Source organism: Phaseolus vulgaris, chromosome 7, assembly GCF_000499845.2.
Source record: "Phaseolus vulgaris cultivar G19833 chromosome 7, P. vulgaris v2.0, whole genome shotgun sequence".
Taxonomy (NCBI): Eukaryota; Viridiplantae; Streptophyta; class Magnoliopsida; order Fabales; family Fabaceae; genus Phaseolus; species Phaseolus vulgaris.
The window spans coordinates 15,829,611-15,901,699 of NC_023753.2; the positions used below are offsets into that span (position 1 = coordinate 15,829,611).

The 72,089-nt window shown below is 41.2% G+C and overlaps 2 protein-coding genes and 1 pseudogene across 2 annotated transcripts; 2 read left to right on the forward strand and 1 right to left on the reverse strand.

The window, feature by feature from the left end:
- Positions 1 to 3,453: 3,453 nt before the first annotated feature.
- Positions 3,454 to 4,551, reverse strand: LOC137829123 (uncharacterized). The gene is made up of 2 exons (XM_068635917.1): positions 4,141 to 4,551; positions 3,454 to 4,041 (listed from the first exon to the last, which is right to left on the reverse strand). Exons 1-2 carry the CDS (start codon positions 4,549 to 4,551, stop codon positions 3,454 to 3,456), a joined length of 999 nt encoding a protein of 332 aa, XP_068492018.1.
- Positions 4,552 to 14,652: 10,101 nt separating this feature from the next.
- Positions 14,653 to 34,330, forward strand: LOC137829124 (uncharacterized). Its single transcript, XM_068635919.1, has 2 exons — positions 14,653 to 15,079; positions 34,092 to 34,330. Exons 1-2 carry the CDS (start codon positions 14,653 to 14,655, stop codon positions 34,328 to 34,330), a joined length of 666 nt encoding a protein of 221 aa, XP_068492020.1.
- A 25,237-nt stretch (positions 34,331 to 59,567) lies between these two features.
- LOC137830793 (small nucleolar RNA R71) lies at positions 59,568 to 59,673 on the forward strand (annotated as a pseudogene).
- The last annotated feature ends 12,416 nt before the right edge of the window (positions 59,674 to 72,089 follow it).

Below are 72,089 nucleotides of genomic sequence, written 5' to 3' on the forward strand. Positions count from 1 at the left end.
TGTCAAGAATCTTGTTCTATGTGGCTATTGGAATCACATCATGTGGTATCATGTTGTGTCTTTTAATTTTTGAATCATGTCAAGTTTTGTCTTAAGTCATGTTATTCCATATATGTCATTACTTCTAGTAGTACTTTTATTGTTTTGATTGTTTCTTGCTTTAGTGTCATATAATTTTCTGAATTGATGTTGATCCTTTGTGCATTTTCTTTTTAGAATTGAGTTCATACTTGTATTCTAGACCTATACAAGTTCCAATACATCTTTTTCTATTATGTCTTTGCTAGTTCATCATCCTGTTTTTTATTCCTATTAGGATTCCTCTGTTTCTGAAAAAAGTGCTTACTGTTTTTCCTTATTGCAATTGATTTACGTACTGTAAAATTCTGAAATTCTGGATTTGAGATATTCAAAGTGTTAGAAAAGAATAGAAAAAAGAATCATTCAAAAATATGAAGTACACAAAAAATGATAAATAAAATAAAAAAAGTGTACATTTCTGCCGAAAAAAATACGGTAATCTGGCAGCGATTTTGAAAAATTTATTTCTCTCAATTGGCTTACTGTTTTTAATTGATTCCAGTGCCATTTTTGAGTTAACATCTTGAAGTTTCTGTGGTATAAATTTCATAATCCAGTTCGCTCTACAACGTTCCAGTTAAATCAGTGAATATCAAACACAGTTTGCATTAAAAAAAAATTTCCAGTAGCTAATATTTTTTGTTTTCCTCATCTACTCTAGTGCTTTTCCTTAGGTATTCTTTTGTGAGCCTACTTTTCTCATTGAGTTCTTTATTTTCTTGATTGTCTTTCATTCTTATTCTTTGAGTTTGTCTTACACATAGTTTTCCTTTTGCAATTACCTTTCCTTGCTTATACCTTTTCTTGTTTGTCTTTATTGTTTCATTGGTTTTGTGGTGGTTTGCTCTTAAGATTGGTGTGCTTGCTTTGACATATTTCATTTGAGGATTCCAAGGCCTCAAGATCAGATTGGTGCAAGAACATTATTTCTTTGAGAGTGATATCTTTTCAGCCTTAAATTCACTTCGGCAGTTTCAATTGGAAAGCTCACTGTTTTTTGCTAATTTTTAACTTGTTTGCTGTTTTGTGTGTTTGCTGTTTTTTAATTACAAAATGGCTGGCTATTCAAGTGGTGCATCTTACAAACAGCATTCTCCTTCCAAAGCTTCAGTCCTTGGTGAAGAAGAACATAGAAGAAGGAGGCATCACCATCATTCTCATGAAGAGAGCTATAACCGTGACCAAAGATATCACCAAGTGTTCAACATTGCTTGTAAAAAAGTCCCTAGTTTTAATGGTGATAGTGATCCTAATGTGTATTTAGAATGGGAGACTAAGGTTGACCATTATTTTCATGTGTATAAGGTCCAAGATGACCAAAAACTTAGATTAGTTTCTTTATCCTTTTTGGGCTATGCCAAAGAATGGTGGCATAAAATTGTAATGGACATTATATATCGCAAGAAACCTCCCGTGGTTTCTTGGAATGCTTTGAAAGAGTGTATGCGCGCGAGGTTTGTTCCTCCTTCTAGGAAGGAACACTTGTTGAAGTTCCAAAGGCTTCCTCAAGGACATAGGATGGTAGATGAATACTTTAAAGATTTTGAAACAACTTTGACTAAAATGAATATGCATGCTAATGAAGAGTCAAAGATTAAATGGTTTGTACGTGGTTTGAAAAGAGATATTAGAGATTTTGTAGAATTAAAAGAATATTCTTCTTTAAAGAGCGTGTTTCGCAAAGCCATCAAGGTAGAATCATATCTTTTGAACAAAACTTTCAAAAATACTCATGATGATGATTTCTACAACTCTTCTAGGAAGGATGTAAACAAAATTTCTCCTTCCAATTTTTCCAAACAAACCATGTTTCCAAACAAAGTTTCTACTACAAATCTTTCTACTCCTAAGTCACCTACCAAAACTTCAAATATGAAATGTTTTAAATGTTTAGGTTTTGGGCACATAGCTCTTCATTGTCCACAAAAGCAAATCTTAAAGATCAACAAGGTAAAACAAGACCTAACTCACCCACCTACCACAAGTAAACAAGAAAAAGAAAAAGAAGGCCAAGTTGACATGGGTCTTATCCTTTCACCTCCAAGGTGTTTTCCTTCCTTATCTTTTTCATTACCCAAGGTTCCTATTTCACCACCATCTTGGTTAAAAAATGTTAGGGATGATTTGTTCATACCTCCTAATGGTTGTCACCATTTAAGAGGTCTTTTTCCAAAACATCACATCATTCCCAAACAAATTTTTCCAACTTGGTCGATTTATAGAACCTCCTTTTCTGAAATCCCATTATTTACAAATGCTAAGTCATGTTTACATTTTTCTTCCACTTTTAATTGTAAAACTAAACTGACTTTGTTATATGCAGGGATTCAGAATTCGTGGACGAATTCTCTCCAACTCGAGGAGTATGATGAGAATCAAATAAAGGAGGTTTTTATTAATGGAGGAAGAGGACATCCACCCTCACATTTGAAGTTCTTCCTTCTAGTCTTCTCAAAATTAAAAGAAGACATAAAATAAAGATGAGGCCCAAGCCCAAAGCCCAAGCCCAAGCCCAAGAAGGCCAAAGCCCAAAGAGCCCAAGTCCATCCCATGAGGGGCAAGGCCAAGCTTTGAAATACTCTTGTATAGTTTTAGGAGGTGTGGTTATTAAATAAAGGTGTGTGAAAATGTAAAATAAAGTCACATTGTCCATGTGACTTAGGAGAGTGGTGTATGTGTAGTTTTTGGGAGGTGTCATAGTAGAAAAAGGTCACACCTCCCATGTGACTTGTTTTTGGTGGGAATTTCAAATGAGTTTATTTGAAATTTCCCACCTATTTTTCAGCACCTTAGGCTATAAATAGAGGTGCTTCCTTTGTAAAATTCAGATTTGAATTTTATCTAAAGAAACTATACTCAAAATTGGAGTGAGCATTTGGAGAGCTTTGAGCTTCTTCTCTAGTCTTATCTTGAAGGACCATGGTTTCCTCAAGTGGCGGCTTCCACACTCATCTAGGAGCATCCATTCTTCTAGTGGCGTGATCATCCAACCATTCCTCCATCTTCATGAGCATTCTCTTCTCCTTCCTTTCTTCTTCTTCAATTTGTTCTTATTGCCTTGAGTTTTGAGTTGTTTTTGTTTCGGTTCCTTTAATTTTCCAGCACCTATTTTCTGTTTAGTTTTTAAATTCTGTTCGGTTCTTTTGTTTTGAAGTTCAATTCTGTTCGGTTTGTTCTTTTCCTTCTCCTTTGTTGATTCAATTTGACAATATTTGGTTCATCCAAATGAGTTTGGGATTTGGTACTTGTTTTGGTGAGTTCTTGATCTTAGAACTATGATCCAACTTCTAAGAAAGTGCCTCTACATTTTCCAGCTCAAGGTGATTCCTCAAAGTGTCAAGAATCTTGTTCTATGTGGCTATTGGAATCACATCATCGACGCTTCCCCGTTCTCTTGCCCAGCAGGTAGTCCTTCAAGAAGTCGCTGTTGACCAAATCGTCGAGTTGGTAACCCAGGGCCAAGCACGAATCAAGGGAGTGACCAAAACTTTGGTGGAATTCACACCACGCGTCCGGTTTTGGTCCCAACACCTTGTCTGAGACTTTCTCAGGCACCTTAAGCCTGGCAGCTATGTTGGGAATGGTGATCAGGTCTGCCATCCCCATGACGAACTTGTACCTCGGGGGGCGATTGAACTCCCTAGGGCGCCCTGGACCCTTCCCCTTGTTTTTCTTTGGATCGTAAGGATGGCGAGTCCTTTGATCCTTTTTGGCCGTCGCCGTCTCCAGCACCCTCTGCGGCTGAATTCTAGTTTGGGCCCGTGGCCTAGCAGGAGCCACGTTCCCTCTCTTTTTTGCAACCTCGCTCTTGTCGGCGATGTGGGCCACAGCGAGTCGCCGAACTTCAGCAAACGTGGCGGGGTGGCCCCTAATCAGCGCCTCGCTAAAAGGTCCAGGCAGTACGCCCTTTTTGAAGGCGTATACCAACATCTCCTCGTCCTTGGCAGGCGAGCGGACCATCTGTGCTCCGAAACGATTCAGATAGTCCCTGCGGGACTCTCCCTGATATTGCCTTACGTCGAACAAGTCGTAAGACACCCTAGGTGGCGCCTTGTTCACGATGTACTGGTCGACGAAAAGCTTTGAGAACTGCTGGAAACTGGTTATGTGAGTTGTAGGCAGGCTAACGAACCATTCCAGCGCTGTTCCCTGGAGTGTGCTCATAAACATCTTCCAATAAACTGCGTCTGAGCCTCCTGACAGCATCATCTGCGTGTGGAACGCAGTGAGATGTGCTTCAGGATCCTCCACGCCGGTGAAAGAAGCTTTCACAGCTACCACGCTCGCAGGGATCACCGTGTCCGTGATCGCCTGAGCAAACGGCATCGGAAAGACGCGTGGCGACGATGACGGTGTAACTTCTTCATCGGTTGCGCGTCCTCTCTGCTCGTGAAGAGCTTGACGCAATTCCTCAGTGACCTTGCTAAGTTCCTCGTTTCTGGCCTGAGAGGCGACCAGGTCTTCGTGCATCTTCGCTTGCTCGACGCGCGACGCCTCCACATTCTCCGCGGGACTTGGACGCGTACTTCTCATCTTTCTCATGAAATACCAACAGATCAAACTCCAACGACCAGAACCTTCACCAGCGGAACGATCGATCCAGCAACCAATCGGTCAAAACTTCTTTAACTCCAAAGAACTTCCAAGAACGCAACCGCAACAGCAACAGCACGGGATTGATTCGGATGTCCAAACCTCCACAGAAACTCGCAATCTCAACACGAACCTCCTGCTTCTCCACTAAAACTCCCGATTCACCGATCGAAGACTTGAACGAACGGTAAAAACCTCGATTTACCGATTGAAAACTCGCACAAACGGTGAAAAACTTCAATTTACCGATCGGAAACTCAAACAAACGGTGAAAAACTTCGAAAATGGTTGCACCAGCACACAACCACACAAGAACTGCAGAAACTTCAAGAAACTCACGCTGTGGATGGGAAATACGTTTTACACGGCCCCACGGTGGGCGCCTGATGATCCTGCCGGTTGACCTGAGTGCAAGAGTCTTGCCACGTCAAAGGTCTCTCCTCTTGATCAGCTTCGCACCACGTTAGCCTTTGCTCCTCACGCCTTAATTCCTCGCAAGAACCTGAAGAACACAAAGTGGCGCCGCTGCAGCCGATCGCGCTCCGACGCTCAAGTCAGTGACGGAATCACCAAAAACTCAGAGAGAATATCTCAACTCAAGGAACCGTACGCAGTGAATCTCAGTGTACTAGAAAGTATTCTGAAAGCGTACCTCTAAAGTCTGTTAAGTGTTCCTTATATACCTGAGCATTTTCTCTCTCCTGAAGGTTACACCTCTGGACACGTGGCTCACATCCAACTATACACGTGTCGCTATCTGGAGCCTCCTCCACTTGAGCGTCGCTTCTACTCTTCAAGCCATTCGACTAAGTTACCCATACAAAGAGTAACTTGGTGCACAGCTTTCCTTGGAGCGCGACCCCCTTAAGTGGCGAGTACGGGGTGGCACCATGCACACCTTCTCTGTGGTCTCACCTGCCGCTATCACGATCTGCTTCACTTGCACACCATGCATGTTCTGGGAAACTGTTCCCTTGCCCCGACCTCTGGCTAGGGAATGATCATCTGATAACCTCATCCTCCACTGCTGCGTAACAAGCATATCACTAGTCCCCTGTACTTGTACCCTTTGGAAACCTTAAGCAAGCTTTCCTGATCTTTCGGCGATGTGCCCCTTTCGGCGGTCTCTAACCACCTGATCTCCTAGTACTCACATATGGCGACTATGACGCAACTCTGGTGACCGCCGGTTACACACACTAGAGATCGGAGAAGGCCAAGTCAACGATCGGCGACTACATAGACTTCCCGATGTACTTCCCTTCTGTCAGCCAGGTGTCCCGTTCAACACGCCTATATTATCGCTTGCTGCCACGTCATCACTCCCGATTACCTGATCGGTACAGCTGTCACAATAAAACAACCGATTGTTTCTGCAAAACAACCGATTGTTTTTCCTCTGGCATCTTTGTATAATGCTGTCAAGTTTGCTTATGCATGATTAAACCATATCTCTTTTTCAAATCTTGCTTTTGGACAAATATACATTGGTTGTGCCTCAAAATCTGATAATAAAAGATTATATCCACTTGTTTTCTTGAAAGCTCTATGTCATGTTCTATTCTTGAAATGTCTTTATTGTTTGTACTGCTACACTACTCTATTATCATTCTGATTTTTGCTTTGTACAACCCTTCTCATTGTCTATTTGTAGATCAAATAGGGGGAGTTGTTTATGCTTGATTTGGTTGTATAAGATAGCTTTAAAACTGATGCATTATGTTGTTGCTTCTCTACACATGAAAGCACTTGATTACTTCAATTTATCTGGTTTTTCTGCTAATGTTGTATTTGCAGAAAACTGGTTTGTGTGTGTCTTGTTATCTTGCTGCTATACTTGCTTTGTATATGCATCAACTCCGTGTTACAAGACCTTTCAAGTACAGGTGCTATGATGAAGAATGATCAAAATAATGCTTATGGTTCAAGAGCATATACAACTTATGGTTCAAAAAGCTGTTATGATTTCTTATGCTTGATTACAACTATTTCTTTTCTTTCATAACCCATTATGAGTCAAATATGCATTCTTTGTGCCTCTAAATTAGATCATAAAGAGATATATTCTTTGTTTTCATTGAAATTCAAAGCTTTTTATGAATAGCAACCACATTGGTGGTCATGGGGTTGATGAATATTTGTGAATGTATCTTTGGAACGTCTAGAAGGTTTGCTCTTAACAGAAAAAAAAAATATCTCTACCAAATCCACCTCTTGAGCAATCATTTAACAAACTTGAATTTTTGGATGAAGAAAAGATAGGGGGAGAAACTATGGTCTCCTTGCTGAAATTTCTGGGGTCTATGGTACTTTGATTCTGCTGCTGTCATAACTCTGATACACCATAGATTTTGCTGCAATTCTGATATGGTATCAAAGATTTGTTGCTGCAATGGTGCTGCTACAACACACAGGTTTTCTGGTTTATCATGTTGCTGCTATATGCTGGTTTTCAATGCTGGAAATTTTGTTCTTTGTATCCCTTCTTTCATTCTATTAGAGAAGACAAATAGGGGGAGAATGGTGTAGTTTTATGTGTTGTAGTGCTGCTGCTACACTATGATGTTATATGGTTTTATCATGGTTTAAATTTTGTTGTTGCCATGCTCTTATTCACCATAGTTCTGCTGCACACAAGTCTCATTTTGGCACTGGTTTTTATGGTTATGTGACTGGTTTTTCTACTTCAAGGCTTATGCAGAAAATTGGTTTTGTGTGCCTTGGTATCCTGCTGGTATACTTGCTTTGTATATGCAAAAATTCTGTTTTGCAGGACCTTTCAAGTTCAAAAACAACAACACAAACAAACCAAGGATTTGTCTTTATCAAATAGGGGGATATTGTTGAACGAGATGCTTTGATGTCTCCAAATCCAAGAGGAAAGCTTGAAGACCTTGCTGCTAGGTGTGTGTGTGTTGTCTAGTTGTTTGAAACTTGTTAATTCACACCTTAAGATGATCCAAGTTCATTTGAATCTTTAACCTTTTGAAAAGATGAGTTTTCTAAAATGCTGTTGAAATTTCAACAGGTTGTTTGAAACAACAAGTTGTTTTACCTTAGCAGTTTTTGAAAAAGGTTTTGAAAAGCTTGACTTTGCTGTCAAGTCAATTCAACCAATTGTTTCGACAAAACAATCTATTGTTTTCCTGAAAACCTTAATAGAATTATGTTAAGCGGTTTTAATATGTTTTAAATGATCCTTACTAACTTGGCTCCTTTATTAAATGCTTTTAACCACTTGGTGGGTCTATATAAAGGTGGTTTTACGCTCCTAATCTTGGAGTAACAAAAAGAGTTTATCAAAATAGTTTTTCCATGATTTGAAAGAGCTTTGGATCATTCTTAAGAGTTTGGAATAGGATTAGGTTGTAATTCTGAAATTTAAGCTTTGTGATACCCAGGCGTATTCTATTCCCTTCTTCCTTGATTACTGTATTTTTGTAGTTGTGTTGCCAAGGAGTGTTGTGTGTTCTTGAGGTGTTCAAGATCAACATTCTTAGTGTGGTTTGCCAAAGGTAGTGTGTTTCTTGAGGGGTTCAAGGTCACCTACTTTGGTGTGTGATGTTTGTAATCTAGTTTTGATGGCATAGTGGATTACGCAGTGGTTTCTGGGGACTGGATGTAGCTCTTGGTGTAAGAGTGAACCAGTATAAATCTGTTTGTGTGATTCTATCTTTCCCTGATCTCACATATATCTGTTTTAAGTTGTTTTAATTAACTGCTGATAAAAACAACCGATTGTTTCGACAAAACAACCGATTGTTTTTCTGATATCATCTTAAAACAGTTTTGGGTATTGTTTTCCTTGATTCGTTTCTCTATAATTCAGCATTGATTTTCATTATACCTCCAAAGTTTACGAAAATCCCTCTTAAACAAGTCACCCTCCCCCTCTCGTTTAAGGCCATATATTCTAACAAGCTTATCCACAGTTTTTGACCTGGGCTTTTGTCTTCAAAGAAATAAAGGAAGACATCCACTGATGGTAGATGGCTGAAGTGGTGACATAGGATGGAGAACGCCCAAACAAACGTCCAGCTATTTAGGTGTAGTTGGGCAGGGGTAATGTTGATCTGAGTAAGGAGAGCTCGTTCGAAACTGACAAAGGGTAGATGGTGGAGTAAATAAATCAGAATGGTTCCTCCGGGTCCAATGACTCATCACAGCAGAAGGGTTCGTTTACCCTACAAGGCACAACCCTCACGAATTTTCCGTGCTCTCTGCCAAAGATACGAGATTTGTGGCAACTCTCACTCTTCCTATATAACGCTATACTCTTGTGGGTGGTAAACTTATAGGTTTCCTCTAAGAGGTTACTAGGGGCCCAGGGGTATCGGGTTTTGTAGTCAGGGGTGGGATAGTTTGGGGTTGGTTGATCCATCTTACAAAATCCAAAATAGAGAAGAGAAACAAAGGCAATACTCAGAAAAAAAAATGTGTGCGTTTTGAAAAAACATAGCAGATAAGCAGGAAAGCAGAGAACGATGATTGTAGGTGCAAGAAATGTAAACAGTCCCAACACAGTTATAAGAAAATTAAGAGCATCGAAATGATAAGACAAAAGTGGTTACAGGATAAAAAAAACGTACCTTGGAATGATTATGCTTCGAGGGGACGAGGTATTTGGAAGAAGGAAACAAAGCGTTCAAAGCAGAAACGCTCAAAGAGATATACGAAGAGGGAATGAAATAGTGAAGGGAGTGTAAAATTTAAAGGTTAATGTATAAGGGGAAGCACAAGCGGCAACGTTTCCCAACCGCTGATCTGGCCACGTGTTCGCCGGTGGAGAAGTATGGTGAAACGTCACCTCGATGCACTGTGCACGTTGTTAGAATATATCACCTTAAATAAGAGGGGAGTGAATTGTTTATAAAAGTTTTTCGAAAACTTTGAAGGTAAAATGAAAACCAATGAAGAATCACAGAGAAAGAAACTAAGGAAAGCAATGCACAAAGTTGTTTTAGTTGATTTCCAGAAAATCAACCGGTTGTTTTTGTGATTCAACCGGTTGTTATTATCAGCAGTTAATAAAAACAACTTAAAACAAACATATGTGAGATAAGGGAAAGAGAGAATCACACAAACAGATTTATATTGGTTCCCTCTTACACCAAGAGCTACATCCAGTCCCCATAAACCACTGGGTAATCCACTATGCAATCAAAATCAGATTACAAACACCACACACCAAAGTAGTGACCTTGAACCCTTCAAGAAACACACTAAAGTCAAGTTTTTCAAAACCTTTTGCAAAAACTACTAAGGTAAAACAACTGGTTGTTTCGAAATTTCAACCTGTTGAAATTTCAATAGCACTTTAGAAAACTCATATTTTCAAAAGGTTAAAGATTCAAATGAACTTGGATCATCTTAAGGAGTGAATTAACAAGTTTCAAACAACTAGACAACACACAGACCTAGCAGCAAGGTCTTCAAGCTTTCCTCTTGGATTTGGAGACATTAAAGCATCTTGTTCAACACTCGTCTTATCACCCACTGGGCACGTAGGTCGCCACGGGCGAGCAGTTAGCCTCTTCACTAGAACAAGTTCCAGCTCGAGCATGGGGGGCTTTTGTATTGGACTAGACTTCGGACATCGGCATCGACATTGAACATCGGCACCTATGGAGCAGGTCGACTCGGTCGTCTGGTCGCGATAGTGGGCCACGCAAGTGGACCCCAGATATGCGTGTGTTGAAACCTGTATATAAGAAAGGCCTAGTTTGTGAGAAAGTTCATGCATGAGGTGTGTATAGTACATTCGGGTCTAGCACAGGTAAATACTCCCTGAAGACGCCAAGGCCCAAGAGCGTTAGGGCTTTCAGGAAAATTTGCATGCATGATACGTAAAGGATTAGGGAACGTACAAAACAGATGGCCCCCACAGCGTTGGTACATGAGTTGGTACCCTAGCGACCATGCTGTTGAGATTGTGCACTCCAAAGAGGAAGATTTTGTGCGGTTGTTAGGCTAAGATTGCGCAACAACGTAACATAATGTCCTCCTAGTAAACCTAATTTCACTAGAGATAAAGCTCTGGTGAGAGAAGGGTTGGGACAATGAGTTAACCTAAAAGCAATCTATCAAAGGAAGTTGAGATCCCTGGTAAAGGTACACCGTTTCTAAACTTGAAACTATTTTACTTACTCATTGTTTCTGTTCCGTCCGGTTGACCGGGACGTCTTCGTGCGTGGCCTCAATCGTCAGCTAAGGTCTCCTTCTCACTGAATGCCTGCAACTTTCCTGCAAAAAAGAGGACAAAGAGGCGCCCTAGCGGCCGTTTGCACTCCGACGCTCAAGTCAGCCAGCAAGAAACACCAAAAAAAACGGTCCACCCACGTATCTGAGCACCGCGTGTAGCACTCTGAAGGGTGGTAAAAGAACTGTGTATATGTGTGTGTGTTGTCCCCTTTAGGCAAAAATATTCTCCAGTCACTTGTACGTAATCCTCAAGCACGGGCAAGCAACCAGAGAGTTTCTCCTAAATTTGCCAAAGGTTCCAACCCTTTTTCCGACATTCTCAGCGCTATTTAAACTGCCCCAGCATTTAAAGCGCCTTAAAGCGCTTTTAAACTCAAACATAACGCGCTCATTAAAGCGCTTAATTATGAAACGTAGCGCATTTAAGACGTTGAAACGCTCGGGAGCCATAATAGTACCTGAATGCCAAAAAGGGAATCTGTGTTGAATATCTTTAATTACCTGGCACCTGACTAGAGGGTGTTTCTATTCCGGTATTGCTGTCATACACGTGGAGGGCCTCACGACGCCATGACCCCATCCGGGGGCGTTTCTGCCCATCTGGGGACGTTTCTACGTGTGGGTCCTCCTGCTTGGGAGTGCTACTGCGCTAGGGGTGGCTTTTTGGGTACCAACTCATGCCCCCAAGTATCTAGCCACTTACTCTGAGAGCGTATCTGCCTTCCTCTCACACCCTGCACCCGGTTATCCTGGGCGTGACCTTCCTCTTGGGTCGTATCTGTCCCGAAGGCGTCTCTGGGGCGGCAGGGGTACTTCGCGAGTCAGGCCGCCCTTTACTGATACTATTGCTATGGCCTTGGAGCCACATTTTCTTTCTCTTTATTACTTTCCCGAGATATCAGGACCTGAGGCTTTCCCACGACGTCGTTCCCTCCATGGTCTTTCCTACCCATGGGTATCGGGGAACCACACCGTGATTGCCTTGCTTTTACACTGTTTAATCTGGCGACGCCCTCACCAGGGCGACGCCTTCACCTAGGCGACGCCCTCACCTAGGCGACGCCCTCACCTAGGCGACGCCCTCACCTAGGCGACGCCCTCACCTAGGCGACGCCCTCACCTAGGCGACGCCTTCACCTAGGCGACGCCTTCACCTAGGCGACGCCTTCAGCTAGGCGACACCTTCGCTTAGGCGACGCCTTGCCTTAGCGACGCTTCCTCTTGGCGTCTCTACATCTGGGCGACACCTCGAGCTGACTTTGGCTTTCCTGTTGTTGACTTTGACCTTGACTTAGTCAACGCCCTGATACGGGACGGTACACAAGCCCCCCAGTCTTAAGCCGAAGACTTGTCTTCAGCGCAAAGACTAGAGCCTTGCCCCCACCATCCACGTGCTTTCTTGATGACGTGTCATTCTCTGCTGACTCAGCAAATTTTCGAATTACTGACGCGACATTATCTGACCCATAGGGGTATTCTTAATGACCGATTGGACATTCCCTGCAATGGGGATGATTACACCTTTTGGGCTACCCTTTATCGCGCGCCACGTGGCCCATCGCGCGGACCTCCTTTAGAGACCTTCGCGCTTCTCTTTGAGCAATTGATCCTCTGACGCGTGGCACGATCCCACGGCCCTAGGTTAGCGCCTCTTGAGTTGCGAAATGTAACGTTTAAGTTACTCCAAACCCCGCGCTCACCCTACTGTTACATTCATTCGCTCTGCAACTCCGCACTGTTCATCGCCTTCGAAAACCTTTTTTCTCTGCAACTGCGATTCTCTCCTTCCTGTGCCCTTCTGCTGCCTCCATTCCAATAGCAAAGGTATGATCTCGGATACTCACGACCTTTTCCCTTCGTCGCATTAGATTGATTTATTGAACTGCCTGGGACTGTTGTTATTCACGTATTACTGCATTTCTCCGCTTCTTCTTCCTCCTCTGATTTTTCTCGCGTGGGTGACGCTTCCTGGGGTTCTTTCCCCTTCTTGCCATGGCTAAACTTGCTAAACCCTTTTTCCTCTCTTCTTTCTCCAGCTATCTATTTTCACCATGACGCGCGCGAACGCGGAGCCTGATTCTTCCCCTACGACCCCCAAGTCCAACTACAAAGCCTTCTACCCCTGGGCCTCCGATGAGCTCCTGAGTGAACGCACCAGCCTGACTTCTTTCCAGGACCTGGAAGCTCACCGGGGGGATCCCCATTTGTACAGCTTTAACGCCTTCTGCCGCACACACGACGCCCACATATCCGTCCGTCCCGGCAGGCCTGGGGAACCTGTTTGTTTGGACGACAGACCTAGAAAGGGGAAACCCTTCTTCTTCATGTACCAGACCGTGTTCAAGCGCGTAGGAGTGCGTCTCCCGTTCACTCCCTTCGAACGGGAGCTTCTTACTGAAATCAACACTGCCCCCGCCCAGCTTCATCCCAACAGCTGGGCATTTGTGAGGGGCTTTCAAATTCTTTGTGGATACCTGGGCATTCCTCCTTCCGTAGATGTCTTCCTGCATTTTTTTGAGGTGAAAAAACAAGGGAAAAGCTTCTGGGTAAGCTTTTCCGGGATCGCTGGCAGGATCCTCCTCTCCCTCTTCCAGAATTCTTACAAGAACTGGAAAGGGAAGTTCTTCAGGGTGTGCTGTGCCAAGCATGATCCCACAGCTTTGGATGGCTTCCCCCTTTACTGGACGGAACGCCCCAAATTGCTCAGGGCCAAAACCCTGGAAGAGCTATCCCCCGCCGATAGGGAGGTAAGCAAAGCCTTGGCGGGGTTGGGGATCGTCTTTGATACCTTGAAGCTGGTCGCTAGCGAGTACAATGCCCACGCCCTGACCACCTATTTTGGTAAGGGGCTCTCCCCTCATCTTTCTTGCTATGAACAGCCTGCTATTGATCGTTTGTTTCCCCATACTATTATGCTTGTTTTACACTTGTACCATGTTACTTGCATTTCACGTCTCTTCGCATATCGTGAATTCGCATAGCTGTTTTAATACTAATCCTTGCTGTTTGGTCTGCCTTGGTGTAGGATCGGTGATGGGCGTTTCCAAAAGAATGATGTTGGCGAAAGCACTGAAGGAGGCTCGTGCCGCCAAGGCAGGCGCCTCCTCCAGCCCTACTGCCAATCCGATTCTCCCGCCGGCTCTGACGCTGCCGCCGCCAGTCACTGCTGAAGGTGCTTTTAGCCCATCTCCGACGTCTCCTCCTGGCTCTGACGTGCTTCCAACTCCCAACTCCCCTTCGCCTATCGCCGCTGTGCCCCTAGCTGCGGCCTCGTCACCGGCTCCAACCCCCCTTGACAAAGGAAAAAGGGTTTTGGAGATTCTGTCAGATGATGAGGAATCAGGAGGCGTGGCACCCTTCAAGAGGAGAAAATCCGCGCGGGTTCCTCTTTTGGTAGAGACGCCGCCGCAGGGAGGGAACCCCTTTATGGACAACCCTCCAAGCGCAACCTCACTCCCTCCTATGATTCTCCAAGAGGAAAGGGGCGAAGGTGCTGAATCTGCGCCGCCTCTGCCGCCGCCAGAAACCACTGCTTCCCCGGCTCCCGATGCTGCCGCCCCCGACTTCATTGCCATTCCCCCTCCAATCATGCATCTGATGAGGGGTTTCAGCGGCGGGACTATGCCGGAAGGTACCGACAGGAGGGAAGGTATGCCTTTCTATCTGGGGGCCTTCTTGGCGGTGGCTCTTGAATGGCGCTCCCAGGCCAGAAACGCTGTCTTGCAAACCCAAACCCTCCAGGCCTTGGAAACGAAAGCAACCACCCTGGAGGAGGAGATGAAGGCCCTGGGACGCCAGAACGAGGCTTATTGTTCCTCTCTGAAACAAGCACAAGAGTCCAGGGCAGAGGCTAAGAGGAAATTGGCAGAGGCCTTGGAGCTCCAGGCTGACTTCTACGCTCGTGAAGTCGCTCTCCAAGTACAGGTAGCGGGTCTTCAGGAATTGGTCAAGGCAGACGCGGAAACCCAAAAGGACCTGAAGGACCGTTTCTGTGAACAAACTGCCAAGGTGGAACGGATAGAGGAGGAATTGGCTACGCAGGCCAAAGCTATGGACCTTCTCCGAGTTGACTACAACGAGCTGCAGGTCGAGGTTAGCCGGCTTCGTGTGGAGAAAGAGGCTCTGGAGAAACAGGTGGCCTCCGGAGACGCCGCCATTGAGGAGCTGGAGAAGGAGAAAAATTCCCTTATCCAGGAGATGGCGGGCACCTTCGAGGAGGGGTTCCAAGAAGCCCTGTCCCAGGCGTCCTGCGAGAATCCCGGCGTCAACCTTTCAAACTGCGACCCCACACACCACGTAGTTGTCGGGAAGGTCGTGCCTATGGATTTGAACGATTGAACTGCTGCCCCTCATCCGCCACCTTCCTCTTCAAGCTTAACTCTTCATTCTTTACCTTCGCTTTTTAATTTCATCTGCCAAAAACTTGTAATTCTTTGAACTATCCACACTCTTGTTATTGATTCGGGACACTCGCATGGTTGTCCTTATTTCTTTTTCACATACGACTCCGTCTATGCGATCTCGTTCCCATCTTTTCCCTTCATACGCTTTACTTATTTTATCCGTATCCCGCCCGTTTCTCACACTTCGTTGGGCGGTTTGGTATGATGAGGTAAGGTCGCTCGCCAACCCTTACGCCCATGGAGAGGCTCACTAAGTGGCGCCGTATCGTCCACGGGACGACTCTGATATCGAAAGGCTCTTTCTTTGATCTTTCAGCACTCGGCGCCCACGCCCAAGGAGAGGCCTGCCAAAGCAGCACCGTATCGTCCCCGGGTGTCTAAAACGTTGAGTGCTGTGGGGTTTTTGTTCCTTTCATGGTCTTTCCTGCCCATAGGTATCGGGGAACATCCTGCCAGTGACTCGCTGGTGTTTGACGGTCTCGTCTCCCTCCACAGTCTTTCCTACCTGTGGGTATCGGGGAACATCCTGCCAGTGACTCGCTGGTGTTTGACGGTCTCGTCTCCCTCCACAGTCTTTCCTACCTGTGGGTATCGGGGAGGCTACGCCTTCACCTAACTTTGCCTTTCTCTGATTTCTTCTCCCTCCTCAGTCTTTCCTACCTGTGGATATCGGGGAGGTAACGCCAGTCGGTATTTGGGTTGGCGACGCCCGCGACTTCTTGTCTGTCGTCGCCCTTTACGTCTTTCTTGGCAACGCCTCGGGCATTACCTTCACTTCGACATTGACTTTAATTCTTGCCTTGGCCAACGCCTGATAACAGCGAAAAGCCCAAGGCTTTGCCTGTGCCATCCGCGTGGCGCTTCTTGTACAGCTGATGGGACCTTCTGTCATTCGACTTGATCCACGTGGCGCTGCTTAACTGGTCAGTGGGGTATCTAGTCATTTCATTTTCTGACTCCTGCTGCACCCCTGGCTCATTCTCGACGGCGCATCGTACCACTGGACATTCTATTGACGGGACATTTTCTGCTTTAAAAACAGTGGTGTCAGCGTCATCCTTTCATCTTCTGCCACGTGTATCAATCGTGCGGTGCATCCATTCACGTCGTTTGGCGCTCTAACCGCTTTATTTAACTCTTCGAGCTCTGGAACTATCTTCATCGTTTTCTTGCTCTTCATAACCTACTTGCGCTCTTTCTTCTTGCACCCTTTCTTCTTGCAGCCTTCTTCTCTGTCGAAGGGCTGTCTTAACCTTCGCTCCCCTCACTCAACCCTTGCATTTCCAGCCATCTCGATCCTGTTAAAGAATGTCTTCTCACGATGCTTCCTCCAGGGTCCGTCCCAAAGACTTGTACCCTTGGGCCTCGAGTGAACTTCTTGATGAGTGTTCATGTTTGCTCTCCACTAGGGCCGTACGGGAACACAAAGGGGAGTTGTGTTCTTACGACCATCGGGCCTTCGCAAGGAGGCACGATGACGACATCGTTGTGCTCCCTTGCACTCTGGGGGAGCCAGTGTGTGGAGACGGACGAGCGAACGACGGGGTCCCTTTCTTTTACTTTTACCAGGTGGTGTTCAAGACCATCGGGGTGCGCTTACCCTTCTCCCGGTTCGAGAAGGAACTGCTGACGGAGATCAACGTGGCTCCAGCCCAGTTATATCCCAACAGCTGGGCCTTTGTCAAAGCCTTCGTTATCCTCTTTGGGTTTCTGGGTTGTGCACCCTCGGTTGACCTCTTTCTTCACTTTTTTGAGGTGAAGAGACAGAGACACAGCCTCTGTGATGGAGATCAAGCCCAAGAGAACATGGAGGCCACTCATCAAGCTCAAGAAGAGGTGGAGGCACAAATGGAGGATGCCCATGGAGGTCAAAGTCCACCTCAAAGGATTACAAGAAGCATGTTCAAAGCCTTGGGAGCAAGAGGACATTTATTTTCTCTTTTTGTAGTGTCTTTAGTTGAAGGTGCTTAGAGGGAAACCTTAGAAACCTCTTTTGTTATAGCATCTTTTAGGTTTTAAATAGGACCTTTAGGGGGGTGTATTAGTAGATAGGTGTAGGTGTAGTTTTTGGGAGGTGTCATAGTAGAAAAAGGTCACACCTCCCATGTGACTTGTTTTTGGTGGGAATTTCAAATGAGTTTATTTGAAATTTCCCACCTATTTTTCAGCACCTTAGGCTATAAATAGAGGTGCTTCCTTTGTAAAATTCAGATTTGAATTTTATCTAAAGAAACTATACTCAAAATTGGAGTGAGCATTTGGAGAGCTTTGAGCTTCTTCTCTAGTCTTATCTTGAAGGACCATGGTTTCCTCAAGTGGCGGCTTCCACACTCATCTAGGAGCATCCATTCTTCTAGTGGCGTGATCATCCAACCATTCCTCCATCTTCATGAGCATTCTCTTCTCCTTCCTTTCTTCTTCTTCAATTTGTTCTTATTGCCTTGAGTTTTGAGTTGTTTTTGTTTCGGTTCCTTTAATTTTCCAGCACCTATTTTCTGTTTAGTTTTTAAATTCTGTTCGGTTCTTTTGTTTTGAAGTTCAATTCTGTTCGGTTTGTTCTTTTCCTTCTCCTTTGTTGATTCAATTTGACAATATTTGGTTCATCCAAATGAGTTTGGGATTTGGTACTTGTTTTGGTGAGTTCTTGATCTTAGAACTATGATCCAACTTCTAAGAAAGTGCCTCTACATTTTCCAGCTCAAGGTGATTCCTCAAAGTGTCAAGAATCTTGTTCTATGTGGCTATTGGAATCACATCATGTGGTATCATGAGTCTTAGGTTCATTCTTGTTTAATTGTTGAGTTGTGTGCACTTTATTTCAAGAGCTCTTTTTAATTTCTTGCAATTTAAGTTTCTGTTTTAGAATTTTAATTGAGTATTCTTGCTGTTTTTCTTTTGCTCCAAGTGTTTGTGGAAAGGTTTATGGCACTCATCATTCTTATGAGTATGGTTGCTCTTTTGGAATGGCATTATCCTTCCTAGAGTTTACCTTAAGCTTCCTTCCACTTGTTACAATTTGTGTTGTGTCTTTTAATTTTTGAATCATGTTAAGTTTTGTCTTAGTCATGTTATTCCATATATGTCATTACTTCTAGTAGTACTTTTATTGTTTTGATTGTTTCTTGCTTTGGTGTCATATAATTTTCTGAATTGATGTTGATCCTTTGAGCATTTTCTTTTTAGCATTGAGTTCATACTTGTATTCTAGACCTATACAAGTTCCAATACATCATTTTCTATTATGTCTTTGATAGTTCATCATTCTGTTTTTTTATTCCTATTAGGATTCCTCTGTTTCTGAAAAGAGTGCTTACTGTTTTTCCTTATTGCAATTGATTTACGTACTGTAAAATTCTGAAATTCTGGATTTGAGATATTGAAAGTGTTAGAAAAGAATAGAAAAAAGAATCATTCAAAAATATGAAGTACACAAAAAATGATAAATAAAATAAAAAAGTGTACATTCCTGCCGAAAAAAATACGGTAATCTGGCAGTGATTTTAAAAAATTTATTTCTCTCAATTGGCTTACTGTTTTTAATTGATTCCAGTGCCATTTTTGAGTTAACATCTTGAAGTTTCTGTGGTATAAATTTCATAATCCAGTTCGCTCTACAACGTTCCAGTTAAATCAGTGAATATCAAACACAGTTTGCATTAAAAAAAATTTCCAGTAGCTAAATTTTTTTTTGTTTTCTTCATCTACTCTAGTGCTTTTCCTTAGGTATTCTTTTGTGTGCCTACTTTTCTCATTGAGTTCTTTATTTTCTTGATTGTCTTTCATTCTTACTCTTTGAGTTTGTCTTACACATAGTTTTCCTTTTGCAATTACCTTTCCTTGCTTATACCTTTTCTTGTTTGTCTTTATTGTTTCATTGGTTTTGTGGTGGTTTGCTCTTAAGATTGGTGTGCTTGCTTTGACATATTTCATTTGAGGATTCCAAGGCCTCAAGATCAGATTGGTGCAAGAACATTATTTCTTTGAGAGTGATATCTTTTCAGCCTTAAATTCACTTCGGCAGTTTCAATTGGAAAGCTCACTGTTTTTGCTAATTTTTAACTTGTTTGCTGTTTTGTGTGTTTGCTGTTTTTTAATTACAAATGGCTGGATCTTCAAGTGATGCATCCTCCAAGCAGAATTCTCCTTCCAAAGCTTCAATTCTTGGTGAATTACATGAAGCTCAAAGAACAATTAGAAGGTTGGAAGAGAAATTGCAAAAGATGGAGGTCAAACAAACTAGACCATCTCCTTCTATCCATGATGGACATCATTCTCATAGACCATCTTCAAGAGCTTCTTCAAATGATGTTGGCCGTGAAGATGAGCATAGGAGAAGGAGACCTCCACCCCAAGTCCATGGACAAAGACATCATCACCAAGGGGAAAGAATTCACTACGGCAATGGCTTCTACCATGATGCAAAGTCCAAGCTTCCTTCGGTCAAACTACCTTGTTTTAATGGTTCTAGTGATCCAAATGTGTATTTAGATTGGGAGGCTAAGTGTGAACAAATTTTTGAGATCCATGAGATCCAAGATGAGCATAAGCTCAAGCTAGCCACCCTAGAGTTTAGTGATTATGCCATGAAATGGTGGCATGGGATTGTAAAGGACATTATCTATCACAAGGGTCCTCCCGTGGACTCTTGGAACTCTTTAAAGGATCATATGCGCGCTAGGTTTGTGCCCCCACATTTTAGGAAAGACCTCATGTTGAGACTCCAACGGTTTCAACAAGGCACGCTAAATGTGGATGAATATTATAAGGAGCTTGAGACGCTTGTGCTTAAAATTGAATTAGAAGAAAGTGAAGAAGCCATGGTTGCTAGGTTTGTGAGTGGTCTTAGGAAGGATATCCAAGACATTGTTGAGTTACAAGAGTATTCATCATTGGGCTCTTTAGTTCATCTTGCAATGAAGGTGGAAGCCCAACTTGCTAAGAAAAACTCTTTTAAAAATGCTTCCAATAATGGATACTACTCCAAGTCTTGGAGAAACAAAACTTCTTTTTCAAAACATCCTTCCAAAGATTCTTCTTTCAAACCCAAGGAATCTAAGCCATCAACATCTAGACCTAAGTCTCCCACTAGAACATCTAACACTAAATGCTTTAAATGTATGGGTTATGGTCATATTGCTGCAAATTGTCCTTCAAAACGAAGTATGTACATGCATGAGGGCATTGTAGTTAGTGAGCATGATTCGGATTCTTCAAAGCATTCATTGCATTCTCATGCATCTAGTGAGGAAGAGAGTGAATGTCCACTTGAAGGGGACTTGTTAGTTGTGAGAAGACTTCTTGGACAAGTTTCACAACCTTTTGATGAAAGTCAAAGGGAAAATATTTTCCATACAAGATGTCTTATTCAAAACAACATTTGTTCCTTGATAGTGGATGGGGGTAGTTGTGCAAATGTGGCTAGTACAAGAGTAGTAGATAAGCTTGGATTGCCTACTATCTCTCATACAAAGCCCTACAAATTACAATGGCTTAGTGAAGTAGGAGAAATAATTGTTAATAAACAAGTCCTCATCCATTTCTCCATTGGAAAATACAAAGATGAGGTATTATGTGATGTTGTGCCCATGGAAGCCACTCATGTTCTTTTGGGAAGGCCTTGGCAATTTGATAGAAAAGTTTTACATGATGGCTTTACCAACAAATTATCTTTTGAATTCCATGGTCACAAGGTTACTTTAAAATCTCTCTCTCCAAGAGAAGTCCATGAGGACCAAGTTATCATGAAGAAAAGAGGGAGAGTGAAAAAGATAAAAAAGATAAAAAAGATAAGAGTTCTAAGCCTACACTCCTTGTGTCTAGGCGTGACATTGAAAGGGAAATAGTGGCTCATCATCCTCTTTTTTTAGCCATCCCTAGAACTCTTAGCATAGAAACACTTGTTGATAGTCCTCATTGCTTGGAAAATTTGGTAGAAGAGTTCAAAGATGTGTTTCAAGATCCTCCAAATGGCCTTCCACCTTTGAGAGGGATTGAGCACCAAATTGATTTGATACCGGGCTCTTCTTTACCAAATCGTCCCGCATATAGGACCAATCCAAGTGAAACCAAGGAAATTCGCCAACAAGTTGAGGCTTTGATTGAAAAAGGGTGGGTGCAAGATAGCATGAGTCCTTGTGCTATGCCTATCATCTTAGTGCCAAAAAAGGATGGCACATGGCGAATGTGTTCGGATTGTAGGGCCATAAATAACATAACCATTAAGTATAGGCATCCCATACCTAGATTAGATGATTTGTTGGATGAATTACATGGTTCAAAAATCTTTTCAAAGATTGATCTTAAAAGCGGCTACAATCAAATCCGTATCAAACCGGGTGATGAATGGAAGACGGCTTTTAAGACCAACTTTGGTTTATATGAGTGGTTAGTTATGCCTTTTGGTTTAACTAATGCACCAAGTACCTTCATGCGCCTCATGCATCATGTTCTTAGACCTTTCATTGGTAAGTTTGTTGTGGTTTACTTTGATGACATTCTCATTTATAGCTTATCTTTGAATGACCATAGGTTGCATGTTAGGCAAGTTTTGGAAACCCTTAGGAAGGAACATTTGTATGCTAACCTTGCTAAATGTATGTTTGCTCTTGATCATATAGAATTCCTAGGGTTTGTTGTGAGTTGTAAAGGGGTCCATGTGGACAAAACCAAGGTGGTGGCCATTCAAAAGTGGCCTACACCGAAATCTTTGAATGAGGTCCGAAGTTTTCATGGGCTTGCTTCTTTCTATAGAAGATTTGTCCCAAACTTTGGTACCATTGCCGCACCACTCAATGACATAGTGAAAAAGGATGTGGTCTTTCATTGGGGAGAAGCACAACAAAATGCTTTTGATACTTTGAAAGAAAAATTGACTAATGCTCCCATCTTGGCCCTTCCTAATTTCACTAAGACATTTGAGATTGAGTGTGATGCTTCAAGCATAGGTATTGGGGCTGTTCTCCTTCAAGAGGGCCACCCCATAGCCTATTTTAGTGAGAAATTGAAGGGAAGTCATCTCAACTATTCCACCTATGATAAGGAATTATATGCACTTGTTAGGGCTTTGTTTACTTGGCAACACTATCTTTTTCCCAAAGAGTTTGTGATACATAGTGATCATGAATCTCTTAAATATTTGAAAAGCCAAAACAAACTTAACAAGAGGCATGCTAAGTGGGTGGAATTCATTGAGCAATTTCCTTATGTGATCAAACACAAGCAAGGCAAAATAAATATTGTGGCGGATGCTCTTTCTAGAAGATACACCTTGCTAAATCTTTTAACCTCTCAATATCTTGGTTTTGATCACATTAAGGAACTTTATCATGATGACCTTGATTTTTCTCTCCTCTATCAAGAGTGTCTTAAGGGAGGACACAAAGATTTTTTTATTCAAGATGGCTTTCTTTTTAAAGGAAAACGTCTTTGTGTTCCCCAATGCTCTATTAGATTATCTCTTGTTAGAGAAGCTCATGAGGGGGGCTTAATGGGACATTTTGGGGTTGCTAAAACTTTGGATGTGTTGCATGAACATTTCTTTTGGCCTCATATGCATAAACATGTTCATAGTTTGTGTGATAAATGCATAGCTTGCCGCAAAGCTAAATCTAAAATGCATCCCCATGGTCTTTATACTCCTCTTCCTATCCCTTCAATGCCTTGGGTAGATATATCTATGGATTTCATCTTAGGCTTACCCAAGACATCAAAGGGAAAGGACTCCATTTTTGTGGTAGTGGATCGTTTTTCAAAAATGGCTCACTTTATTCCTTGCCACAAAGTGGATGATGCATGCCACATTGCAAACCTCTTCTTCCAAGAAGTGGTTCGCTTGCATGGGATTCCTAGGTCTATAGTGTCCGATAGAGATCCTAAGTTCTTGAGTCACTTTTGGAAGACCTTGTGGGGCAAGCTTGGAACTAAGCTTTTATTTTCTACCACTTGCCACCCACAAACCGATGGTCAAACCGAGGTGGTAAATAGAACTTTGGGACAACTATTGAGATGCTTTATTTCGGGGAATCCTAGAGTGTGGGAGAATTTACTACCCCATGTTGAGTTTGCATATAACCGAGTAGTAAATTCTACCACCTCCCATTCTCCTTTTGAGGTGGTCTATGGGTTTAATCCCCTAACACCTCTTGATCTTCTTCCTATTCCCCTTCTTGACGATGTCTTGTGCAAAGATGGGGATGAAAAGGCTTCTTTTGTGAAAACTTTGCATAAAGACATCAAGAAGAGAATTGAGAAGAAGGTTGGCAAGTATGCTGAACTTGCCAATAAGAGGAGAAAAGCATTGTTGTTTGATGAGGGCGATTGGGTTTGGCTTCACTTGAGGAAGGATCGTTTTCCTACTCAAAGGAAGTCCAAACTAATGCCTCGAGGGGATGGACCTTTCCAAGTCCTCAAGAGGATTAATGACAATGCTTATGAGTTAGATATGCCTGATACATTCTTCGGTAGTCATACTTTTAATGTCAGCGATCTAACTCCTTTTTCTGTAGGTCTCCAGAATTCATGGTCGAATTCTCTCCAACTCGGGGAGTATGATGGAGATCAAGCCCAAGAGAACATGGAGGCCACTCATCAAGCTCAAGAAGAGGTGGAGGCACAAATGGAGGATGCCCATGGAGGTCAAAGTCCACCTCAAAGGATTACAAGAAGCATGTTCAAAGCCTTGGGAGCAAGAGGACATTTATTTTCTCTTTTTGTAGTGTCTTTAGTTGAAGGTGCTTAGAGGGAAACCTTAGAAACCTCTTTTGTTATAGCATCTTTTAGGTTTTAAATAGGACCTTTAGGGGGGTGTATTAGTAGATAGGTGTAGGTGTAGTTTTTGGGAGGTGTCATAGTAGAAAAAGGTCACACCTCCCATGTGACTTGTTTTTGGTGGGAATTTCAAATGAGTTTATTTGAAATTTCCCACCTATTTTTCAGCACCTTAGGCTATAAATAGAGGTGCTTCCTTTGTAAAATTCAGATTTGAATTTTATCTAAAGAAACTATACTCAAAATTGGAGTGAGCATTTGGAGAGCTTTGAGCTTCTTCTCTAGTCTTATCTTGAAGGACCATGGTTTCCTCAAGTGGCGGCTTCCACACTCATCTAGGAGCATCCATTCTTCTAGTGGCGTGATCATCCAACCATTCCTCCATCTTCATGAGCATTCTCTTCTCCTTCCTTTCTTCTTCTTCAATTTGTTCTTATTGCCTTGAGTTTTGAGTTGTTTTTGTTTCGGTTCCTTTAATTTTCCAGCACCTATTTTCTGTTTAGTTTTTAAATTCTGTTCGGTTCTTTTGTTTTGAAGTTCAATTCTGTTCGGTTTGTTCTTTTCCTTCTCCTTTGTTGATTCAATTTGACAATATTTGGTTCATCCAAATGAGTTTGGGATTTGGTACTTGTTTTGGTGAGTTCTTGATCTTAGAACTATGATCCAACTTCTAAGAAAGTGCCTCTACATTTTCCAGCTCAAGGTGATTCCTCAAAGTGTCAAGAATCTTGTTCTATGTGGCTATTGGAATCACATCACTCTGGGTAACTCTCAGCAATGTCCCCGGGAGAGTTCTCTTCACACCCTTCCAAAGCTCGTTCACGGGGTGGAAAGGCCGGTTCTTCAAGATCTGCTGCACTGATCTTGTTCCCGATGCCCTCGATGGGTTTCCGCTGCACTGGGTGAGAGAGGAAAAAACCCTCAAAGCCAAACCCCTCAAGAATCTGGCTCCAAGTGATCAAATAGCTTGCCGGATTCTTGCCAAGGCGGGAGGTTTTGACTCCGCTACGGTGATCAGCTTGGAGTTCAACGCTAGGACTCTTGAGAAGTACATAAGTAAGGACCACTGCCTTAAGCAGCTTCGACCTTCGTTACTCTCTAACTGTGCCTGTCTTTCTTCATGGTGTCTCTAACGCATCTTGTCCCCTTGCACAGGTTCGAAAATAAGCCAAGAAAAGAGGTCACGACTTACTCGAGCGCTGCGGGCTGGGAAAGGGGCTTCGCCTTCCTCCAGTGATGACTCTGATGGGCGCTGAGAAGCGGCCTGTTTATGTTTGTGCATTTTGTACTGAACGTTGCTTGTAACAACAATTTTCCAAAATCATGATTCTTTACAATGCCACTTTACTTTTCATACGATTCATATACCGCGCGACTTCTTTTCGTCTCGTTCTGCCAACGATGCATGCTTTCACTTGGGCGACGCCTTCTTTCTGGGCAACGCCAAGACCTAGGCGACACCTTCTTCCTTGGCGACGCCATGGCCTAGGCGACGCATCACATTACCTTAACAAGGGAAAATAATGGCTGAAAACCAAAGCACTTCTTTTTCTCAACCGGTTTTTCCATTTATTAGGGTGACCTCATTAAAAAACCCCCGAAAGGGAAAAAGAGCGTCCCCTTCAACTAAACTGTTACATGCTGCTTACATAAATCAACTGAAATAAAATTTTAAGTTGGCTGCATTCCAACTGCGCGGGATAGGGCCTCCATCTAAAGTCTCCAGGTTATATGAACCGTTGCCCTTAGCCTCAGTAACTCTGAAGGGCCCGGTCCATTTGGGAGACAGCTTATTCTCCAGCTCGTAGGGGTGAGCTTTCCTCATCACCAGGTCGCCCACCTGAAACTGTCGTGGCTTTACTTTAGAGCTATATTGCCGCTCCACTCTTCTCTTCATCGCTTCAGCTTTTATTCTCGCTTCTTCCCTGGCCTCTTCTAGCAGATCTAGGTTTACCCGCCTCTCCTCATTAGATTCCTCCACCACAAAGTTTTGAAAACGCGGTGAGCTTTCGTGTATTTCTACTGGAATCATCGCATCCGACCCGTACACCAAACTGAAAGGCGTCTCCATAGTAGAGGATTGGGGCGTGGTGTGGTATGCCCATACAATCCTTGGCACCTCTTCCGCCCACGCCCCTTTGGCCTTTTCCAACCTTCTTTTTAACCCCCTCAGCAGAACTCTGTTTGCTGACTCTACTTGTCCATTGGTCTGGGGGTGTTCAACCGACGCAAACACTTGCTTGATTCCCACTTCAGCGCACAGATTTCTTAACTGCTGACTGGCGAACTGGGTCCCATTGTCAGATATCAGGCGCCTAGGTACGCCAAAGCGACACACGATGTTTCTCCACACAAAATGCTGTACCCTATGCGCGGTGATTTGTGCCACGGGCTCTGCTTCTATCCACTTGGTGAAGTATTCGATGGCGACAATCAGATACTTCATCTGCCTGATTGCCAATGGGAAAGGGCCCAGGATGTCAATACCCCATGTGTGGAAAGGCCACGGGCTATATATGGACCGCAACTCTTCAGGCGGCGCCTTGTGCCAGTCGGCATGCTTTTGGCACTGCCTACACCGCTGGGCGTGCCGTGCGCAATCCTCTTTCACTGTTGGCCAGAAAAAACCTGCGCGTATTACCTTGGAGGCTAAGGATCTTCCTCCTATATGGCTTCCGCAGATGCCTTCGTGTAGCTCCGCCATTATCCTGGTACACTCATCGCCACTGACGCATGTCAGGATAGGGTGAGTGAAACCGTGCCTGAACAACACCCCATCCACCAAGGTATATCTTACGGCGTTCCTTTTGATTTTCTTACCCTCTTCAGGGTCCACTGGAAGGGCCCCATCCGCTAGGTATCGTTTATAGGGCGTCATCCAGGTGTCTCCCGTGGACAGGACACAAACCTGCATCTGCTCTTCCTTAGACACACCCGCGTATATACTGATGCGGGGCGCCCTCTGCGTATCTTGGGTTAATGAGGAATGACTCCTCGGCCTTCCCCTTGATGCATAAATCTGGAGGACATCCACCCTGTTGTCTTCCACGAAACGACGCGGAGCTTTGAGGGTCTCCTGGATCACTGTCCTCTGTCTGCCCCCCTTGCCTGAGCTGGCCAGCTTTGCAAGCAGGTCAGCTCTGGCATTCTGCTCCCTCGGGACGTGTACCAACTCAAAAGCGTGGAACGCCCCTCTCAACAACTGGACGTATTTGAGAGATGTCATGGGGCACCACATCTCAGAGATCCCTTCTTGTGAACACAATATCTGACTCCCAGGTCTCCCCCGAGAGCCTCTCTTCAATTGAATTTACCCCCCTTGCATATTTCTTCCGCTGGGAGGCGGTGGGTCCTCCGCCGGAAAAACCCCCAGGAATGGTGTGGACCTCGCCAAGCACAGGCATCTCATGTGCTGGCTCATCCGTCGGCAACGGCAGGGTGGCGGTCGTGGTGGACTCTGCGACATAATCTTTCAAAAACCCAGTCCTCACCAGCTCATCTAGCTGGTAGCCCAACGACAGGCAATTATCAATTTGGTGCCCGAAAGCCTCGTGAAATTCGCACCAAGAGTCTTTACGGGGCCCTAACACCTTGTCGGTCTTCGCCGGTCGCCTCAGCCTCTCGGCTATGTTGGGCACGGCGATCAAATCCTTCAACTCAACTACAAAGTTGTACCTCGCCGGTCTTGCTCTTTCTCTGGTGGGGCGTTCGCCTCCTGCGGGGCGCCGAGGCTGGGGCTTTCTGGCCTCGTAGGGGCGTCTCGCCTCTGGCTTCTTTCTCCCCGTCGTGGTCTCATTGACTCTGACGGGTTGAGCTCGTGCCGGTCCCCTCGGGCGTGAGGGCACGGTACTGGTGCGCTTCACACATACCTCCCCTTCCGAAGCGATATGCTCCACCGCCCTACGCCGTAATTCTGAGAAAGTCCTAGGGCGATTGCGGATAATAGATTCTCCAAAGGGGCCTGGGCATACGCCTTTCACAAATGCGTACACGATCATAGGCTCCTCTGTTGTACCAACCTTCACGACCTGGGCCCCGAAGCGATTGATATACTCCTTCAGGGTCTCCCCCTGATACTGCTTCACGTCAAACAGGTCGTAGGAGACCGGCGGCGGGGCCTTGTTGGCCAAATACTGTTCTCTGAATAACCGCGACAACTGGCGGAAAGATGTGATATGACCCTCGGGGAGGCTAATGAACCAGTCCATAGCCATCCCGGTCAGGGTGCTCATGAAGAGCTTGCACTTGGCGGCATCAGAACCGCCTATCAGGACCATCTGTGTGTGGAATGCCGCGAGGTGCGTCTCTGGGTCCTCCATCCCAGTGAAGATTACCTTGGGTCCCGCGAACGTGTTCGGGATTGCTGCGTCTAGGATCTCCTGCGAGAACGGAGTGGAAAACTCCCTCGGTGGGGAGTGGTTCTCCGTCTCGTCATGCCCAGGACGCCTCCTATCGTTTCTCAGGCCCTGGCGCAACTCCTCATTCGCACGGTGGAGCTCTTCGTTGCGCTCATGCAAGGCGTCAAGATCTGCCTGCATGCGCTCCTGCTCCATCTTCGAATCCGCCATGTCCTGCTGCAACCCCCTCATTATTTCTAGGACCTGCTGCATGGATAGGTCTGCGGGGGCTGCGCGCGCTGATCTTCGTCTGGTGGGAGCCATTGTCACTCCAACCTCCTTCAGCACTACTGTAACCTGGTAGATTTTCTCGAACTTGTGATGGGACTGATGTTTTATATCGGCCCCACGGTGGGCGCCAAATGTTCCGTCCGGTTGACCGGGACGTCTTCGTGCGTGGCCTCAATCGTCCGCTAAGGTCTCCTTCTCACTGAATGCCTGCAACTTTCCTGCAAAAAAGAGGACAAAGAGGCGCCCTAGCGGCCGTTTGCACTTCGACGCTCAAGTCAGCCAGCAAGAAACACCAAAAAAAACGGTCCACCCACGTATCTGAGCACCGCGTGTAGCACTCTGAAGGGTGGTAAAAGAACTGTGTATATGTGTGTGTGTGTTGTCCCCTTTAGGCAAAAATATTCTCCAGTCACTTGTACGTAATCCTCAAGCACGGGCAAGCAACCAGAGAGTTTCTCCTAAATTTGCCAAAGGTTCCAACCCTTTTTCCGACATTCTCAGCGCTATTTAAACTGCCCCAGCATTTAAAGCGCCTTAAAGCGCTTTTAAACTCAAACATAACGCGCTCATTAAAGCGCTTAATTATGAAACGTAGCGCATTTAAGACGTTGAAACGCTCGGGAGCCATAATAGTACCTGAATGCCAAAAAGGGAATCTGTGTTGAATATCTTTAATTACCTGGCACCTGACTAGAGGGTGTTTCTATTCCGGTATTGCTGTCATACACGTGGAGGGCCTCACGACGCCATGACCCCATCCGGGGGCGTTTCTGCCCATCTGGGGACGTTTCTACGTGTGGGTCCTCCTGCTTGGGAGTGCTACTGCGCTAGGGGTGGCTTTTTGGGTACCAACTCATGCCCCCAAGTATCTAGCCACTTACTCTGAGAGCGTATCTGCCTTCCTCTCACACCCTGCACCCGGTTATCCTGGGCGTGACCTTCCTCTTGGGTCGTATCTGTCCCGAAGGCGTCTCTGGGGCGGCAGGGGTACTTCGCGAGTCAGGCCGCCCTTTACTGATACTATTGCTATGGCCTTGGAGCCACCTTTTCTTTCTCTTTATTACTTTCCCGAGATATCGGGACCTGAGGCTTTCCCACGACGTCGTTCCCTCCATGGTCTTTCCTACCCATGGGTATCGGGGAACCACACCGTGATTGCCTTGCTTTTACACTGTTTAATCTGGCGACGCCCTCACTAGGGCGACGCCTTCACCTAGGCGACGCCTTCACCTAGGCGACGCCTTCACCTAGGCGACGCCTTCAGCTAGGCGACACCTTCGCTTAGGCGACGCTTTGCCTTAGCGACGCTTCCTCTTGGCGTCTCTACATCTGGGCGACACCTCGAGCTGACTTTGACTTTCCTGTTGTTGACTTTGACCTTGACTTAGTCAACGCCCTGATACGGGACGGTACAGTTTCTATAAGCCCTGAACTGACTTGATCGTCAGAGTGCAATCAATAGGTAGGGCCCCCTCTGTTTCAACGGAGCCGCCTTCCAACATCCAAGGGAAGCACAAAATCCACCAGAAATAGGAGGAACCACTGCTTGCCTATGAAGTCAACTAGCGACCAGATTAACCAGTAAGAACAATAAAATTAATACTAATAATAGTATTAATATTATTTATAATTGATCCTGCCTGTTGACCAAAACGCTGGAGCTTGCCTCGTCAAACTTGGATCGACATGTGCACCGCTTCAACCTCCGTCCTTCGCCACGATCCACCTCAAGAACCTGCAAAAGAACAGAGCGGCGCCGCTAAGTCAGTGACCGAACCACCAAATACTAAGAGCAATAACACTCAAGAACTCTCAAGGAGCCGTGCAATGTTCTCTCTCACAGTATACTCTAGAACTCGCAAGCGTAAAGAAGACAATCTGAACGTGCGTACCTCAAAAGTTCGTTGGGGAACCCTTAAATACCTGGTCACTTTCTCTCTCCTGGCAGTTACAGACCTGGACACGTGGCTCGCATCCAGCTGTACACGTGCCATCATCTGGAGCCTCCTTGACTTGGGCGCTGCTTCTGACTCTCCTTTGGCTAAGTTATTTATGCATGATACTGCTCAGTGCATAGCTAACTTGGAGCGCGATCTCTACTGTAATTGGCGAGTTAGGGTGCCTTCGTACACCTTCCCTGTGGTCTCGCCGGCCGCCTTCATAATCTGCACCACCTTCATCTTCGGCGATGTGCTTGCTCCGGCGATCTCTAATCACTTGGTCGCCTGAGTTTACATCTGGCGACTTCATCTTTAACCCGGTGACCGCCGGTTCTGATATGCTGAAGATCGGAGCACGCCCACTTAGTTACTGGCGATTTCACGAGCCCCCCAACCGCCTTCCCTTCTGCCAAACCTGGCGTCTCGTCAACACGCCTATACTGTAGCTTGGTGCCACGTCATTACCTCCGACTACCAGGGCGGTACACAAGCCCCCCAGTCTTAAGTGAAGACTTGTCCAGCGAAAAGACTAAAGGAGTCACGTCAATACCGATCTACGTGGCATTGGCGCAGAATTCCAAGCGGTTGTACTTTCTGCTTCTCTGACGCTCCACCAAACACTCCTCCCATCGTTCGACACGTGGCTTCATCAACGGTTACCTTCAGTTAACGTTTGCGCTTCCCAAACCCATTTCGAAAAACCCTTAAACTCATTCCGCTTCACTGTTTCATCACTTTCTAGGTATTCTCAGACACTCCAACCCTCTTCTGCAAAAAAGCTCTCAACGTTCTTCAACCCCCCGAATCACCAACATCCTTCATTACTCTTCCGATCATAAAAAGGTACTTCCTTTCCTTCTTCTGCTGGTTTTTCCTGCATTTTAACCGATTCGCATCATCCTTTAACTGTCTGGTGCATACGTTGTGGGTTGCTTTTCTTTTTTTTCTATTTCTCCTTCTTCGTAACTTAGAGCTTCGTCTTCATTACAACGAACCTTCGTTCGTTCGTTTTCTCACCCTTCGTTCATGATTAGAGTCAGCCTCTGCGAGTCCTTATCACCTTTTCCTTTCTTCTTCCTTTGCAGCTTCCGCAATGACTCACTCAAAGATCACCCCAAATCCTCCTCCTTCATCGCGAAACCCCTCTTCTCAAGCACACAACCCACCGCGAGCACGCGGTGCTTCGTCTTCTCAGGCTGAGAGGCCTGCACCTTCCCGCCCCAACCTGGCCCAGGCTACTCCGCCTGTCACCGGAGGAGCCTCCGTCCCCCCACCAGACTTCAAAAAACTGTACCCATGGGCTACCCCGACTTTGTTGAGGGAAACATCTTCTGTAAACTCTGCTGGGCCAGTTCTGCGATTGACGAAGGGGGATGAGCCTCACCAATCATTCCACAAGGAGCACGACGAAAAGATGACGGTGCTACCTTGCCCTCCCGACATGCCGGTGTGCGTTGACGATAAGGGGAACACCGGCGGGTTGTTCTGCCTAATATACACCACCCTGTTCAAGAAGGTGAAACTTAGGTTTCCCTTCACTCGTTTTGAAAGGGAGCTTCTCACCGAGCTCGACATCGCCGCCGCCCAGCTCCATCCCAACAGCTGGGCGTTTGTACGGGCTTTCCAAATAATGTGCGACCACTTGGGGCTACCAGCGTCAGTGGACGTTTTTTTATTTCTTTTTGAAGCCAAGCACCCAGGAGATCGCCTGTGGGTAAGCTTGAACGGGATTGCTGGGAGATCGATCCTCTCTATCTTCCAGCAATCCTACAAAGACTTGAAGGGCAAATTCGTCCAGGTGCGCCCCAATGACAAGGACGCTTCTCTGCTCGACGGTTTCCCCTTGTATTGGGTAAACAAGGGGAACAAAGAGTCCAAAAGCAGCTTCAGGAGGCCAAGAAGTTCTGATAGCATGGGCGCTTTGGACAAAGACCTCTGCTTCTTCTGGAAGAGTGTGGCAGACGCCAACATCACCTTCCTCACCACCACACTCATCTGCTTCGAGTTCTTCGAGGACCAACTCGAAATTCGCATAGGTTAGAACGTCTAAGTCTTTATTCTAACATTACCTCTGTTAACTGTTTCTGGGCGTCTTGTGCGTTGTGCGCAAGACTTTGGTTTTATTTTCTGCACCATATATCTGCTTTGTTGCATACTGCCTTGGGCATTTATTTTTCTCTCTGAGCTAACCCATGCATTTTTGCTTTGTGCAGATCATATGTTGGGCCAGGGCAAGCTCGCTGAACTGAGGGCGCTCGCCCGAACCCACGGGTTGGCATCGGGTTCCCAAACCGTGCCAAACTCTGTGGTGGAGATCGCCGCTGCTCAGGGCAGATCGCCACCCAAAGGCCCAACTCCTCCCGATGTCCAACCCGCCAACCAACGTAAAAAGCTTATCCTCAAGAAACCAAAGAGGAAAGCTCCCCAAGTAGTCCACGAGGAGGAAGAGGAAGACGACGAGGCAACTGAAGATGGCCTCGTCACGAAGAGGAAGAGGGTGGCACCTTCTTCACCATCCGCTCCACCCCCTCTTCCAACATCAACACCACCATCTACACCTGCCCCGCCTCCAACATTGCCTCCTCCACCAGCTCCCGCCTCGCCAGTCCAAGCAATTCCATTGGCATCTGCGCCCCCAGTGGTTGAGGCCGCCGAAGCCAATTTCATGGAGAACCCCCCGAGCGCCTCCACGCCGTATGTATCAGCTGGAGGGGGTCCTCCTTCAAATGCTTCAACTGCAAACGTTGCACCAGTCGGGGATGAAGGTGCTCACCATTCTCCAATTCTTATTACTGAATCCCCGACGTCGCCGCCACGCCAAGAAGCACCCGCTGAGCAACCAACTCAAGAAGGTGGCAGCGAAAACCAACAACAAGCCCACCCGGAGCCTCCACAAGCAAACCTCTCCCTTGAGGTCAAGAGGATGTGGGAGCCCTTCTCAGCAAAACTCAAGATGATGGCGGAGGATTTCCCCGCCATTATATCTAAAGCTGTGGAGAGCTCCACCAGGAAGCTCCAGGTTGACCTCTTCACCCTCCGAGCTGAAAATAACTCCATAAGGATTGAGGCGGAGAGGTTATCTTGCAATCTGACGCTCGCCGAGATTGAGCACTCCCGAGTAGAAGATGCAATGAGCACCAAGCTCCGGGTGGCGCGCAAGGAAGCCACCGATCTACGCCATAAGGTGCAGCTTTTGGCTCAAGAGAAGATTGAGCTAGAGAGCAAGCTGGTGCCTTATCGCGTCAAAGTGGCTGACCTGGAGGCCTTGATTAAAACTGACGCCGCCAAGGTAAAGAAGCTCGAACAAAGGTCAGCCGATCGGGAGGTCTTCCTGGGAAAGGTGGAGAAGGAGAGGGACGACGCCATGGCTGAGCTTGCCGAAGCCAACAAAGAAAAAGGGAAGCTCGCCGCTGAACTGGGCCAGGTGCAGGCAGAATCCAAGAAGGTTACTGAAGACCTTCTTAAAGCTCAAGAAGCAGCTGAAGAACTGAAGAAGCAAACTGAAGAGCTGAAGAAGCAAGCTGAAGAGCTGAAGCAGCAGAATGAGGGGCAACAGAAACAAATCGAAGATCTTGAGCTGAGCTCTGCCCAAATTCTTGCTGCTGGATTCGAGGCCGCCCGGGAACAGTTCGCCTGCTTGTTCCCCGATCTAGATCTCACCATGGTGTCGCTTAACAACGAGGTGGTGGATGGGAAGGTTGTTCCTGCTGAAGACTAATTGATCTCCTCCCTCCACTACCTTTATGCTTTCTCCCCTACACAAACTGCTTGTAATAAACTTTCTATTTTCCTGTATATGTGCCTTGAACTGATATTTGCTTAATGATAAAGTACTTGTATTTCTTTTGTAACTTCTTTGGCTGCTTTAACTTTCCTTGCACAAATTTCTTCAAAGAATTGACTTAGCGATTTCGTAAGCGCGATCATATACTTAACTGCTTCGAACCACTGACTTACGAATAACCATCATTCTAACAACTTGTAATCTTAAGGCAATGAACCTTAATGTAAAATCACTCTTCAAACAACGAACTTTAACTCAACTAATGGCATAAGACACCGCTAACCCGACCTGCTTCATCGAAACGGGTCTTTAACTTTCTTGCCACTGCATGAACTTTTCCTGGTCGCCAAAGACTCTTGGCGATATCAGCTTCTTTCTGCCTTCACAACTTGGCCATTGTTCCTTCATCTGGGGGTAGAGGCGCCTTTCGGATCCTTCTCTACCTTCCTGAACTTTAGAACAAAAGACCGGGTGACTAGGCGTTCTCTTCGAACCTACCTTGGCCACCCTCCAAACTTCTTCCACCCTTTACACCATACCTGAACTCGTTCGAGACGAGAAGGATTTTATCTTGCCTGAACTCGCTCATAAGCGAGAAGGTCTTTAAACTCGCCTGAACTCGCTCATAGGCGAGAAGGTCTTTAAATCGTGCCTCTACATTGCCCCAGGGGTTACATCTCCTCTCCCCCAGAAACACTGAGGACTTTCGCTGGTGCCTCTACATTGCCCCAGGGGTTACATCTTCTCGCCCCCAGAAGCACTGAGGACTTTTCACTGGTGCCTCTACATTGCCCCAGGGGTTACATCTTCTCGCCCCCAGAAGCACTGAGGACTTTTCACTGGTGCCTCTACATTGCCCCAGGGGTTACATCTTCTCGCCCCCAGAAACACTGAGGACTTTTCACTCTTCCTCGCCTGCACTCGCTCGACAGCGAGGAGGTCTTTATCTCGCCTCAAAACACGCGAGGGCGTTGAGGTCTTTTAACTGGTGCCTCCGATCGCCGAAAGACGATGAGGACTTTAACTTTAACTGGTGCCTCCAATCGCCGAAAGACGATGAGGACTTAGAAACTTTTTAGAAAGCATGCGATATATCTTTAACTTGCCTTAAATCACATACAAGTGACAAGGTCTTTCTTCAAAACTTTTAGAAAACAACAAGCATGCAATCTGAAACAACTTAAACTTCGAAAACTCTTCTTTATTGGGTGGCCTCATTAAAAACCCTCCTTAGGGAAAAAAGAGTGCCCCCTACAAACTGTTTTAACAGGGACATTGTAATATAACTTCGTGTTTGTCTTTACTTACAACGTTCTTAACTGTAATATAACTTGAGGTGCGTGGCGTTCCAGGTGCTAGGAATCGCCCCTCCTTCCAATGTCTCTAAGCGGTAGGCGCCGTTCCCGAGCGCCTCGGTTATTCTGAACGGTCCCGTCCACTTGGGCGACAGCTTATTCTCCATCTCGTACTGGTGGGCTTTCCTCATCACCAGGTCGCCTTCTCTGAACTGTCTCGGCATCACCTTCGAGTTATATCTTCGTTCAATCCTTCTCTTCACCGCCTCAGCTTTCAATCTCGCCTCTTCCCTGACCTCATCCAGTAGATCCAGGTTCAACCTTCTCTCTTCATTCGAGTCTTCCTCCACAAAGTTCTGGAATCTCGGCGAGCTCTCCTGAATCTCCACTGGAATCATTGCGTCGCACCCATAGACCAAGCTGAAAGGGGTCTCATGGGTTCCTGACTGCTCGGTGGTGTGGTACGCCCAGACTATACGGGGTACCTCCTCAGCCCAGCTTCCCTTGGCTTTCTCTAGCCTTCTCTTCAACCCTCTCAGCAACACCCGATTGGCTGACTCTACTTGGCCATTCGTCTGAGGGTGCTCGACGGATGCAAACACTTGTTGAATTCCCACCCCTTCGCACAGCTTCTTCAACAGGTGACTTGCAAACTGAGTCCCATTGTCCGACACCAGGTTCAACCTTCTCTCTTCATTCGAGTCTTCCTCCACAAAGTTCTGGAATCTCGGCGAGCTCTCCTGAATCTCCACTGGAATCATTGCGTCGCACCCATAGACCAAGCTGAAAGGGGTCTCATGGGTTCCTGACTGCTCGGTGGTGTGGTACGCCCAGACTATACGGGGTACCTCCTCAGCCCAGCTTCCCTTGGCTTTCTCTAGCCTTCTCTTCAACCCTCTCAGCAACACCCGATTGGCTGACTCTACTTGGCCATTCGTCTGAGGGTGCTCGACGGATGCAAACACTTGTTGAATTCCCACCCCTTCGCACAGCTTCTTCAACAGGTGACTTGCAAACTGAGTCCCATTGTCCGACACCAGGCGCTTGGGCACACCAAACCGGCACACGATGTTCTTCCACACGAAACCCTCAACCTTGTGTGCGGTGATCTGGGCCACTGGTTCTGCTTCGATCCACTTGGTGAAATATTCAATCGCCACCACCAAGTACTTCATCTGCCTGATCGCCAGCGGGAAAGGTCCCAGGATGTCGATTCCCCATGTATGAAACGGCCAAGGGCTGTAGATCGACTTCAACTCTTCGGGAGGCGCCTTGTGCCAATCGGCGTGCTGTTGGCATTGTTTGCAGCACTACGCATACCTCTTGCAATCTTCTCTCATCGTTGGCCAGTAGTAACCTGCACGAAGAGTCCTTGCGGCCAGAGCTCGACCCCCGACGTGGCTTCCGCATATCCCTTCATGGAGCTCTGCCATAATTCTCGTACATTTCTCGCTATGCACACATTCCAGGAGTGGGTGAGTGAACCCAAACCTGTACAACTCGCCATCAATCATTGTGTACATGCTAGAATTCTTCTTTATCTTCCTAGCCTCTGTCGGATCCAGCGGGAGAAGGCCATCTGCCAGGCACCGCTTATACTGTGTTACCCAGGTGTCCGGCTCATGCGTAGCGCAAACCTGCGTCATGTTTACCCTCTCCCCCCGACATGCTCTTATTCTCGGCGATCTTAAGGTCTCTTGAGTCAGGGACCTATGACTTCTCGCCGCTCTCTCCGTCGATTTGCTTATCTGAAGAACCAGGTGATCTGCTACAAATGCTCTCGGCGTCTTCAGAGTTTCTTGAATCACCGTCCTCTGCCTACCCCCCTTGCCTGAACTGGCGAGCTTAGCTAGCAAGTCAGCTCGGGCATTCTGCTCTCTGGGCACATGCACCACTTCAAAGGAGGCAAAGGAACTCTTCAATTCCTGTACATACTCCAGGTAAGCCGCCATTTGTGGATCCTTAGCCTGGAACTCGCCTGTTACTTGCTCCGTGACCAGCAGCGAGTCACTCTTTGCCATCAACACCCTGGCTCCCATCTCCTTAGCCAGCAAGATGCCGGGGATCAGCGCCTCATATTCTGCTTGATTATTGCTGGCCTTGAAGGCAAACCTCAAGGACTGTTCGATCAGCACGCCGTTGGGTCCCTCCAAGATGACTCCAGCACCGCTACCCTGCTGGTTTGACGATCCATCCACTGAGAGTACCCAACGGAAGTCGTCCCCTTCAACTCGTGTCGCCTCAGACGAGAGCTCGACCACGAAATCTGCGAAGATTTGTCCCTTGATCGGACCTCGGGGCTCATACTTAATATCAAACTCCGATAGCTCCACTGCCCACTTCACCATCCTTCCCGCAACGTCGGGCTTCTTCAAGACCTTCTGGATGGGCAGGTCAGTCATCACCAGTATCGTGAAGCTATGGAAGTAGTGGCGCAACCTCCTCGCCGAAAATACCACAGCCAACGCAGCCTTCTCCAGGGCCTGATATCTCGTTTCGGGGCCCTGCAGTACCTTACTAACAAAATAAATAGGCTTCTGAGCCTGATCTTGGTCCTGGGCGAGCACCGCACTTACCGCCCTCTCAGTTACAGCAAAATACAACCTGAGAGGGGTTCCTACCAGCGGTTTGCACAAAACCGGCGGGCTCGCCAGATACTCCTTCAGCTTGACGAAGGCTTCCTCACACTCCTTCGTCCAGGCAAACTTGTTATTCCGCCTTAAACACTGAAAATAGGGATGGCCCTTCTCTCCGCTAGCTGACACGAAGCGAGACAGGGCAGCCATCCGACCTGTAAGCTGTTGTACTTCCTTTACAGTGGCTGGGCTCCTCATCGCCAAGATGGCAGCACACTTATCCGGGTTGGCTTCTATTCCTCTCTCAGTTAAGAGGAAACCCAAGAACTTCCCAGCCTCCACGCCGAAGATGCATTTCTCCGGATTCAGCTTCGACCTGAACTTGGCGATCGTAGTAAACAACTCCTCCAAGTCTGCAACGTGCTTGCTCTTCTCTAGCGAGGTCACGACCATGTCATCTACGTACGCTTGCACATTCCTTCCCAGCATTGGTGCAAGTACTCGATCCATCAACCTCTGGTACGTGGCCCCCGCGTTCTTCAGCCCAAACGGCATCACTTTGTAGCAGTAGCACGATCTCTCGGTCATGAAAGCAGTCTTCTCTTCATCCATGGGATGCATCTTGATCTGGTTATACCCCGAGAAGGCATCCAGGAAGCTCAACAACTTACACCCTGCAGCACTATCCACCAGGGCGTCTATGCTTGGTAAAGGATATGAATCCTTTGGGCAGGCCTTATTCAGATCAGTGAAATCGACGCACATGCGCCATTTCCCATTACTCTTCTTCACCAGCACGACATTTGCCAGCCATTCAGGGTACTGGACTTCCCTGATGTGGCCTGCAGCGAGGAGTTTCTGTGTTTCGTCCCTAATCGCCTGCCTCCTCTCCTCGTTGAACTTTCTTCTTCTTTGTCGCACTGGTCTCACCAAGTTGTCCATCGCCAGATGATGGCACAAGAAGTCGGGGTCGATCCCGGGCATGTCCGAAGCGGACCATGCAAACGCATCCAGATGCCGTTCTATCACCTTGGCGATCTGGTCCTGGAGCTCAACCTCCAGGGATCTTCCCAGTTTGAAGATTTTTCCCCCGATCTCTCTCTCGAGCCACTGCTTGACAGGTTTTGGCCTGGTCTCTCTGGCGATCACCGCCCTGGCGATTCCCAGCTCCCTCGCTTCCTCAGGGCGATTCCTTGCCTCCTCTTCTTCCAGACCGGCGTTCCCCTCCCCCAGCTCGGCATCCACCATTTCCACGTCTCTTCCGGCGGTCTCTTCTATTACCGTCGATCTGGGCTTCACCCCAGGAGGCGGGGTGGTTGTCACATAACTCACAGACCTTTTGTTTTTCAAGCTATTCTCATAGCACTTCTTTGCTTCTTTCTGGTCGGATTTGATGGTGATCACCACCCCCTCCATAGACGGCAACTTCACCTTCATGTGCCGTGTCGACGGTATAGCGCCTATCCTGTTGAGCGTGGGCCTTCCCAACAGAATGTTGTATGCTGAAGGAGCGTTCACGACAAGGTATTTGATTTTCTCCGTTCTCGAACCCGCCTCATCTGTAAACGTAGTCCTCAACTCTATGTACCCCCTGACCTCTACCTGGTCATCAGCAAAACCGTACAGACACCCTCCATAGGGCCTCAGCTGGTCAAGGGGTAGTTCCAGCTGCGTGAAAGTCGGCCAGAACATAACGTCTGCCGAGCTTCCTTGGTCCACCAGAACCCTGTGGACCTTTCTTCCTGCTGTGATCAACGAGATGACTATGGGATCGTTGTCATGAGGCACAACGTCCCGAAGATCTTGCTTGGTGAACGTAATGTCCACATCCGGCGAGTGGTCTTCGAACATATCCACCGTCATCACAGCCCTCGCGTACCTCTTCCTCTGTGATGCGGTGCATCCACCCCCTGAGAAACCTCCTGCAATGGTGTGGATTTCCCCGTGTGTAGGCATCTCGTGCTGCTGAGCCTCAGCACCTGCAGGCTGGGAGCTCGACGCGCCCCCCGTCCTCCTATCCAGCAAATAGTCATTTAGGAACCCGCTCTTAACCAGATCGTCGAGCTGGTATGCTAAAGCCAAGCACGAGTCCACGGTGTGGCCAAAGCCCTGGTGAAACTCACACCAGGCGTCTGGCTTTGGTCCCAGCACCTTGTCGCCCACCTTCTCAGGCGCCTTCAGCCTAGCTGATATATTGGGAATGGCGATCAGGTCCGCCAATCCCATGACAAACTTGTGCTTAGGCGGGCGATTGTATTCCCGGCGTGCTGGTTGCGGGCGTCCTTGGCCCCTGCCCTTGTTCTTCCTTGGATCATAAGGATGGCGAGTCCTCTGATCCCTCCTGGCCGCCGCTGTCTCCAGCACCCTCTGTGGCTGGATCCTGGTCTGGGCGCGTGGCCTAGCGGGAGCCACGCTTCCTCTCTTATCGGCGACTTCACTCTCGTCGGCGATGTGGGCCACCGCAAGTCGCCTAACCTCAGCAAACGTGGCGGGGTGAGCCCTGATCAATGCCTCGTAGAACGGTCCCGGCAGCACGCCCTTCTTAAATGCGTAGACCAGCATTTCCTCATCTTTGGCCGGCGATCTGACCATCTGCCCCCCAAAGCGATTCAGGTAGTCCCTGAGGGACTCTCCCTGATACTGCCTTATATCAAACAAATCATAAGACACCCTAGGCGGTGCCTTATTCACAATGTACTGCTCGACGAAAATCTTCGAGAACTGTTGGAAGTTGGTAATGTGACCGGTAGGCAGGCTCACAAACCATTCCAGCGCCGTTCCCTGGAGTGTGCTCACGAACATCTTGCAGTACACGGCGTCTGATCCTCCTGACAGCATCATCTGCGTATGGAACGTGGTGAGATGAGCCTCAGGATCCTCCACGCCCGTGAAAACAGCCTTAACAGGTACCACACTCGCAGGAATAGGCGTGTCAGTAATCGCCTGAGCGAAAGGCATGGGGAAAACACGAGGCGGCGTTGACGGCGCGACCTCCTCAGCAATAGGACGCCCTTGCTGCTCCTGAAGAGCTTGGCGCAGCTCTTCAGTCACTTTGCTAAGCTCATCATTCCTGGCCCGAGAGGCGGCCAGGTCCTCGTGCATTCTCGCCTGTTCTATGCGCGAGGCTTCCACAGTTGCCTGCAACGAGCGCATAATCTCTACCATCTGCGCCATGGTCATGGCGGCGGCGCCTTCAGCAGCAACGGGCGCAACTGGACTTGAACGGTTGCTTCTCATTTTTCTCATGAAAACTCAGCAAATTACAGAGAATAATGAACAACACTTCCTTCAGCGACGATCGACTCAGCGATCGATCGGTCAAAACTGCGCGAAACTCCGCAAGAAACTCAAGAACACAGCGAACCTCCACAGAAACCTGCAACTCCACCAGAAACCACCGCTTCTCCCACGACAAACCAAACGAGTCAAAGAACTCAAATCTCGCCGAACAAATCTCGCGTAAACAGCAGAAAACTTCACCTCACCGAACAAAAATCCAAACGAACGGTGGAAAACGCGAAATCACCGAACAAAAATCCAAACGAACAGCGAACAATGGTTGCACCAGCACACAACCACGCAGAAAACTACAAAACCTCCAAGAACTCACGTTGTGGATGGGAACAGGTTTTACACGGCCCCATGGTGGGCGCCTGATGATCCTGCCTGTTGACCAAAACGCTGGAGCTTGCCTCGTCAAACTTGGATCGACGTGTGCACCGCTTCAACCTCCATCCTTCGCCACGATCCACCTCAAGAACCTGCAAAAGAACAGAGCGGCGCCGCTGCGGCTGATCGCACTCCAACGCCCAAGTCAGTGACCGAACCACCAAATACTAAGAGCAATAACACTCAAGAACTCTCAAGGAGCCGTGCAATGTTCTCTCTCACAATATACTCTAGAACTCACAAGCGTAAAGAAGACAATCTGAACGTGCGTACCTCAAAAGTTCGTTGGGGAACCCTTAAATACCTGGTCACTTTCTCTCTCCTGGCAGTTACAGACCTGGACACGTGGCTCGCATCCAGCTGTACACGTGCCATCATCTGGAGCCTCCTTGACTTGGGCGCTGCTTCTGACTCTCCTTTGGCTAAGTTATTTATGCATGATATTGCTCAGTGCATAGCTAACTTGGAGCGCGATCTCTACTGTAATTGGCGAGTTAGGGTGCCTTCGTACACCTTCCCTGTGGTCTCGCCGGCCGCCTTCATAATCTGCACCACCTTCATCTTCGGCGATGTGCTTGCTCCGGCGATCTCTAATCACTTGGTCGCTTGAGTTTACATCTGGCGACTTCATCTTTAACCCGGTGACCGCCGGTTCTGATATGCTGAAGATCGGAGCACGCCCACTTAGTAACTGGCGATTTCACGAGCCCCCCGACCGCCTTCCCTTCTGCCAAACCTGGCGTCTCGTCAACACGCCTATACTGTAGCTTGGTGCCACGTCATTACCTCCGACTACCAGGGCGGTACAATAATATTAATACTATTTATAATATTAATACTATTTATAATATTAATAATATTTATAATATTAATAATATTTATAATATTAATAATATTGTTATAATAATTAATAATGTTTTTAATTTGAATTTGAAAAATAATATTAATATTATGAATAATATTATTATAATAATTAATAATGTTATTAATTTAAATAATAATATTAATAAAATTAATATTATGAAAATATATGAATAATATGAATAATATAATATTATTAATAATATTAATATTGATAATATATTAATAAGTATAATAATAATCTTAACATGACAATAAAATTTATCTAGTATCATGGTTAAAATTTCTTTCATCATTCAAGTGACTTGACTTTCAAGTCTTAGTTAGACATTAACATATAGCGTTGAAAATCTCTAAATACTTTAAAATTATAATCAAATCATAAGATATATAAGGACAAATTTAATTTTATAAATTATTTTATAAAATTAAATTATCCTTAAAGTTTATTTTTGAAATTAATATAAAAGTTCATCAAGAATCTATTTATTAGATAGAACTGTTTTGCTAATTGCAGCAAAGTCAAAACTGTGCAGCTGAGATTGATATTGCAGCAGCCAACTAGTGTTGATTAAATTAGTGTAATTTAAATTCAAATTTTGTTAAACGGATAAAAACGAATTTAATTGTAAAGTGAAATAAATGGTACACATAAAATACTATTTAATTTTACAAAAATTGTCAATAACTATATAGTTTGCTAAATTTTAAAAAAAAATTGTATTTAATACATACGAGTTTAATATAAATTGAAAATATTATTATGAAAATAAGCGTGTATAAAAAATACGATCGTATATGAAAAAGATTATTTTTAAAAAAAACTTATGGAGAAATGTATATTGAAAATATGATTTTATATATAATCTCGTACATTGTAATTACGCTTTTCAGAAAATAAATTCAGATAAAATATTTGTATGTGTAAAAGTTCCATAGATATCGAATGTTGTAACCAGAAATAATAATATCATACTTTTTAATATAATTTATATATATATTAGTGGTGACAAATAATATCTCTCAATATTTTATTTTATTTTAAGAAACTAAATTTGTATTTTTTTATAAGAATAGACGAGGAGTTCCTTTAGTCACACACAAATATCATCAAATGATCATAAATATTTGCATATCCAATGTAATATGATATTTTAAAGAAATTTATTAGGTAATTTCTAATACAAATTTCATATATTTGCATATTCAATGTAATATTTGATGTTTTTCTGTAAAGTTATTAGGTAATTTCCAATACAAATTTCATACTATGGAGTCTTTTCTTTTTGCAAATTTTGTTTCAGAGTCGTGATTTGCATTTTAATAATTTTTTACACCATAAACAAATTATTAAATAAAAACTATTTTAAAAATAAAATAATTAATTATTATTTTGATTAAATTAGAGATTATTTTATAAATTAAAAAAATTAATATTTAAAATAATTTTTATTATTAATAAAAATTTATAAAATAATGTTTAAATTATTATTTAACTATTAGTTATTAAGATTTTATTTATTGTTACTTAGATTTTAAATTAATTTTTATTAATCTTTTAAAGACTGATTTAGAATTTTAAATATTAAAAACTAAAATTTTGATAATTAATTTAGTTATTAATTAAAAATTATTTGATAAATTTTTATTAATAATAAAAATCACTTTAAATATTAATAATTTTTTAATTTATAAAATAATATTTAATTTAATTAATATAGTGAATAATAATTTTGTGTCTCTAACTTTTATTATTATTTAATAAAAAAATTTAATATTTTATATCAATTTAATATTTTTAAACTTATAAAATTATTATTTTAAATTTTAAATTTCGTGTCACATCAACGTGTTTTAACGAATATATCTAATAAGATCCAAACATTAATCTTATAACCCTAGTTATTGGAGATTTTCGTAAATGAATAAAAATTAAAATTTTATAGAGACTCACATATTGTGTATGTCAAGATGAAGAAGTATCTATTATATCACAAGAGGTGCATCCTAACATGCAAAGTCTGTTTCTATATAATTTTATGGGTAATTTTACTAAATTTTGGTAAAGTGTAAGTATTCTAAAATCTTTTTTTTTTATGTTTACTAGTTTTGTCATTTAACTTGTAAATTATAATATTTATAAATGAAATATATCATTTTACACTACTAAAAAATTATTAAATAAAATTTAATTTTATTGACAGAAAAATAATTAGTTACTATATTAATTAAATTAGATATTATTTCATAAACTAAAAAAAATATTAATATTTGTACCAGTCGGGACCAGACGAACCACAACACGGGTATCAGAGGTTGTCTCCGACCGGTCCGAGTTAATGCACCAAGGTAAATTAAGAAGATGCACAATAAATCAGGTAATTTCATTTAAGTTATGATACACATTAAATACGACCCATTAACAAGAGAGCACATTACAAACTCTATAAATAAGCATGATTATACAATTATAAGGTACATTTTTATCAATACATTAACTACACTCAAACATTCAGTACTTACTTGATCGTCAGAGAACTTTTGCAGGTTCACTCTCGACCGAGAGCTGAAGACCGAACACGATAAAGGAATAGAGGAAAATGTGACCGAGAGAGAAGATTTAATTATCAGTTGGTTACTAGTACTATCTAGGTCCTATACAAGTACAATTGACGCCCACCGTGGGGCCAAGAGAGTATTAAAGAACAAAGCAAATAGTATCAACAAGACATATGGCAAACGAGAGGATGACGGAAGCCGAGCATATGGCTATGTTTCAAATCCTGCAAAGGGAGATGGCGGCGATATGCCAAAAGAATGAAGAGGAAATACGAATCTCCCGAGAGCAAAATGAAGAAATGAGGCAACAGCTAGTTGAGTTTATACCTAGACCAAAGCCTAAAAAACCCAAACCAAAGCCCAAAAGACCACTTTCCTCGAAGGAATCAGAGGACACACAAAATCAGGGGAAAACATCAATCTTGAGGGTAGATCCTTATTAACTCGCCAACATGAAACTCATGCATCGTCAAGACTAAACCACTCGGTACGTGCTATCGGCATTGAGGAAGAACCTAAGATTCATCCCTTTACTGACCACATTATGGAGGCACAACTTCTCCCACGTGGAAGGCATTAAACATTGACAGATACAATTGTTGAACAAGATGCTTTGATGTCTCCAAATCAAGGAGGAAAGCTTGAAGACCTTGCAGCTGGGTGTGTGTGTTGTCTAGTTGTTTGAAACTTGTTAATTCACTCCTTAAGATGATCCAAGTGTTGAACCAAGTGTGTTCAAGCTTTGATGAATCCAAACCCTTTGAAGGATGATGAAAGGCTAGATGTGCTTGTTGTTGTTGTTGTTGACTTGCTGTCAAAACCAAAACAACCAATTGATTCGTGAAAACAACCGATTGTTTGTTTTGGTACCATAACAGAAAATTGTTTTGTGGTTTGATTGAGCATTAAATGATTTTCTAACTGTTTATGCTCCAGTTTTTAATGCTTTAACCAATCTTTAAATGCAATGAATATTTTGTTAAGATTTGATAACAAACAACATCTTTGATTATATACAGAAAAACAGATTTGAGTTTTTCAAGAGATTGAGATTTTGAAAAGTTGAGATTGCTTAGAGATTGAGTTTGATCAAAGAGTGTGAGATAGGATTTTCTGCTTGTATTGATTTCAAATTTGTTCTGTAACAAGTGTAATCCTTTGTATCTGTTGAAAGAAATTTTCTGTGTTTGCTGAGAAGTGTTGTGTGTTCTTGAGGGGATCAAGATCAGCATTCTTAGTGTTGTTGTGCTAGACCAAAGGGAGTGTGTGTGTCTTGAGGGGATCAAGGTCACTTCTTTGGTTATGTTGTGAGTGATATAGGGTTGATTGCTTAGTGGATTTCCTTAGTGGTTTCTGAGAAGATTGGATGTAGCTCTTGGTTTAAGAGTGAACCAGTATAAACCTCTGTGTGCATTCTCTCTATCCTTAATCTTTTTAAGTTTAGTTTTAATATTTGTGAACTAGTATAAACAATTGATTGTTTCTGCGAAACAACCGATTGTTTTTCTGGTGCTGTGTTTTTTGCTTTGTGTTTTGGCAAACTGATTTCCTTATCAATTGCTTCTCGAAGAAATTTCATTCTTGGCTTAAAAGTTTGCGAAAACCCTCTTTAAACCATTCACCCCCCCCCCTCTACTTTAAAGCCATACATTCTTACAATTGGCATCAAGAGCTTGGTTCTTGAAATTTATTCAAGTGCGATCCTAAAAAAAATTTTAATGGTTGATAAACTACCTTTTGGGGAAGGTGCTTCAATCAACAGACCACCTCTGTTTTGTGGTTTGAACTACCAATTTTGGAAAGTGAGAATGAAAATCTTTGTGGAATCACTTGACAAAGGTATTTGGGGTGAAATTGAAAATGGTCCTTTTGTCCCAAAATTTGAAAAAGATGGATCTTCCATTGAAAAACCTTGGTCTCAATGGACTGATTCTGAAAGCAAGAAGGCCAAATTTGATTGCATTGCTAAAAACATAATAACCTCTTCTTTGAATTGAGATGAGTTTTTCAGGGTTTCTCAATGCAAATCTGCAAAGGAGATGTGGGACACCTTGGAAGTAACTCATGAAGGTACAAATGAGGTGAAGAGAGCTAGGAAGCATACTCTAATCCAAGAGTATGAGATGTTCAAAATGCTCAAAGGTGAAACAATTGCTGAATTGCAGAAAAGATTCACGCACATCATCAATCATCTCATGAGCCTTGACAAGACCTTTGAAAAGGAAGAGCTAAACATCAAGATCTTAAAATGTCTTGATAGAGCATGGCAACCTAAGGTAACTGCTATATCCAAATCTAAAGATCTAACATCCTTGAGTATGGCTTCTTTGTTTGGCAAGCTTAAGGAACATGAGTTAGAGATGAATCGACTCAATGTTCAAGAAAGCGAAGACAGGCACATAAGGAGTATAGCCTTAAAAGTTGTCAAGCACAAAGGCAAACAAGAATCTAGCGATGATAGTGATGAAGAAAACCTTAGCTTGCTATCCAGAAAGTTTAGCAAATTCTTGAAGAGGAACCGCAACAAGGACAACAACAAAGATAGGTATGGAAACAAGAAATCCAATTATTTTAATTCCAATAACTATACTTGTTTTGGTTGTGGTGAGCAAGGGCACATAAAGGCAGATTGCCCAAACAAAAGCAAGGAGAAAAAGCCAAGCTACAAGGAAAAGAAGGGCTAGACAAAAAGAGCCTACATAGCTTGGGATGAAAATGAGGTATCATCATTAAGTTCTTCATCAAGTGAAGATGAAAGAGCAAACATCTGTTTGATTGTTGAAGATGATGGTGAATCTTGCAGCTTAAGTGAAGTAAGTTCTTGTGCTTCTTTAAATGAACAAAATTATAGTGAATTGCTTGAAGCTTTTCAAGAAACTCACGATGAAGCTAATCGATTGGTTCTTTCAAACAAGGGCACATAAAGGTAGATTGCCCAAACAAAAGCAAGGAGAAAAAGCCTAGCTACAAGGAAAAGAAGGGCAAGACAAAAAGAGCCTACATAGCTTGGGATGAAAATGAGGTATCATCATCAAGTTCTTCATCAAGTGAAGATGAAAGAGCAAACATGTGTTTGATTGCTGAAGATGATGATGAATCTTGCAGCTCAAGTGAAGTAAGTTCTTGTGCTTCTTTAAATGAACAAAATTATAGTGAATTGCTTGAAGCTTTTCAAGAAACTCGCGATGAAGCTAATCGATTGGTTCTTTCAAACAACCGATTGGAAGAACTTAACAGCTGGCTGGAAAAGATAGTGAAGTCCGTTGAAGAAGAGCTTGAAAAATCTAAAAAGGATTTTAAAAACCTTGAAACACATTTCAAAAATTCTTCTTGCAAGTGTGACACTCTCATTTGCGAAAATTGTGAAAACCTTGAGAAGAAAGTTCATTATCTTGTAAGTACTGTGGATAAGCTTTTGAAAGGAAAATCTAACTTTGAGAATGTCTTGGCATCTCAAAACTGTGTCTTTGGAAGGGCTGGTTTAGGCTTTAATCCACAAAACAAACAAGATAAGTTTTCAAAAAGTTTTTTAAGAAAGCCAGAAAAACAACCGATTGTTACATGCTTTTACTGCATGAAAAAGGGCCATTCGGTTAGATTCTGCAAAATAAGAAAGTTTTATGTTCCAAGAGGCTTCATGAAATGGATTCCTAAAGGATGTGAGGTTTCAAATGAGAAAAATAAATCAATTGGACCCACATTTGTGAAGGGACCAAATCTTGTTGCTTGAACTCATGGTTGTGCAGGAAATATAAAGAAAAGTGAGGGATTGAGTCAAGTGATCAAGTTCTTGGAAGAAAAAGGCTAACATTGAAGCTGAATCAATGTTTTGTACCTGTCCAAAGGCTCTCAATAGTTAAATGAGGCTTCTTGATCACAAAGCACATGGCTCATTAAAATAACATCACAAAGGATAAGACCTTCCTTATCTTTGTCTTTAATTATTGTTTAAGTTCATATTCATGCTTAAATATCTCTTTTAAAATGGTCAAATTCATCTGCTTTGAAGTTTTTCTGCTCATGATTAAATATTCAAAATCAGTTTTACAGCTGTAGAAAAACAACCGATTGTTTCCTCAAAACAAACGATTGTTTTGTGTTTGACAGCACTGTGAAGAAATCAATTTAATTCTTTTTTTTTAATTTCTATCCATTGCAGATCAAATTAAAGAAAGAATCCTTGGTCAATGAACCTATGTTGAAAGCTGATCATGCTCAGAAAGAAGTTACAACAGTCATAAAGGAATATATTCCACAATCTTGAAAATTTAAGAGCTTTTATGACTAGTCAAAGATCACATGTGATGACCATGTGATTTTATGCTTTTTATGACGTTTTCTGTGCAGGGCTTGGTCAAGTCTTTCCTCTCTGAAAATCTGGTACCCACTCACGTCATTGAATGCAATGTGATTCTATTTTTTCCATAAAACTTGTTGCAGCTTATCTCTTTCACAAGAACAACCAATTGGACCATCTCTTGCAACATCTCTTGCAATTCTTGTGTGAGCTTTTCTCTGCATCTTCTCTGCCATCATGGAATCAACTCCTCCCACCTCAAAGAGAGTTAAAACCAGAGCAGTAAGGTCTGGAGGAAGGCTAGAAGGATGGTTTTCTGGTGATAATGATCTTATTGAAAGGTATAGGTTTGAGACTAGCACCAAAGTGATAAACAACCCCAAAGTTGTTTCCTTTGATTGGCTGAAAAGGCAAAAGCTAGATAATGTAAGAAAGCTTCTCAAAGATCAATCTCTCATAAAATTCTTGGAGATGAAGGGGAACATCTACCCATATTTGATTAAAGTGTTCTACACAAATCTCAAATTTGAGGGAAACATCCTAATCTCTCATGTGAAGGGTGTAGATATGTAGATCACCTATGATGTGTGGACTGCAGTGGCAGGTCTAAAGTATTTTGTCCTCAGAATCAACAAGGGGAACCTTGGTGTAGTGGAGGATTTCAACAAAGTCCAATACTACAAAAGTTGTTTGAAGAATCAAAATGTTCAAGTTAGGACTTGTTCGGTTGGTGGCTTGAGACTTGATGAAAGGTTGTTGGCCCTTATTGTGACTTGGATTCTAACTCCAAGGGGGAGCAATCATTATGTTCTTACAGAGGAAGACATTGTGTATATCTACTGCATAATAAATAAAATCGGAATAAATTGGATCCACATCATCAGGAGCACATGCAAAAGGCAATGAGGTTAAGTGACTATCACTATCCATATGTTGTTTTGATTTCTAAATTTTTGCTGTATTTTGAAGTGAATCTGGAGGATGAAACATCTGAGTTGGTCAAGTCAACACAAGAGATGAACAATGGATCTCTCAACAAAATGGGATTCACCAAAATAGGTGGCAAATGGATAAGCAAAGATAGTGACCATGGTGCCTCATCAAGTGTTGCTGCTGATCTTGAAGAAGAAGAACATGCTGCTGATATGAATTTTCAACATGAAGATCATCCTGAATCAAATCAAGATGTTGGACCTAGTGTTGGAAATCAGGAAGATGGAATGCCAACCATGTCTTCTTTTGAGAGATGCATGGTTAATAGGCTTGATGGATTTGAAGAGAATCAAACAAATCTCCATGATCTGTGTTTAAGCAACTTCCAGCGCATTGATAACAGGTTCAACAGCATGGATGCACGCTTCAAGACTTTGGATGAACAGATTGAAGTTGTCCAAAATCAGATTTTTGATCTACAATATGATGATGATGACTGAAGAAGGAAAAAAACCGGTTGATATCTCGGAACAACCGATTGTTTTTAGGGCTTGTATCAGTTTTTGTTGTTTTTTGTTTCTGCTCTTTAATTCTGTTTTATCAAGAACAATTTTCTTTATATATCTTCTTTTTGTCTATTTGTGAAGACAAATAGGGGGAGATTTATGCTGTGTTGTTTCAGTGTTTTAAATTTCTACAAAACAGTTTATGGTTGTTTAAAGAAAGCCTTGTAGGTTTTTCTGTGCTCTGATATTTTGCTCTGATATATTGTTTCTGTTCTAACCCTATATCAGAAGTGTTTTGCTTAAACTGTATGTTGCAGGAACTGCTTCAGATTCAATCAAATCCAACACAAGAAATCAGGGATTTGTCTTCATCAAATAGGGGGACATTGTTAAACCAAGTGTGTTCAAGCTTTGAAGAATCCAAACCCTTTTTAGGATGATGAAAGGCTAGCTATGCTTGTTGTTGCTGTGTTGTCTTTTGGTTAGGATCTCGGGTAGATTTTATGTAAAATCCACTCTTGATTGAATCCAAAGCATATGCATTCTCAATCCTTTTAAAAGAAAAGTGTTTTCCAAGCTAAGTGAAAAACAACCTGTTGTTTTGTCAAAACAACCGATTGTTTTATACTTAGGAGTTTTTGGAAAGATTGAAAACTGTTTTTATGGTTGCCTTGCTGTCAAAACCAAAACAACTAATTGATTCGTGGAAACAACTGATTGTTTGTTTTGGTACCATAACAGAAAATTGTTTTGTGCTTTGACTGAGCATTAAATGATTTTCTAACTATTTACGCTCCAGTTTTTAATGCTTTAACCAATCTTTAAATGCAATGAATAGTTTGTTAAGATTTGATAACAAACAACATCTTTGATTATATACAGAAAAACATATTTGAGTTTTTCAAGAGATTGAGATTTTGAAAAGTTGAGATTGAGTTTGATCAAAGAGTGTGAGATATGATTTTCTGCTTGTATTGATTTCAAATTTGTTCTGTAACAAGTGTAATCCTTTGTATCTGTTGAAAGAAACTTTATGTGTTTGTTGAGAAGTGTTGTGTGTTCTTGAGGGGATCAAGATCAGCATTCTTAGTGTTGTTGTGCTGGACCAAAGGGAGTGTGTGTCTTGAGGGGATCAAGGTCACTTCTTTGGTTATGTTGTAAGTGATCTAGGGTTGATTGCTTAGTGGATTTCCTCAGTGGTTTCTGAGCAGACTGTATGTAGCTCTGGGTTTAGAGTGAACCAGTATAAACCTCTGTGTGCATTCTCTCTATCCTTAATCTCTTTAAATTCAGTTTTAATATTTGTGAACTAGTATAAACAACCGATTGTTTCGGCGAAACAACCGATTGTTTTTCTGGTGCTGTGTTTTTTGCTTTGTGTTTTGGCAAACTGATTTCCTTATGAATGGTTTCTCGAAGAAATTTCATTCTTGGCTTAAAAGTTTGCGAAAACCCTCTTTAAACCATTCCTCCCCCCTACTTTAAAGCCATACATTCTTACACCAGGTTCATTTGAATCTTTAACCTTTTGAAAAGATGAGTTTTCTAAAATGCTGTTGAAATTTCAATAGGTTGAAATTTAGAAACAAAAGGTTGTTTTACCTTAGTAGTTTTTGAAAAGGTTTTGAAAAGCTTCACTTTGCTGTCAAGTCAATTCAACCGATAGTTTCGACAAAACAATCGATTGTTTTTCTGAAAACCTTAACAGAATTCTGTTAAGTGGTTTTAATATGTTTAAATGATCCTAACTACCTTGGCTCCTTTACTAAATGTTTTTGACCACTTGGTTGGTCTATATAAAGGTAGTTTTACGCTCCTAATCTTGAAGTAAGAAGAAGAGTTTATCAAAAACCATTTTTCCAAGATTTGAAAGAGCTTTGGATCACTCTTAAGTGTGTGGAAAAGGATTGGGTTGTAATTTTGAACTTTAAGCTTTGTAATACCCAGGTGTATTCTATCCCTTCTTCCTTGATTAGTGTATTTGTGGTGTTGTGTTGCAAATGAGTGTTGTGTGTTCTTGAGGTGTTCAAGATCAACACTCTTGGTGTGGTTTGCCAAAGGTAGTGTGTTTCTTGAGGGGTTCCAGGTCACTACTTTGGTGTGTGGTGTTTGTAATCTGATTTTGATTGCATAGTGGATTACCCAGTGGGGACTGGATGTAGCTCTTGGTGTAAGAGTGAACCAGTATAAATCTGTTTGTGTGATTCTATCTTTCCCTTATCTCACATATATCTGTTTTAAGTTATTTTTATTAACTGCTGATAAAAACATCTGGTTGAATCGCAATAACAACCGGTTGATTTTTTGGAAATCAACTAAAACAGCTTTGTGCATTGCTTTCCTTAGTTTCTTTCTTTATGATTCTTCATTGGCTTTCATTATACCTTCAAAGTTTTCAAAAATCTTTTATAAACAATTCACCCCTCCTCTTGTTTAAGGTCATATATTCTACCAACAATGGTATGACGAATCTGGACGAACAAGTTATCGTCTACACTACGCAGATGAGTCTTTACACATCTGACAATTTGGTGTTGTGCTAAGTGTTTCCCACTTCACTAAAAGGGGGGCTCTTAGTTAATTTACAAGGCTCCCTCCTAATTAGGTGGATTGCTTTAAAACATTGTTGTCCAAGTTCGACTCTCCATTTGCAACCAGCCAACCGCATCACTTAACATCTATAGCACTTGTCAACATACGACAAGAAAAAGGTGAGCTACTCTGAGCTTTTATTGAGAGATTCAAACAAAGTATCCCTGAATATCAAGAATCTAAGTTTGGAGGTAGTCATGCATCTTATGGTAACAGTGTTAAAGTCAGGACTGCTCGCCGATAGTTGTGCAATAAATCGGCAGCGATCTTGGACGAACTACGACAATGGGCGACGAATTTCATGTAATTGGAAGAGTTGCGTTACTACCAGAATAAAGTTTGGGCCAAGAATGGCAGAGAAAAAGGAAAAGAAAAAAGAAAAAATTGGTTGGCATATGTCTGGAAAATTTGATAAGTATATGGGGAATCAAGGACCTTGGTTCAATAGTTATACCCCATTGAATACTGACAAAGAGAAAATTATGGATGAAGATTTGAATGCTAACCTGATTCCTACTCTCTGAAAATTGCACAGTCCTAAAGATTCTGACCCATTCAAACAATGTCGATATCATCGCAACTTCGGTCTCACGATCGAAGAATATCAAGCATTGAAATATAAGATTGAAGAGCTTATCCAAGTCGAACACTTGCAAAAGATTGTACGAATCGACAATAGAGGCTCAAATCGTTCTCCCCATTATCAGGAGAAGTATGTTGGGTTTAATAGTGCCAAAGTTCAAGAGGGGGGGTGAATTGACCTTTTAAAACTTTCTTGCAGAAACAGTGCTTAACACAGTTTTACAGAAAATAAATCGATTTATGTGAAAATGAACAGATTTATTTCAGCACTGTTTTTGTTTGAAAAGTGTTTATACAGCAAGGTTAATCACAAGATTATGCAGATAGATTTTCCAGATGCATACACACAGATATCAGACTGAAAAATAGTGAAACACAGAAAACAGCAAACCTTAATTCCAATTAATGTGATTTAGGTTTAGTTAAGGGCTTGACAATTAGTGAGACAATCTATCACACTCAACCTGTTTTATTAGCCTTTAACAGATTATCAATGTTCTTATTTAAACCAGACAGTTTTTCAGAAATTAAGAACAGTATGCACAACGCCCAGAAAAGAACAGATTTATTTTCAATTGAACAGATTTATTTCTTTGTTGTTTTATCAATTATGCAGAAACGAAATTGCAGAAAGTGAGAGAGAATGAACACAAGCAGTTATACTAGTTCACTCAACTGAGCTACATCCAGTCTTCACCAAAACCAGGTGGAAATCACTAAAACACAGTACAACCAAGTACAATTCCCACTGTTCTTGAAACCTACAAGAACTTAGGTACTCTTGCTGAAAAAACCTATTTCAGCACACACCCACTCTTCAAGAAAACCTATCAAGAAGAGTGTTCAACCAAACTATTACAAGAAATGAGAAGTGAAACGACTACACCTGATTGAGGATACAAAGATCTGCCTTAAACCAGTAGGCAAGATTGCTAGAACAGTACCTGCACCTCACACCAAGCTTTTGGAACCAAACCAAGAACAAGCACTTTTTTATTTTTGAAATCTTTGAAGAACAAATGCTAATCCTTTGTAAACTTTTAATCCTCTGCTGTCAAAACTTGTTTTTGCAAATGTATGAACGATTGTTAAACTCAGAAACAAGTTTTCATTTTATAGAAAACCAACTTATAACAGATTTTTGAAAAACAGTTAAAGTTGTTATAAAATGAACAGATTGAAAATAAAATGAACAGATTTATTTTCAAAAGCAGTTAAAGAATTTGTTAAGTGAGGAGACTTAGTCAACCATTCTGGTGTTGAGATAAAACTGAAAATCGTTTAAACTTGACATGGCACCAGAGACAAAAAGAATCTATTCATTTACAGATGAACAGATTTATTTTTCAAAACGAAAATAGAGAAAGTTTAACTATTTAAAACTCAGTCGTTTTTAAAGATAGAAGACTTAGTCAAAATACATGATGCACAAAATCTAATTTTCACAAGACTTAGCCAAGGCATCAGTTTAAAAATGAATCTGTTTATTTAGAAAAGAACAGATTAATTTTTATGCAGTAAACGTGTTTTTTGTAAAACATGTGAAAAACAGTTTAAGAAAGCTTATGCTTGTTCTTATCACATGGTCAGTGGTTATGAGGTGAGTTACTCAGCAAAAAGCCCACTCTTAGACAACCTCTAAGCACTACCTAAGACACACTTAAAGCAAAGCAAAATACAAATGAAATGTACATAGAAGTCTTCATCAAACATAATCTTGAAGGGGCAACAACCATCTTCAACAAAGTATTCTAGAAGGGAGGAAAGAAGGGAGTTGTATCCTCGTTGCCATCATGATGATGGCCAACGATCAAAGAAACAATCTCAAACGAGTGAACGTCCAAGGAGGGATGAGCCATAATGTCGTGGTGGTAGAGAGGAGATTAATACAATCGTTGGTGGTTTTGCATGCAGAAGATGCTCGAGCTCCGCCTGGAAAAAAACATATCTGGGTTGTTTAATCAGTGAACTCGGCTCCAGCTATTGACCTGACACCAGATGATCTTATGGTCATCACAGTAGAAGTAAATCATTTTTTAATCATGAAGACACTCGTGAACCAAAGGAGTTTAGTTGATATTCTTTATTGGAAAATGTTTTAAAAAATGAGAATCTTAAAGATCGAGATTTAGCCATATGATGATCAGATTGTCGGATTTTTTGGGGAACTACTAAACACTCGGGGGTACATAGATTTTTATACCACGTTCGGTGAAGATAAACATTTGAGCCGAACCATCAATATAAGATATTTGATAGTTGAAGCCCGGGAGTCCTTCTCTCAACGTGCCTCGAGTGATAGTGTCAACCTCTCATATGAATTGAATCTCAATATATTTGTGAAAATTGAAAGTGAATTAAAAATATGTTGGACAAGATTATGGACATTTTGAATCCATAAAACAAAAACAAAGACAAAAACAAATTTAGTGCAATTCATTTTTCAAGCTTAAAATTTCTAAAAGACGATTCTTTTTGTGTAGCAAATTGTGCTCATATTTATGGAATTTTATCCTTCTTGCTTTCAAAATTTCTAAGAAAATTAAAACTTCATAGTTAAAAGTTTAAGTAAGTTTCTTTGAGTCTTCAAAAGTGCTTTTCTTGTTTATCTTGTTTAAGTGTTGTCATCATCTTAATTCCATTTTGGTTTAGCTTTCTTTCATTCAACTTTTCTTACTTGTCTTCAGATTTGTTTTCTTAAGTTTCATGATGTGAGTTGATTTTTAGGATTGCACATTTTATGGGTTACTATTTTGTTTATGAATTTTGGATTAACAATTATGGTGATAAGCTCAAAGAAGATTGCCACTGGACACGAACTTAACCAAGTGTGGAGAAAACATAATATGAGGTGAATAATATGATGATGGCGGAATTAAAAAATAGAAGATACGATGAAGCAAGATGAAACCGAAATAAAGGAAGAGATAAAGAACATGAATGTGTAAGAAATTAATGGCTTAAACAAGAGGGGGGTGAATTGTTTATCAAATATTTTCACAAAGATTGAATAGGAATGAAGCTTTAACACAACTCACGGATAAAGCAATCAAGGAAAGCAATCAAACAATGATTAAGAAACTGTTTGCAATATTTCAATCGGTTGAAACTTCGTTTTAACTGGTTGTTTATAGCAGCAGCAAAAGTATAATTAAAACAAACAATTATAAGGAGTGAGAGAGAGAGAGAGTTACACAGCCAATTTTATATTGGTTCTCTCAACTTTGAGCTACATCCAATTCCCAGAACAACCACTGGGTTCCACTAGTAATCACTCACAGATTACAACATACACAACCACAAAGAGATGATCTTGAAACCACAAGAACCACTCACCCTTTTTGCAAACACACACCTCTAGCCCGAACAACCACTAACTTTACAGGATTTCACACACACTTACATGTTTATGAAAGATCAAAAACAAGAATCATGAAAGGAACAAAATACACCTAAGTTTACGGGAATCAGAAAGCTCCTATGATCAGACCTTGAACCAGTGCATAGCTAAACAACATTCTTGCAAAACTTTTGAAAAACTTCTTTCAAAATAAATCTCAATCTCACTATGTTTGATATAAAACTTATGTATTTTGTTTTGAAAGAAAGACTATATTTATAGCACACAAAACTAGCCGTTCTAGGCAGCATTTATGAGCCAAAACAGTTTTGATTCACATCCAAAACAGATTAACAAATTTTCAAAAAGCTGTTATGAAATGTCACAATCAATCGGTTGAAAAGTCGTTTTAACCGGTTGAATTGGTTAGGGAGTTACTTAACCAAGTCAAAAACAGTTTTAAAACCTTCAACAAGCCAAGTGACAAACAACCGATTATTTCGATAATTCAACCGGTTGTTTTTCTCATTGCTTAGAAAAACACTTTTCTTATAAAAACAGATTGAGCAAGCTTGTGCAAGGAACTAGGAAAGATCGTACAAAGATTCTAAACACTCTTAAACTAAACCCAAGACAAAGAGCAACACAACTTTAAGCTTCATCATGGATTTGAAACATCAAAGCTCCCATGTTCAACAATCTCCCCCTATTTGATGGAGACAAATCCTTGGGATGCTTTTTGGAATGTTCTTGTTTAGAATCTGTATAACCTGCATTCATAAGCAAACAGAGACATACAAGATAATCTATTCCAATCAAACAAGCACCAAAAACCAGTTCCCACTAGGTGATTTCCAGAGAGGAACATCAACCAAATCAATGTGAGAAACTAGTTAAACATACGAAGGTGCAACACAGATAAATAATCGGTTATTTCGCAGGAATAACCAGTTGAAATTTTGTATCAGCACACCCTACTCTAGCTTATTCTTCTATTTTGACCATTATTTGCATAAACTTGTCTTATAAAAAGACCAGAAGAAAGATCATTTGATGTTCTGGCCTATGTCCAGTTATTCTTTTACTAAGGTCCTTATGATGTTTGGTGGGGCCTAGTCTTGTATGCTGAGATAACTAACCTAATTTTGAAGTGTTTGTTGTGTCCTTAGTCATCTGCTTGTTGAGGTGGTTTGTATCATGCCCCCTAAGTAGGAAAGAATTCGACCTTGAATTTAGAACTCTTGTAAATAACATAGTAAGTTTGTTCACTATGTCTCTCTGCTAATTGTTTGGCAATCTATCCTGCCTGAATTTCTATATTCCTGATTGTTGCCATATTATTTTCTTGACTGGCCATAGTGGCTTTTATGAAATTTTCCACGGTATCTTCAAGTTTGTTCAGTCTTTTAGTAACTAAAAGATATAGGGGTTTTTGTTGTTGTTGGAAAGGACCACTATCTTGATTCCACCCAAAATTTTGACTTTGATTACTTCTCCAACCTTGAGAATAATTATTGGAGAAGCCACCTTGCCTTCCCTGATTTCTCATGTAATTTACCTCAGCTTCAGGTGAATTGTTCTGATAAGAACAGTGACCATTAGGATGATCACCTCCACCAAAATCACACCTGATTGGTTGACTCTGGCTTTTAGATGAATGAACAACATGTAATTGTTGGAGCAATATAGCCATTTCTGTGGTTAGTTGCTCAATTTGTTGCGTCAAATTTTTTTTTTTAGCCAAGAGTGCATCTGAAGTACTCAAATCTAACAACCCTTTCTTTTGAATACCTTGTCTATCATGTTGGGCCTGATAATCAATTGTTGCCAATGCATCAATAATCTTCGTCGCTTGTTCCACATCAACAACAATTATTGTGCCGCCAGCTGCAACATCTAGGAGCATCTTTGTATCAGATCTGAGACCATTAAAAAATATGCTTAGTTGAGAAATATCTTCAAACCCATTATTTGGGCATTTTCTCAACATTATCTTGAATCTTTCCCATGTCTCACATAAGGCTTCATTTGCTCCTTGTCTGAACATAGAGATTTCAGAATTTGCTTTGATGTAACGAGAGATTGAAAAAAATCTTTACAGAAATTTCTCCTCTACTACTTTTTAGGTAGTGAGGCTCTGGTTTGGACGTGAGTTGAGTCATTCCTTAGCCTTTCCTACCAATGAAAAAGGAAACAAGTGCATATAAACATTTTCAATATCACCTGATTGAAAGCCCATTGTTCCCGCCAATTCATAAAATGTAGACAAATGTGAATATGGATCCTTATGATCCATTGCTGTAAATTGGTGGGTACTGGTGAGAAAAAGGAAAGTGGGTTTCATCTCTAAGGCCCTGGTGGTAGCAAGTATTGTAATACTAGAAAAATATCTTGGCCCTTGATACATGACATAATTTCCAAGTGTCCTCCTAGGAGGCGGTGTTTGCTTTTCTGCAATGTTGTTTTTCTCTTGCAAAATTTTACTTGGAAAAGAAAAAGTGGTTGAAGATTACTCTCTAGGGTATCCTTGTCTCTCGTTTGTCTTTGTCTTGCTTTTTTTTTTTTTTGGCTACCCTTTCAATTTTTGCTTCAAATAATAATTGGTCTTTGAGAATTTTACCTCTTAATATCATATAAAAAGCTAATTCAAGGGCTAGCACAAGGATTCACTAGTAGTAACAGAATAAATAGTTTTTCTAAAATTTAAAAAATAAACATAAAAATAAAATCTAATTAAATAAACTCAAAACAAAATAAAAAATAAATTCAAAATAAAACCGAAAATAAATTAAAAGCATAACAAATCTGAAAATAAATATAACCAAATAAAAGCAAATAAATTCAAGATAAAGATTAAAACAATAAAAGCATATTTGCAAATTAAAAGAAAATCAAATCAAATCAAGTTTGTAATAAAATAAAAACAAATGTGTAAATAAAGCAAAATAAAAACCATAACAAATATAAACACAAAAAAAGAAATATAAACAAAAATTAAGAACTATTAACAAAAATAAAAACAACTAGAATATTCAAAATATATAGGAATTTATACTCAAAAATTAAACTGCTCCCCGACAACGACGCCAAAAACTTGATGACTTTTTACGGCAAGTACTTCCGTTGTCAAAAGTATTAATATGTGCCTTTGGACGAATATCGAACCACAAGGAATAGTTGAATAATCAAGTAAAATATTCACTACATATAAAATAGAATAATCAAGTTTATACTTATTTTAGCAAATAATACTCATAAGTGCCTATATTTTAATATGAAATATTATTGAAATTTGGCACTTTTCAGATGGCAAGGAAAATTTTTCATTCCATAAAAATAAGGTAGGTCAACCCTAGTTTCTGTTAGAAAAGATGGCTTTAAACTAGAGGGGGGGTGAATTGTTTAAAGAGGGTTTTCACAAACTTTTCAAAACTAGAATGAATTTATCTCAGGAACCAATTGATTCAGCAATTCAGTTAGCCAAAACAGCAAGCAAAAGTTGTAGTACCAGAAAAACAATCGGTTGTTTATACCAGCAAACAACAAATAAACTGAATTTAAAGAGTTAGAGATAGAGAGATTGTACACAGTTGTTTATACTTGTTCACTCCAAACCAGAGCTACATCCAGTCTTCTCAGAAACCCTGAGGAAATCCACTAAGCAATCACCACTTGATCACTTACACAACAACCAAGAGAATGACCTTGAACACCTTAAGAAACACACTCTCCTTGGCCAACACTAAGATTGCTGATCTTGAACACCTCAAGAACACACAACCAATCTCAGCAAACACAAAAACGAATTGTTCAACAGAGTACAAGGATTACACTTGTTACAGAAGATAATCTGAAATCAATACAAGCAGAATCCTATTCCAACACTTTGATCAATCACAAACTCTTAGCAATCTCAGCACTTTGAAAAACTCTTTGGAAAAACTTTGTCAAAGATTCTTAATTGTCAAATCTGTTTTTCTGAATTTATTCAAATATGTAGTTTGTTATCAAATTTTAACAAACTCTTAAATTACATTAAAAGATTGGTCAAAGCATTTAATGACTGGAGCGTAAGCAGTTAAAACATTTAAAGCTCAGTCAACAAGAAAACAGTTTTTCTGTTATGGTCCCAAAACAAACAATCGGTTGTTTCCTCGAATCAATCGGTTGTTTTGGTACTTTAACAGTTCAACCATTCAAAACAGTTTTCAATCTTTTTCTCAAAACACCTAAGTATAAACAATCGGTTGTTTCGACAAAACAATCGGTTGTTTTAACTTAGTTTGAAAACATTTTACTTTCACAAAGATTGAGAATGCAAATGCTTTAGATTTAATCACATGGTGGATTACAACATATAAACTACCCCGGAACAAAGCTTAAACCAACACAGCAACATCAAGCAAAGCAGAGGCTTCAACATCCTTCAAAGGATTTGGATTCTTCAAAACATGAACACCACTTGGTTCAACAGTTTCAATTTGTGGGATTTCTCTTCTAGTTCTCCTAAGTGTAGGTTGATAATAATAATTGATTCTAAAACTCTCTTCCTCAACATGGGAGTCACTAGACCTAGAACAAGATGGGTGAGACTTTTTATGTTTTTCTAATATATTCATCTATTTCTTTAACAAGTTTCAACTTTTCCTCAATAATTTCAAGATGATAATCCCTCTCTTTCTTTTCTTCAATAACTTGTTGAAGTGATTGAAGGTCTTTATCCATTTGTTTAAATAGGGATTTTATAGATCTCATATCACTTTCACTAATATTAAAAGTATGTTTAGACATGTTAAAGTTTGTGTTAAAAAAATCACAAAGAGAAAAACAAGCTCAGTGAGATAGGTAGTTTCCCAAGAAAGGAAGATGGATCACTAGGATCGCTTAAGTACCAAGTCTTTCCTAGCCAGAGGCTATCCCACAACATTTCACAAACCTTTCTCTAAGAAAATTCTTAGAAACACAACCAAATATGAAAAGCACTAATTAAAAAAAACAAGAAATGAAAAGCATTAAAACAATTGAAATTCCTAAGACTAGAAAGCTTTAAGCTGGACAATTCCTAGGTGAGACTTATTGGCACCTTGGACCTTAAAGACATACTTACCAAACTAAACGTGATATGAATCCACTAAGATTAAGAGTTCAAAGTAAATACAACTCAAAGAAAATACAATGAAATTTAGGTCAACAAATTTTAATGCACTAAATATAAATTATATTCTATGCACTCCAAATCTTTGTTCCTCTTGCTTTTGTTTGTGTAAGTTTAGGTTGCTTCTCCCTTGTTTCACCACTTTAGGACATTCAATCCAAATAGTTTCCGATCTTGCCTCTCTTAGTGATTTAGCTTGCACCAAATTTTCAACTCAACTACACACCAAGGAGATTCGACTACTTCCAAATTTAGAGGTCAAACAATTCAAAGCAACAAAAAAGCTTAATTTAAAAATAAGGACTACTTCAAAAGGAGTTTATGATAGACATGACTCAATTGAATAGACAATAAAATTGACAAGCAAGGAATTAAGGTTAACAGAGAAAGGCTAACACACAAATTGAATCCTAAAGAAAGGGTATAGAATAGATGAATAAAACAAAAATGCACTACAAAATTTTAGTAAGGAAATTTTCACAACTTGTTGGATTTATGCTGAAAATTATATTTCGATTCAAATTTTGAAATTTTAACCATCAACACTTCAATGAATAAACTAAATATTGGCGCTAGAATTTCACAAAAAAAAAGTAAGACAATTAATTGCAATAATTCTTTTCAAACTCGCTACTTAATTCAAAATTCTAGAGACAATTATTTTTCACTCTGTTTATTTTTTTATTTGTCATTTTTTTCTATTTTGAATTTTGATTTAATTCTTTTTTTTTCCACTTTTTCTCAACACATCAAAGTAATCAATTCCATAGTTTCATATTTTTTTTATCAACAACTCAAATTATGATAAACGTTTTCAGCCAGCACAGAATTCTGGAAAACAAAGGAAATCTAATTGAATTCAAAAATAGATTTCAAAACTCAAGACACAATATAGAACTCATTTATGTAAAAATTAAAATACACCAAAGCTCAAATTCATATTAGAATTAAGACTCAAATTAAAACAAACAATCAAATCAATTACAATAGGCACTACACAACTTTAATGACAATTTGGGAAGAACATGACTAGACATTACTTGAACTTGATTTCAAAATGAAAATGACTCAAATTAAAATTATTTTCACCGAATAAAGTTACAATAAAACTCAAAAAATATAAAAGCACCATAGTATACTCAATAGAAATCCTAAAACCTCATATGGATGTTTTAAGAACAATTAAAACATTTGAACCAAATAGAAATAGCACAAACATCATTAGATAGTTAATAAAATGGAATTAAAACAATTCAAGACATTCAATAACATCAATGAACAACACAAAAATTAAGAACACAAAAATAAGAGAAGAAGACACTTAGCTTCTAAAGAACCAAAGCTTAGATACCAAATGATAGCATCCTTTTCATCCGATTAAATTTTCCTCAGAGATTGGTGAGAGTTTGCAAAACCTAATGGAATGAATGTGTCAAAGAGAGCTCTATTGGAGCCATGGATTCCTTGGAATTTCCGTGTGGTGTGGGGAGAGTGATTAGTTCGACCAAATGTGTCTATTCTAAAGAGGCTAAACAAGAGAGTGCTTAGGCTTGCAATTTGGCAACATAACACTCATATATTTGATCTACCAAAACATGATCCAAGCACCCTAATTTATATGTTAGAGGGTCGACCAAGTTACAAGCAAAAAAGGTGGGAAAATTCAAATGCAAAAGGTTTGAATTAGGCGCATAAATCAAGTCACAAGGCAAGCATGATCAAGGTGTGTACCATGTGACCTAATTTCATAGGGTTTAATGTGGACTACAATTAAGTCCAATTATACCCTAGGTAGGTTTTCAAAACCTAACCTTAACCCTAATCTACTCAAGGCCAACATATAAGCCAAAATCCTACTATACTTTTAAGTAAGAAAATTTTAATTCTACTCTAGAATTTACACTAGGTTATGGCACCTTCAAACATATATAAGAGAGTGTCTCTGCCATCAGTAGCAGAATCCCAATCTTCTTATATGCTTCTTGTCATAGCTCTAGTGGTTGGTCTTAAGTTGAGGCATCTACCATCATAACGATAGTGAGTGAAAAATGGTCCCTAAAATCAACACAAAAAGGTCCTATAAGGACTTCCTATATAAGGGTTACCAACATCCCATGACTTGTTGGTACTTATGAGGGCTTAAAGAGCAAGAAGTGGCTCTTGTGACACGTTAGTGACCATTGCCACCTCCTTTTCTTGTTGCATTATTACTACTATTATTTCTCTTCAAGCTAAATTCGTGGACATATAAGGTCAACCTTATCAACTGCATCTATTATAAAACCTCATGTATATCTAAAATTGTATGTATGTTGCATACATGATATACATTATGATCCGGTCGGTCATCGGTAGTTGATGACGTCAGCAGAAGATAATCACGTGGACCACTCGTAGGGTGACACGTGGACCGGGTGACAGAGAGATCAAGGAGCAGATCACCTAGAATGGTGATCGGAGGTCATCCAAAGAGGTGATCAGTGGTCAGTAGCCAAGTGGCCACCGACAGATCAGTCAGCAGAGAAGTCAGGGGACAGATCACCCAGAACGGTGATCGGTGGTCAGTAACCAAGCGGTCACCGACAGATCAGTTCCCAGATGAACACCTGGGGGCAGAACGCGAGAAGCAATAGAGCACCGATCAGTCATCGAGTGAATGGTCATCGGGGTCTCATGTTACACGCAGTTAAGCTGGGACTGAGGTTCCCAGCGAGAGCGTTACGCACGGACATCGCATGAACATATCTCAGAGAATCGTGCATGAGAGTGGCCTGAGGGAGCTAGCAAACCGGTCAGTGATTGGCGACTCCCTCAGCCCATTACGTGCATGACATCGTGAAGGGGAAACCGTTTGCGCAGAGAGCAATGCTTGGAGAGTGTGCCTAGACCAGCCACACCTGGCGTTCTCCCGAGAGTCTGCGATTTACCCAGATAAAAGCAATGCGCTAAGTTACTCCGCAAGGGAATAACTTAGACACACAGAGAGAAGCGCTAGAGCCCTTCAAGTAGTGACACGTGTGTGGTTAGTTGCATGCCTCCACGTGTCATCATCTGAGAGGGGCGCGGTCCAGACAAAGGTGCACTCCGTGCCGTTAAAGGTACAGACAAGCGCAGACACTCACGTTTTACTGATTCTGGAGGTATGTTGCCACAGAAAAGCGCAACAGGGTTCTGACACATGCCAGAGAGGCATAACAGAATTCTGTTAGGCGCAGCTATAGAGGGAGGCATAAAAGAGAATCAGAGTGAGATTTAGAGACACGGGAGTTTTTTACACACATTACTACACAGTTTTTCTTATTGGTGGTTCTGTGATCTAACTTGATCGTCGAAGTGCAAACGGCCGCTAGAGGCACCGTCTGTGTGTTTTGCAGGTCGCGTTTGGAGATCCTAGAGAAGGTTCTGAGGGTGATTTTGCAGATAACACAGTCGCGTAGATGGGGTAGAGAGAGAGCTACGAAGCGATTCCTCCACGCTCGAGTTGTCGGCAGGATCACATTACATAAAGAAAAGTTAATTACAAAAATTTTGTAGTGAGATATCTCAGGATGCAAAATGTTATTGGGGAAGAAGGAATATGAGAGAACTCATAATGCAAAACAATAACGAAAAGCAAGAGTAATGAAGGTAACCTGAGCGGATGGGTGTGAGACAGTAAGAGCGGAATCAGAAATGAAGGGGTGGGTATAAAAAAAGGTGTGGGAGAGATTGAGGGTGGGAGATTTTCAAACAAGTGGTGTGAAAAGTAAAAAAGGGGTACATTAGGAACCTTTCATAAATAAGAGTCTTGTTTTAAATATATATTAATTGAACATGGTTGGGCCAATCAAACGAAAACTAAAGAGTGTTTCTTCTTGCACCCCTATATTTTTCTTTCTGCATCCCTTTATTTTTCAAAATACCAAAACTAGCCTTGTTATTTTTATTTGAAAATACACTGTTATGGGGTTTAGGAGTTTCCAGAAATTTGGTTCCACGATATCTATGAAGTGGTGAATTCATAATGTATTTTTTTGACTTATGGATTGAGGGATTCAAAATAACTTTTTTACTTATAGATTGGTGAATCTGAAATGCATTTTTTTACTTATGGATTAGGAGATTCGAAATGTATTTTTTAACTTTTATGTTTGGTTATGATTTTCAAATAGTTTATTGAAATTTTATAGTAAGATGTTAATTTATTTGACATGCTCTGTTGTCAAGCTGAAGTGTTGCGTGTGGCTAAGCAATACCACAAGAGGCAAAAGATGTGTGAGTGTCACGCCAAGGCTCAGTTGTGTTTATTCATGGCATCAAATAATAAACCCTAAACCCTAAACCATTATGTGAGCAATGTAACAAGTTTGGGGAGGTTTAACTTTTTTGTTTTTAATTGTAAAAAATCTAATAACGTAAATTAGCAAATCAAAAACACTTTTCATAATGAAATCCAGAACTATAAGTGTCCAAATCAATAGCAAATCATAACGTGGTTAACTCGAAGAAATGGTTACAATGAGATTGAAGTGATGTAGAAGCATAAGTATTAGCTTTTGATTCACGTGATTAGATTGCAGATGTACCTTTAACATAATTAAATGTCACAGCAAATAACAAATAACCATCACTACCACCATATAGTAGTCGGAAACCAACTTTCTACACAAAATAATGCAAAGCAATGACAAAAATCGAGGCCAGGCACCGCCACTACTTGCTGCACTTTCAATGGGAATGTGGAGACAAAACGGCAAACAAAGGAGAAAGATACTAGGTGACAGGAGTGGTTTGGTGCCTTCAAGGTTTTGCAAAATCTAGGGATAATTTAGTTATTACACATGATTGTAGGGGTGCAGGAAGAAAAATGTAAGGGTGCACAAAGAAACAACCAAAACTACTTTTATTTTAGGTTGTTTCTTCCTACATCCTAACAAATTTATTCCTGCACCCCATCATTTTTTTAAGAAGACTATTTTACTCCTTTTAGAAATAATTTTCGGATTGTTCTTTCCAAAATATTTTCGAAACATATTTTTCAAAATATACTTTATTAATTCTGGATTTATCAATCTAGAAATAAAAAAATGTGTTCCAGAAGAATATTTTGGAATGGTTTTTTGTCTTCTAGATTTCCTAATCTGAAAACACCATTTGCTTACAAAACCTCTATTCCGGAAATATTTTTGCTTATGAAATCCCTATTCCAAAATTATCCAAAACTGTGAAAAGATATTTTCAATGTTTCAAAAAAATGTAAGGGTGCAGAAGAAAAATATGGAAGTGCACTCCCTTTATTTTATTGAGTATGGAGTTTTTCTTTCTCACCCCATAATCTCTTCTCTCATATCCACAATATATATTATGGTCTATGTTACATAACAATTTATAATCAATTAGAAACTATACTTTAGAATACATAATTCACAATATTTATATATCACAATCTAAAACTATTCCGAATATATTCTAACTTATGTAATTTGAAATTAAATAATTATGATTCAAATTATACCCATTCGAAATATGGTTTCAAATTACTTAATTTAAAATTATATTCTAGATATATTATAATGGGAGCACATTGGTCATTTTGATATTACGGGGATGAGATCAGAAAATGTGAAAGTAGAAGAAGAAAACCCTAAATACATATCATCATTTAAAGTGGTTTAAACTATTTACAATCATTACTAGTCCTATTTAATTAGGCAACACACTCCTGCCCATATTAGTGGGAATACCATCAACATCTCCTTCAAATTTGAAATTTGTAATACATTTTAAATTGTAAAAATATGATTCAATTTAACAAGACAATTATAGGAGATTAAGAAACTTGAAGAACTGGAACAAAAGGAAAATTCAATGGATTTCAAATATTGAATTGTGAGAAAGATACAAGGAATTACAAATTAAGTCTCCCTAAAACCACCTTACAACATTTTTTTATAGCTAACTAATTTTTCAGCTACCAACAGGAAAACAGAAAAAACAGAGTAACTAACTATAAGGTTTTCCTTGTAACAAATCCTCCCCCTTCATAGAATCCTTGTCTTCAAGGATTAAAATTTGGAAACGTATTTTTGAAATCATAAAAGAACTTCTAAGTAGCATTTTTGGGCAATTGGTGCTTCCATTTGATAACGACTTCGGTTAGAACTTTGTTTTTTTCTCTTAATAGTCATTCGATTAAAAAATAATTTTGGTTCTCTAATATTCAATCCATCTTTAAAAATTGAAATCAATGTCACAACTTCACCCACATGTCTTTTGAGTTGCGAGGCATGAAACACATTATAAATTTTAAAATGGAAAAGAAGTTGGAGATTATATGCCACTTCTCCCATCTTTTCGTCAATCTGAAATGGGTCGAAGTACTTTGGTGCCAACTTAGTATTTTTTTTGAAAAACTACAAAAGTTTGTCGATAAGGATGCAACTTTACATGCACCATGTCACCAATTTCAAATGTTCTATCACTCTTGTATCTGTCAACTTGTTGGTTCATCCTGTTCTATGTCCTTTTCATGTGAAACTTAATCAACTTCAATGCTTCCCCTCTCTTCTATAAGCTTTTATCAACCAATTCTATTATGGATTCGTTGGCAAATAAGAAAGATAAAGTGGCAGTTGTTGGCCATATACTACTTCATAAGGATTAGATTTAATGTTATTGTGGTAGGTAGTATTATATCACCATTCATCCAAAGTTAACCATTTAGACCAATCCTGAAAAACATCTATGCACATGCACTGTAAAAAAAGTTTCCAAACATTTGTTAACAATCTCATTTTGTCCATTGGTTTGAGGATGATAGGCAATAGACAATTGAACCTGCACAATTTGAAAAGCCATTAAATCCTTCCAGAATTAACTCACAAAAATCGCACCTTTGTCACTTGTAATAAAGTTAGGGAAATCATGCAGTTTGAATACATTATCAAGGAAACATTGGGCTATTTCAGTAGCAGAATAAGGGTGAATTAAGGTCATAAAGTGGGTTGACTTGTTTAACCTATTCACAATCATGTAAATGAAACCATGTGAAAAAGACAATCCTTTTATAAAATTCATTGTGATATGTTGCCAAAGTCTTTCAGTTATTGGTAAAGGTTGTAGAAGTCCTGGAGAAGCAGATGCACCATATTTACACCTTTTACATATTTCACACCTCATAACAAAATATTTAACATCTTTTTCCATGCCCTTCCAATAAAAAATAGCTTGCCATCTCTTTTGAGTAGCATCTCTACCTGAATGGCTACCAACAGGAGTAGAATGTAATCAAAGAAGAATGTTCCTTCTCAAAACTGCATCTTTGCCTACCACCAATCATCTTTTTCTGTGCAGAATACTTTGTTGCCATGTATAATGTCTATGAATGTTTCATTATATTGTATATCATATATGAGTTCTTGTAAGAGAGTGTTTGGTTGCCATGAAAATTTAATTTGGTCCATCAGATCACCGTTAGGAGTGAATGTGTTGATATCATTGTTTTCCACTATATCCTTTATAGATAACGCATTTGCAATCACATTTGTATGACCTTGTTTGAATTCAATAGAAAAATCAAACTTCATGAGTTTGACCAACCATTTTTACTGGAAGGGTGTGGTCAATCTTTGACTTAATAGGTACTGAAGACTTTTATGATTCATCTTTGTAATGAAATGTGAATGAAATTAATAATGTCTCCACTTTTGTACAACAAAAACTAATGTTAACAATTTTTTTTCATAAGTAGATAAGATTGTTGCTGTAAATTTAGTGCACAACTAATTAAATTATAAAGTGATGTTCTTACATTAAAACACAGTCCTAATACTTGTACTTGTAGCATCCATCTCGACAACAAATTCTTTGGAAAATTTAGTAAAGAAAAAAAAAATGCACTCACCAACCTAACTTTCAAATCCTGAAATGCAACCATAACTTTTGAAGACCAAGAGAAACTATTTTTCTTTAACATATTTGTTAAAGGTCTAGCAATACTTCTATATCCCTTCCCAAATCTTCAGTAGTAACCAGCTAGTCCAAGAAATCCTCGCAATTGTTTAATTGTGTTTGTCATTTGCCACTGTTGCACAACCATAATTTTTTCTAGAGGATGGCTACTCCTTGTTTAGAAATAAGATGACCAAAGTATTCGAATTTTTTCCACTCCAAAGTAGCATTTAGATCTTTTTGCAAATAGATAATGTTGTCGCATAGTCATCAACATTTGTTCTAGATAAGTCACATAACCTTCCAAAGTGTTGTTGTAAATCAAGATATCATTGAAGAATACTAGTAAATATTTCCTTAAGAACTTGCTAAATACCCTATTCATTAACCCTTAAAATGTTGTTGGAGCATTGGTTAGGCCAAATGACATAACCAAATATTCAAAATGCCTAGCATGTGTCTTAAAGGCTATTTTATGGATATTAGCTTCATCTATGCAGACCTGATTGTAGCCTGCTCTTAGGTTCATTTTTTAAAATAGAGTTGATCATCGTAGCTCGTCTATGAGGTCATCCACTAGAGGTATGGAAAATTTGTCCTTCAGAAATTGTTTGTTAAGGTCCCTATAATTAACACATAATCTTTATGTCCCATCCTTCTTGCCCACCAAGACTACTAGACTATCATAAGAACTGGTGTTGTTTTGAGTAAACCCATTTTTGATATATTATTGAATCAGTATGTCAATAATGTCTTTTTGTTGTTTAGCATATCTATATGGTCTTTTTTACTGGAATTGCTATGGATTAAGGGAATCCTGTGGTTGTGACCAACTCTTTTTGGTGGTAAGGTGGTTGACTCCAAAAAGATATCTTCAAATTTAATCATCAATTCAGCTGCAAAAATGTGTCATTATGTTCATCACATATGTAAAGCATAGATAAATGAATTCCATAATCAATTATTTTCTTCTAACAATTTTTAGTCCTTCTTTAGAAGACCCACAAAACACAAACTTCCTTCCTTTAACAGAAAATTGCATTGTGAACTTTTCAAATTTCCAAGTAATATCACCGAGTGATTAACCATTCCATTCCGAGAACTAGATCATAACAACCCAATGATAGTAACAACATATCAGAAGTAGAAGCATTCCCTTGAATAGTCCAAGAAAATTGTTTTAATATAGAATTTAGTGACCTTAGCTCCTTCTACAACTACCACATTCAAAGGAGGAATTTCTTCAAGTAAGCAATCCAGTTTTGTAGCCAATTTAACATTGAGAAAAATTTTAAATGTTTTCACTGTCTATAAGGATGTGCACTAGTTTGTTCTTTAAATAACTAGTTATTCTCATTGTTTTAAAATTTGCAACACCCATAAAAGTATTAACAAAAAT

Excerpts from the sequence above, each read along its gene's own strand:
- LOC137829123 (XM_068635917.1), bottom strand. The coding sequence starts at position 4,551 with ATGCACGAAGACCTGGTCGCCTCTCAGGCCAGAAACGAGGAACTTAGC. Across the intron at positions 4,042-4,140 it reads TTTTCGTCGACCAGTACATC|ATGGTCCGCTCGCCTGCCAA; the intron begins GTGAACAAGGCG and ends TTCGGAGCACAG.
- LOC137829124 (XM_068635919.1), top strand. The coding sequence starts at position 14,653 with ATGAAGGCCCTGGGACGCCAGAACGAGGCTTATTGTTCCTCTCTGAAA. Across the intron at positions 15,080-34,091 it reads CCTTATCCAGGAGATGGCGG|CTGAAGAACTGAAGAAGCAA; the intron begins GCACCTTCGAGG and ends CTCAAGAAGCAG.